The sequence below is a fragment of the Trachinotus anak genome, unplaced genomic scaffold (assembly GCF_046630095.1).
Source record: "Trachinotus anak isolate AG129_WGS33_773 ecotype Australia unplaced genomic scaffold, CSIRO_AGI_Tana_v1 ptg000016l, whole genome shotgun sequence".
In the NCBI taxonomy this organism is placed as follows: domain Eukaryota; kingdom Metazoa; phylum Chordata; class Actinopteri; order Carangiformes; family Carangidae; genus Trachinotus; species Trachinotus anak.
This window is the reverse complement of record NW_027273867.1, coordinates 14,238,821-14,310,687: the sequence shown is the minus strand read 5'-3', so window position 1 is coordinate 14,310,687 and position 71,867 is coordinate 14,238,821. Positions and strand designations below refer to the sequence as shown.

General features: G+C 41.1%; 4 protein-coding genes and 1 non-coding gene across 6 annotated transcripts in view; 3 read left to right on the top strand and 2 right to left on the bottom strand.

The window, feature by feature from the left end:
* Positions 1–11,191: 11,191 nt before the first annotated feature.
* On the top strand, positions 11,192–13,108 carry hey1 (hes-related family bHLH transcription factor with YRPW motif 1). The gene is given in 6 exon segments (XM_071500658.1): positions 11,192–11,301; positions 11,303–11,407; positions 11,594–11,669; positions 11,792–11,875; positions 12,017–12,098; positions 12,406–13,108. Coding segments are annotated over 6 exon segments (1,122 nt in total). The 5' UTR covers positions 11,192–11,206; the 3' UTR covers positions 13,086–13,108.
* Positions 13,109–16,194: 3,086 nt separating this feature from the next.
* Positions 16,195–26,626, bottom strand: stmn2b (stathmin 2b). The gene is made up of 5 exons (XM_071500683.1): positions 26,462–26,626; positions 20,394–20,489; positions 20,122–20,294; positions 19,295–19,486; positions 16,195–18,043 (listed from the first exon to the last, which is right to left on the bottom strand). Exons 1-5 carry the CDS (start codon positions 26,478–26,480, stop codon positions 17,984–17,986), a joined length of 540 nt encoding a protein of 179 aa, XP_071356784.1. The 5' UTR covers positions 26,481–26,626; the 3' UTR covers positions 16,195–17,983.
* Positions 26,627–29,062: 2,436 nt separating this feature from the next.
* LOC139633705 (Y+L amino acid transporter 2) lies at positions 29,063–44,669 on the top strand. Of its 2 annotated transcripts, none has more exons than XM_071499557.1 (12): positions 29,063–29,396; positions 34,476–34,633; positions 35,147–35,322; positions 35,605–35,747; positions 38,670–38,795; positions 39,292–39,436; positions 39,691–39,814; positions 41,316–41,419; positions 41,610–41,706; positions 41,867–42,016; positions 42,950–43,133; positions 44,027–44,669. In XM_071499557.1, the coding sequence occupies exons 2-12, from the start codon at positions 34,505–34,507 to the stop codon at positions 44,119–44,121; spliced, it is 1,473 nt and encodes a 490-aa protein (XP_071355658.1). In that variant the 5' UTR covers positions 29,063–29,396; positions 34,476–34,504; the 3' UTR covers positions 44,122–44,669. The 2 variants fall into 2 exon arrangements, with proteins under 2 accessions (XP_071355658.1, XP_071355656.1); XM_071499555.1 differs by having other exon boundaries at positions 29,064–29,396; positions 34,236–34,633.
* Positions 44,670–51,330: 6,661 nt separating this feature from the next.
* On the bottom strand, positions 51,331–51,402 carry trnat-cgu (transfer RNA threonine (anticodon CGU)). Its single transcript has one exon. It is a non-coding gene; the product is annotated as a tRNA-Thr (tRNA).
* A 13,642-nt stretch (positions 51,403–65,044) lies between these two features.
* Positions 65,045–71,867, top strand: part of ripor2 (RHO family interacting cell polarization regulator 2) — a 57,032-nt gene continuing 50,209 nt past the window's right edge. The window contains exon 1 of the mRNA XM_071501281.1: positions 65,045–65,453. Coding sequence (XP_071357382.1) covers positions 65,375–65,453 — 79 coding nt within the window. The 5' untranslated portion in view covers positions 65,045–65,374. The remainder of the gene's footprint in view (positions 65,454–71,867) is intronic.

Genomic DNA, 71,867 nt, shown 5'->3' with positions numbered 1-71,867 from the left:
GGTCAAAGGTCGAGGTCGCTGTGATCACACAAATAATGGTTTTGATTTGGTGAACGCAAGGTTATTCATGTGTTACTGTATGTACAACAAGTCAAAGCTGAATAGAGAAGGAGCCTTGCAAAATCAAACAGGTGTTTAAAAGACAGTTAGAGCATCTTCCTTTACACGTTTGCCTTTGTTTACTTTTAAGTTAGTCCAATCAAAACAGATGATAGGAGTGTTGAAAGGAGCTGTGATAGGAGTGACGTCCAAAACTGTGAAAACCGGGCAATGTCAAGGGAGAACATGATCAGCAGTAAAGCGTAGACATTATTCATGTGGCGCTTACAGATTGTCAAATTGTTTCTTTTTTAAAAATCAGTGGCACGTCTCACTGTGAGGTGATTCAGTTTTGTGTTTTTGAAACTGAATTTCCCTCTGTATGTCTCCTCTGCAATTTTGAAAATATCTTGTTGCAAACATAAAGATTTACTGTATGTTATTTCGGAGCACAGACAGGAAGCTTGGTGTGGGAGTCTCAGGGTGCGGGGGACAGAGGGAAGAGCGCGACCCCAGTGTTAGTGTTGGTATGGCCACAGGGACACAATGAAAACAGAGCTGTCAGTAGTGCTCCTGACTGCTAGGCTCTGTGTCAACCCACAGACCAAATAAACAGCAATCAGTGCTGCACTAACCACTCTGTGACAAAACACATACACACAGCAAAGCCCAAAGCTTGGTGAGTGAACCCAAACTCAGCCACACACAAAGCACAGAAATACATGCATGTGTGCACACACACAAATACACACTTGCATGCATGCTCACAAATGCATACACACGTCACTCACAGGTCCAAAAGCAAACAAGCCGGGGAAGTCTGTCTAATTAATGTTTTGAATCTGGCCTCTGAGTGATGTAATGACAACACGCAAGTCACACTCTCTCAGCCCGGTGAGTATGTGACTTCCCACAAACCAAGATTTGATTTCAGAGCACAAAGCACGAGCATCTCACCTGCAAAGTTTACACTATTCCATGTATTATATTGTGTTTTATAAACACACACATTTCCTTCCCTGTTGTGTCATTTTATTACATGAGGAAATCCATTTTGATATATGGAGGTGATTGACAGTATATGGCAGGAACACAGCATTATTACTGATGTAAGAGTTCACAGTTCACAATTTAAATAATGGAAATTACTTAATTTTAACCCGCTGTTACAAAACATCAAGATATACATTTTTAAAACCATAGATAAAAATGATGTAGAGATATAACCCTACTAGTTATTTAAAAACGTGCTAAAAGAGCCAACAGCGTAAAAAAGTACAATTCAAGTTTCTGTCACCTTTCATAACTCATGTTGACTTTTTTTCTTTTTTTGGGGGGCAAAAAATTGAACTGTTTCCAGCCTTCACTTATAATTTATCAATGAACAAGCCAAAAATGGAAAATCATCTTTTGGTTCAAACAATTCAAAACATCTAAGATCTAAGTTATGAATATCATCTTGCATATTACGTCTAGACAGTGAAATTTAAATCAGTGTCACAAATATTTTCTATTGTTATATTGCTCAGCCCCTTGTACATTACCATATTATACAGTAGGGTCATTGGTGTAGCATGTAGTGCATAAGGACAACACATTGTCCATTTCATTGTTCCCTTTTAAGACAATGTACAAATCTGTCCCTGTTGGTCTGTTTCATGTGACACCTTTCATTACTATCCCCAAACTTCACATCACAGCACAGTTGATAAAAATTCTTTAAGACATTCATGGGATTACTTCAAAGCTGTGGTAAATTCTGACCGGATTCTTGACAAATTTTCTTTTTTTTTTTTTTTATATTAAGCAGACCTCAAAGAATTTCTAAAGGGGGTGTGCCACATTTCCACGCAGGCCCCATGTCCAGCGGAGGGATCAGACATCACAAGTCCCAACTAATTCGTCTGATTGTTTCGAAATGTCTGTACAAAGCCTCTGAGAGGGAACAGACAGACAAAAAAGATCCCAAGATCCCTCTGTGATTGAATAAGCACAAGGAGGGATTGGTTTTGTAGCTGCCATAATGAGCCTGCAGATATGACTGAAGTGGTCGCTTCTAAATAGACACAGCAGACAGACAGTGGAGGTTTGACCAGAGAGCGAGAGCGGGGAGAGAGAGAGAGAGAGAGAGAGAAAGAGAGAGAGAGAGCTCTAAGAAGAATAGCAGATGCCAAAGATGAAAGAGCAGCCAGGCCTTCACTGGAGGGGTCTGTCTCACAGAGACTGTCACACACACCGCAAACACACACACATACAAAAACAACTTCTTCCTATGTGTCTCTTGCTCTCTTTAACATACACTGATTCGTTTATATTCATTTTAAAGGTGCTTTACTCAGTTTAATTAGACAACACATTTGCAGTTTTACAGCATGAAGAAGACAATACACATTCAGTGTACGCATACATGTGCTGCATATTAGGACTAAAAATAGGAAATAACAAAAAAAAATCTCAATACAAGATTCATTAGTAGTTGTTCTTGATCCAATCGCATGATCTTCCTCAGCACATTTAGCCTATTGCCCCAGTTGTCATGTTCAAATGTAGATTTTTCCGAGGACTTAAAGGACTTCTCATTAATGTTGGCTTAAAAGTTGAGACCTTGCAAACAGCGGTCGACGTAGAAACAACAAACTGAAAATTCTACAAGTTGTGTGGTGTCCAGCTACTTATTCTTACTGTGATATGTATGAGAAGAGTCTGATGTTATACTTTTCCTTATTTCATTTTAGTATAACTGCATTTAGCTGCATAACTTACATCCTTAGGTTAGATTTTTATGCTTCAATGTTTGTATTTTTAAGCAACGTGTTTCATTTTTAACATGACAAAAGTAATTAAGTCTTTAGGACGCGGACTAACCGTATACGTACTGCATGTAAGGTGAATGTAACTTTAGCCTCTAATTTTGATAGCATCCAGGAGCGGCTTCCATACAAACTGTAGACCTAATTAAATCCTTCTTGGCCTTGGAAGTAACTCCAGTTTATGTTGTAAGTTATTTTTGGCTAATTAGCGAGCCATGCTAATCTTTGATTGAATTATATTAGATGACTGTTCAATAAATTCCTCACACATTTGCTCTTGTGCTTTTGGTTTTGGGAAAGCTAAATAAAAACACATGAACCTCTGAGCTCTTAGATGCTGATTACTCTGCTTCAGCTGTTGTGTAGCATAAAGACGATTTTTACTCTTATAGAGTAAAAAGTACAATGTTTCCCTCTAAAAGGTGAAGTACAAGACCTAAATTTGTACTGTGTTGAGCTATTTAGAGTACGAGAAATGTTAATCAGGGGGTTTTTGTTTCTCTTTTTTATTTTCTAAGGAGACAGTGAAGCGTAAAGTCATCTCAGTTGAACCTTTTTCCCTCCACAGCCATTCCTGCTGTAGACAGGCAGGCAGACAGAGCACCCTGGTCACAGCGCAACAGGCCAACCACTGGGATCTACCATTTCCGCTGGTGTGTCTCCTGTCGCGGTCGCTCCACTCCTACACACAGACAACCGCCACACATAAATATAAATACACACCACTGGTCCCCTCTGGAGAGATCAATTTCACGGGATCACACGGCGAGCTCTGGTTCCCAGGCGCTCCTCACGCGCTCTGCAGACGTAGACAGTTCCTTCACACAACCTGACTCCTGACCCTCCATCATTACTCGGGGTCAGAGGACCAGCAACCCCTCACTGCAGCAGGAGAGGGGGGCTGCTCTCTCCCAAGACTCGAGGAGATACCGACGGGAGGCTCGTTTTGTTCTCTCCCTCATTTTTTTGTTTTTTTTTTTCTAAAGGCCAAATGTCAAACGTTAAAACATGTTTCAACTGTTCAGGCTCGTTATCAAATTAGTGAGTACAGATGAGTGATTAGGAGTTTGTGTGCATTAGGAGTGTGTGTTCGTGTGTGTGTGTGTTTGTGTGTGTGTGCGTGTGTGTTTGTGTGTGTGTGTGCGTGTGTGTGGTCACATTTTGACAAATTCTTGAAAACTATGTTTGTAACCTCACATTTTGACATACCTTCATGTCAGGCTCAGACATCACACTGCAGCCATATCAAAGGAGTCTGAGTCAGTCTTCAGGCACAAACCGTGAACTTCTTGCTCTACACTCGTGACTTCTGTCGCATGCCAGCAGGTTTTCCTTTCTCTGGTCGTAACTGCCACTCTGGTCCTGTATGCTCGTCATGATATGAAATGTCAAAGCTGGACGGCATTCATGTTTTCCAAGGCCACTACAGGTCACTTTGAAAGTAAGACTGGGTCAAACTCAAACCAAATAATTACCTCAAGCTGAGATGAAAGTTAAATAACCGCCTTTGTTCTCCATGACTTTCTCTCACACTCTGTCCTCACAGGGGCCACCCACCAGGAGTTTCACTGACTCCAGACATGAGTCACACCCAAACACCCCCAAAACCAGCCGCTTGGCTTCCCACTTTACCTCCAGATTAACGTCAGACAGTGTTGATTATGACGTCCTGTGAATATTCACCAGCAGGTACTTTTTTTTTTTTTTTTGACTTGACTGAATGCAACAAATGGGATTCAAATACCGAGCTCTGCTTCTCACCCACCTGTTGGATTTAGATATCAAATGTACCAGACAGAGGGTTAGAGGACCATTTAGTAGATCAGAGAAGTGCAGATGTCGGGGAGTGTGTTCAGGTCGTCTGAGTTTCCTGTAGACAAAAAAAAAAAAAAAAAAAAAATCACAGACATGATGTGTGTAACATATGTTCATCAACTCCACTGTCTGGGAGGCGTTACAGGTGCGTCAGAGCATCAGAGCCCTCACATACAGGCTCCAGAGCTTTCTTTTCTGATGAACAGAGACAATTAGAGAAAATAAAAAATGAATGAGATACATCCTATTGTTTAATTATTCAACAAAGGATTTCTTTGCGTTGTTGTCAAGCATTATAATCTGCACCTCAACATACACCAATTTAAAAACTACAAAAATTATATTTAAATCTTAAGTAGTATGAGCTCCTTGATTATCAGAAGCTAAATAAATAAATAAATAAAAGAATGAAAAAAAACTAAATAAAAATTGATGGAGTTGGACTCTCCCCCTCTGTATGTGTGAGTGACAGAGAGACAGAGGGAGGCCCTCGGACACTTCCCATGGGGAGACGAGACAGAGATGAGTGTCAGTGGGTCAACTTTGACACATCCTTCACTTCCTCAATACACACACACACACACCCTGAGAAACGCGTTCTGTGTATAAGCAGTGTAGAAAGGGGGGAAGAATATGAGTCAAGAGGGGTGGAGGAGAGGGCCCGTTAACAAAACTCACAGGGGAGCTGACAGAGATAGACAAGGGCAGACAATGAAACCACCTTCAAACCCCCACCCTCTAAAAGGACAATACTTGTGTGTGTGTGTGTGTGTGTGTGTGTGTGTGTGTGTCTCTCTCACACACACACAGCCCTCATCCCTACCTCACAAACAGCCCACATTCACAAACAATGTTCGTCTCTCTCACTCTCTCAGCCCCCTCTCGCTCGCTCTCTCTAAGGCACAATGGTCGGGTGTCACACACGTCTGGTGCAGAATTAGCCATCGCTTCCTCTCCCTGTCAGGGGAAACAAAGTTAGCCTTCCTCAGTGCTCCACACAGCTCTATTTATAAACAATAACAAGGCTCGCCCTCCGCAGGGTTTCACCAGAGAGCGGCTCGACGTATTGTTTCGAGCGGACGAACATCTGTCTGCGGCTAACCTGCAGACGCCGCAGCTCTCAGTGTCTCAACATGACTCACTGAGGGTCACACCTTCGAAACGTGCGCCACTTACTTTAGCAAGGGCAAAGATAAAGTCCCTCTCCACCGAAAGAGGTGCTTTCCTTATTGTTACTTGGACGTTTTACCTTCACGGTGCAGATTGATGTGCTGCATGTGATGCATTCACAAGTTTCCAGTGGCAACACCGTCTCACAGAAATGACATCTATATACAACAATGTAACTGCTACCGGATTACATTTTCTATCCATGTAACAAGGAAGTGTTTTTAATCTACGTGTTTTGGAAGTTGCAAATATCCTGATACTGAACTCATCAGTAAAATATTCAAAGAAAGTTTTTTTTCCCAACAAAATGTGTGATGTTGCAGCACAATATCCACTTTTTCTATGGTTATGTTTCGGCACTCACAGCACTTGGGAAAGATCAGACTAACTTCAAAGTGACAGAATGTGTTTATTTACATAACCAAAACCATCATCTTTTCCTAACCTTAACCAAGGTGCTTTTGTTGCCTAAACGTTACCACAGTTGGGCTGTGGATGTGACCTCCTTCCTTTCTGGTGTGACAGTTCATCACTTCATTCATTTCAAACATTTCAAAAAGTTACCTTGGAACATAATCCAGCCACGGTGCCACCACAATGTAATTGGAAAAACAATTTAGTTGCATATGAATGTAATTTCTAGGAGACAGTAAAAATGCGAAAAGCCCTCTCTAAAGCCAGTGTTTTGTTTGTCCGCTGTGAGCCACTGTAGAAACATGGTGGTGCAACATTGTGGGCATTGCATTCTCTAAGAATAGAGGTTGCTGTGAATTGTACAGATTGTAAGCTCAGTCAGACTCAGTTGACCAAAGAGGAGGAAGTTTTATTACTCAGGGCAAGTTCACATGTACGGTTCTGTTTCTCTCTCTAGATATGACCAAACTTATAGTCTTACTGTATCTGTAAAACTGTACTGTAATTACAGATGAACCTACTCTATCGTGCCGTACATTGAATAATCAACCTTATATAACAAGCAGTATTTGTTGCATGTATTAATATTTCTGTGAAACTAATGGTTTAAAAAAAACAGATGTTTTCTAAAAAAACAGGAAAAAAAAAAACACAGTTGACATGAAACCTGAGCAAAAAAAGTGAACAACAAAATTCACTTGTATTTATTAATGTAGTCGGCCTACAGTTGGAGCATTTTAAGGCTGACACCATCAGGAACATTTTAGTGTTTAGCAGTTAACAGTTTAGCATGACTTTGTTTGGTTAAGGAGTAACTAAGAGTTCCTGAACTTGATATCAACATCATTTATCAATGTCGCTCTGTCAGCGCTGCAGCAAAGCTGAATTTACACCCACTGCAGTCATGTACATCCACACGAGCTCTTTGCAGGAAATAATATCCAAACACCTGATGACATGTGAGCCGCTGTGTAAACATGTACAGCAGAAGTAGTTACACTTAATGCAAAAAATATGTACAGCACTGAGGCGAATTTATTGGTGAAATCCCCCTTTAAAACAACTTCAAAGCCTGAGCGTGCACACAGCACTCCAACTATTTCCACTTCCTTTTGGATGGCCTAAACTCAATTTATGTCTGCACTGATGACATGTTATTGCCGCAAAAAAACACACTTGTGGCTTACTAATATACGGAAATTCAAAACCTTTTTTGATTGTTCAGTGCGAGCGGGCAGAGCACGTGGAAACATACAATTTTCTGGTCAAAAGTTCAAAACAATCTAAGGTTTAATTCTTAAATAAATGTCTCCCTTTTAGAACTGAGCCTAAACCATGTGTATCAATATTCAGTGTTTGATAGGATTTGGCAGCGAAAGAGAGGCTTTGGAGAGACAAAATTACCTTTTCAGAGTTCAAGCTCACAGCGAAGCACTGATTGAGAGGGGGAGACAGGACAAGAACCAGGAGAGAATCCAAGAAAACAAGATGGAGGAAAATATGTGAAAACAGGAAATTAGACATGAAAGAAGAGGAGAAAAGAATACACGAGTAGAGAGAGCAACGGAGGTGAACCGTCACTGCAACCCTTGATTGTTTTGGCCCCGAGTGTGATTCGGTTTTGTGGCCTGATTTGCAGTGGGAGGGGAGGGGAGGGGAGGGGGTGGTGCGGGAGGAGGTGGAGGAGGGTGGGGATTTGATGATGTCGTGTTGCGGGCCCTCACCTTCAAAGGGCGGCCCCTGAAAGGCCCTACTAATCACAACATGTGATGAGACCGGTAGAACAAAGACAGCCGGGCAGAAAATAACAGCGTGGGAACTCTGGGTGAACTTGAAATACAACAAGAGGGCTCACCCCCTCCCCCTCCTCATCCTCTCCCCCCTCCAACTCCCCCTCGTTACATACACACACACACACACACACACACACAGACAGTCAGAAACTTCATGTGGACGCACACCTGTGTTTATTGTGACAAAGGACTCAGGTTGCATGAACTCGGACGTGTGTGAACGCAGCTCCCACACTCCCACTCCCCAACACACACACACACACACGGATCACCAATAAACCTTTCGATGAATGTGTTAGTGCATCTGTGTGTCTGCCCCGCTGTAAGCATAGCCTTGTACAACAACAATAAGATGAAAACAGCCCTAAGTGCTTCCTCTCATTCATATGAACCAAAAGAGGCAGCCTCCTCTCCCTGTGATGACTGTTACGCCTTTGGTTGCTTTCGGCTCCCACTGATAAGGATCTCCATATTACTGTGTGTGTGTGTGTGTGTGTGTGTTAGTACTGACTGATCCGTAATTTAGTGTTTTCTGTTTATTAGCACAAGATTGCCTCACAAAATGAATGGCTGTGCATGTAATTCGTATTGCAATATTGCTTTTTATGTCTGATGAATCATGATTTTATGTTTCCTCAATTCCATGTACAAAGTGCATTTTTCCTTGCCTCATTTTCAGTTGTGTTGCCTGGAGGGGATGTTTCACAGGATGCATTATGTCTTTGCTTTTTTTTTTCTTTTTTTACATGACCTTCAGTGATATTACCATAATAAAGTACATATTTTTTCCTGTCAGAGAGTTTTGTAAGGTTGGACAAAATGTCAGCATGCTGCCAGTGACAACTGGTTCTGCAAACAGTGAAAATAATGTTAATAAGCAAATGTCTTTGGAATATAAGAACCTTTTTTGTTCTTTAATTCATTTCATCATCCTCATCAATTAAAGCTTGAATTGAAATCATGTTTTAATTCCATTAATGGAATATATGAACTTCTTTTCTGTTTGTAGGTTCTTTCCCTGCAGGATTCCTATATGTAAACAGACATTACCATAACCAGTAGATGATAAATTATTATATTTAAACATTGTGTGATAAACGGAAAAGTTCTAATTTATACCTTTTATATCATATAGATCATATTAATATCTGGTCTGGCCATCTTTGTAAAACTGATATATGCCCGTGAAAATCTGAAAGTCAATAAACTGTCTTAAAATAACAAATATCTGCTGTAACAGCTATCTAAGTGAAAGTATCAATACCACATTATTCAAATAGTCTTGCATTCAAATTTTTTTTTCAAGTGAAAGTACTTGGTCAAGTTATAACCTAATTATAACTGCTTTATGTGCTCTTGGCTGAATTAGTGTAATTAATGTCATTACATTAGTCTATATTTTATAAATGGATCAATTACGTTATAATGAAATCAAAGGTAGCTTGTGAATATAGCGGACTAAAAAGCGCAATAATTACCCGCATTGAAGTGGAAAGTAAAAGTAACATAAAATGGAAATACTGAACAGTGGTACAAGTACCTCAAAATTACACTGTCCAGTAGGCTACTTAAGTAATTGTACTTAGTTACTTTCCACCACTGCTGTCTGCATGATAATTCCTGCAACAGCACAGTCCACACGTTGACGTAAAAAGTGATTTAAGTTATGCAATAGCTTATCTCATGTAATGTTATTGTGTTATTTCTATTAAATGGCAGTCTGCTCTTTGAATATGCCACCGCAGGAGACCCTCCACTGGAGAGCTCCAGCTCCGCATGCAGTAACATGAGCTCCCCATGTATACAAACACACAGCAGCTCTGTCAAATTATTTGGGGAGTGTGACCATTATAGGAGCCGCAGCCTTGCGGTGGTGATGATGTGGAAACTCCGGGGAGAAGGGGACGGGAACGGCTTTGATTGCATTATGGTCTTTTGTTGAGCGCACTCACAAAGTCCTTGAAGTCCCCACAGCGTCTTTACCGTGCATGAGGTCTCTCTGTGGGGTAAGATTAGACTCGGTGGCTTCCTCTGGTTGCGGCAGCGCTCCCTGTCTCTCCTCCCGGGCTGAGTTAGTATTGGATTACAGGTTCACACGCTCGCTCGCAGACCGCCCGTCGCCCCGACCAATTGCTCCATTCATTCCTGCGCCGGAGACGGCCGCCGGCCTCTGATTGGTTATCAGCGCCGGTTAGGGAACTTTCCCACGGCCAACGCGTGCTGACAGCCGGCCAGCCACTCCTCATCACCACCGGGACACACACGGGGGAGGGGGGGCTGGGGGCGGTGGAAGGAGAGGGGGTGGGGGTGGGGAGTGGGGAGTCACGGACCGAAAGTCCATTGGACCGCTGTCAAAGTTTCTCCAAAGATCCTCTATGGTTTGGAAGATCAATCACTCAATCACTTCAACTATGGATGAAGACTTTTGAAAGTTCAAGACCTCGTACACAGTATTAGGCCTACTTTTGTTTCTGTTTTGTAACTGATATGGACCTATGTGTCTGGAATAAAGTGATAAAGTAAAGTAGTTCGTTTTAAAAATGGTCTCGCCACATGCTCCATGAGGTAGCTGGAGTTTTTGATGGTTTATTACATGATCTTCTTCGGCAGGTGGAGTCTCTCAGCTGCTGCTTCGAATCTCAACTTTTGGGCCAAGACAACAATCCTTAAAGTGCTCAAAAAATGATGAAGACTGTGTAGAAATTAAAAAACAGCTTTTTTTTTTTTTTTTTTTTTTTTTTTTTTTGCTTAAATTATTAAAGAATTATCACAGAACAAAACAACAACAACCAAGATATCTAAGATTTTTTCATAAGACCGAGGAGTTATATAGCTATTTCAAATATGGGTCTACATATATTTCAAAATATTTAATTCTGGTTAGCGAGAGTAGGCTATATGTTGTGTGTTTAGCTTACTCTCAATGAAATGATGTTTTCATGATGAGATGCGTGAGGCCAAATCTCACTGACACGTAGGATACACTTTTAAATGAAATCAATCACAGAAATACCGACAGAGTGAGATGTCTCCCCCCTCTCAGACTTGTCAAAGCGCACCAGGATGCGCTTGGGCCAACTGCGCTGTCAGTCAAACCCACGACCGGCCTGTGATTGGGTGGTTGTGTCCCAGTCCCCGCCCCTGTTGGCCGACGGCAGCGTTGAAATGACACCGTGGGAAAGCTGCGCGCTTCAAACGGAGGCGCTCCGGGCGAACCTGGGCAGACGCACGTCTGGCAGTCAGAGCGGGCACACTGAAGGACTATTGTGGACGAATCAAAATGAAAAGGAATCACGACTTTAGCTCCTCGGACAGCGAGCTGGATGAGACAATTGAAGTGGAGAAAGAGAGCGCGGATGAGAATGGGTAAGTTTAAAGTCTAAGTGACACTGAACTGTAGGTTATTTTCTCTTATTTATTTGATTCGATTTAGTGGATAGGGGAATGGGACAAAACCGGCTGTAAAAAAAAAAAAAAAAAAAAAAAAAAAACTTTAATTTTTTGTAAAACTGAAGAACACGACTGAACCCACGCTGTTTCATCTCTTTTAAGGAACATGAGCTCTCCTCTCGGCTCCATGTCCCCGACTACATCAACTCAGGTGCAGGCGAGGAAAAGGCGTCGAGGCGTAAGTGAAGCTTATTTGTATAAACGTCCATTTGTGCAGTTGGAAAACCTTGTGATTGACGTCTCCGCATTTTGTCGTACTGTTGCGCAAATATCTACATGACGAGTCTTGTGTCTCCTCAGATTATTGAGAAACGGCGACGGGACAGGATCAACAACAGTCTCAGCGAGCTCCGCAGGCTCGTCCCCAGCGCCTTTGAGAAACAGGTGAGAAACAGGCAACACGGCTCTGACACCACAGTGCCAAAAAAAACAAAAACAAAAAAAAAACGAAACCACATTATTCACCTATGCTCTTTTGGATTGTTTGTATCTAATCTCCTTCTATTTGTTTCCTCCACAATGAAGGGCTCAGCCAAACTGGAGAAAGCGGAGATTTTGCAGATGACTGTTGATCATCTGAAGATGCTTCACGCAGCTGGAGGCAAAGGTAAATGTCTGGGATTCACCGACAGTTACAGAAAAGTGCCGTTATCACACAGAGAGGGGGCAAAACCGGGCGTTAAGGAGTGAAGAAATACATTTATAGATGAATGAATAAGATGTTAAATTGAATATTTGAACTTTTCTAACAGGCCTGGCAAATAAAATCTCAGTTCAACAGATTATTTACTCTCTCTCACTTCCAAGGCCAAGGGCATACTGATTCACGTCAGACAGAGCCCCTTCAACTCTGGACAAACTTGTTTTGCAGATGGGCTGACTTTTTAACTAATCAGCTGTCTTCTTGCTCTCAGGTTACTTTGATGCCCATGCCCTGGCGATGGACTACCGTGGTCTGGGCTTCAGGGAGTGCCTGGCTGAGACGGCCCGCTATCTGAGTATAATCGAAGGCTTGGACAGCACAGACCCTCTGCGGCTCCGTCTGGTCTCCCACCTGAACAACTACGCCAGTCAGCGAGAGGCTCACTCCGGTCTGAGTCACCTGGCGTGGGGTTCTGCATTTGGATCCCCCCCTGCCCACCTCACCCACCCACTTCTCCTCCAGCACCAACAGGGGGCATCTTTGGCACCTTTACCCCGCAGCCCCACCAGCAGCCCACAGACTCCTCTGTCATCTACATCCGCTTCATCCACCTCTTCCTCCTCTTCGTCCTCATCATCGTCGTCGGCTGCAGAGACTCAGGTCCCAGGCAGGCGCAGCAGCAGCAGCAGCAGCACCACCCCCCACTCAGATCAAGGCCCGATCCGGGTCCCACCTACAACTGGTGCTCCTACCACCGTCCTGCACCCCGCCCTGGTTCCTTCATCAGCATCCAAGCTCTCCCCTCCTCTCCTCTCCTCCCTCTCAGCGTTCGCCTTCCCCTTCAGTGCCTTCCCCATCATCTCCCCCACCACCAACATCAGCCCCCCAGCCCCAACATCCAGTGTGGGAAAACCCTACAGACCCTGGGGTATGGAGATAGGAGCTTTCTGACTGAAGTGAGCACCTCAACACAATCTACATATAGACTCAACTCACTACCCAGCTGAGCTGGACTTTCATGGACAAGACTTTTTATTTTCCCTGCTAAGAAAGTACTATTTTTTCTATGATGTTGACATCCCACAGAGGATATACCTAGCTATAGGATTTCTATTTTCTTGCTAACGTATTGTGTTTTGTATAGACGAGAGAACAGCGAGGAGGGAGACCACGACTAAAAAGCAGCAAGAGTGATTTATTGTGTTGATTGGTCTGTGTTCCTGCCCACCCCTTTAGAAGTTTTCACCCACTGTTGTCAGCCTATCAGGAATGGCTTTTCCAGATGGTCAAGCAGTTGCCGTCCGTCAAGTTCCTGGGTGAAACTGTCCCCCCCTTTGTTTTCCCCCTGAGCTGAAACACCCAGTGTTGATGCCCTGGTTACACAGAGTGGGTGGTGTGAAAGGAGGGCTTGAGGTGGTAGAGAGTCACCCCCTTTTTAAAGCATTTTATGGGGTGGAATAACCGAAACCAGGTGTTTGTTTGACTAAATACTGGGAACAGAAGTTAGCTACCAGCTCGGTCAAAATAAACCTAACCATGATTTACCCACAACCTCTTCATGTTCATATGGTGCCCCATTGTTTAAGCTTACCTCCTCAAGTTATGTTTCCTCTCTACAGTAAATTCTGTCCTTAACAATCCAAGCTTCACATATGTTTTACCAGTTTTTTACCAGCTTTTCCAGTTTTTTCTCATGTAAATGATGTTAGGGTGATTTTTATGACCTTGTCTCTTGTATTTGTTCAGCAGAGCAGCATTGTCAGTCAGTATTTACCAAGAGGGAGTCATGCTTTATCCGTTAAAGCAGTTTCAGTAAAACAAGGAAACACAGTTCAGTTTTTTTTTTTTTAAATCATTATTGTCTTAAGAGGCATTTAGAAATTCAAACTCAACGTTATTTGTGGGTCTCCTGATCAACCTCACTGTGACTTTGTATATGTAATGGTTGTACAAAACACAAGCGAGCACTGACAAATCAGATTTTCAGCTTTTCAAAGTTGTTGCTGGTGGTAATGACAACTTCCCTGTAATAAAAGAGTTCTGATACATCACCTGTGGCTTTATCACTGTTTTCTATGCGTGCATGTGCGTGTTTGTTCAAATGAGTATGGGTATGAATGTGTTTTTGTGTGCATGTGCTGTATGTGCCTGCAGTTGTTTTCGGGTGTGTTTATGTGTGCGCGTGTGTGTGTGTGCACTCGCACTACGTGGCGACGCCTGGTATCAGATGAGGCTGCTTGTTTCTCTCAGCAGCCCTCTGTGTGTGCACAGGAAACCATTAACAAGGAGGGGATATCCTGGACAATAGCAGCCCGGCTGGCCCCATGCGCTCCGTGGGAACTAGAGGAGGAGGAAAGAGGGAGGGAGGGAAGGTTGGAAGAGGATAAAGAAGGAAAGGAAGAAGGGATTGAGCATAGGGTAAGAGATGGAGGGAAGAAAGAAAAAGAAGAGGGAGGCCAAAGGAGAGAGCAGGAGAGAGGGACTGAGAAACTGTGAGAAAGGAAGTGTTCAGAGAACAGTTTTGTCTCTTTGCCATCGTTTCAGCTTGCACCAGCTGCACCTTCTGTTCTCAGCTCCTACACGCCGTCTCTGCGTCTGCTGGACCAAAATTTGACTCACTCGCCAAAACATCCCTCCCGCTTTCATCTGTCTGTCTAAAATGTCCGCTCTCTCTTTCCCTTTTGATCTCTTTCGTCATTCTCCATTCTCCATTTGCTCTTTAACTGAGGATGATGCAGGGCCAGGTAGTGATGTAAGCTGCACTGCAGCCAAAACCACAAGGTCGATCACATTTTTAGTGAAGACAACTTGTCTTTTGTCTCCCCCAACTGGTCATAAGTGGTACTTCAAATTGGAGAGTGTGGAACAGGAAAACCTGTGAAGTATTGAGTTTCTTTATTTAAAAGTGGCAGAAACACAATGTAACAACACTCAGTATTAAAATGTACTTAAATGTATACTATTACTGGATTATTATTATTGATTTATTGACTTGTTAGCACCATTCTAATGTTGTAGTTTATGAAGGTGGAGCTAATTTTAATATTTTCATTCACACTGCACATGTGTGTCTTCTATAAACTGGTCAGACTCTAGTTTTTGTATAGAAAATTAATATCTAGTAACTAAAGCTGTTTTAGAAAAAATGTAGTGGATTAAAAAGTACTTGTTTACCTTTGAAATGTGATGAAGTAGAAGAATAAAAACTTTATTCTTCTATCCTACAACATTCTGGAGACATTTTATGTCTCTTCATCAAAAAGACGAGGGTACTCAAGTGAAGTGCAATTTCTGTACTAGAGTAAAATGTGGGTACCTCAAAAGTACTTAAGTACACTAAATATACTCAAATGTAAATGTTCCATTCTGCTGCTTATATGTAAAATAAGCTTTCTTATCATTTTTCTCTGTTATAAAATGTCAACATCTTCTAATTTCCACCCTGTAAATATGATTAAACTGCTTCATAATATTTGAAGCTGAAATTAGTGGTGAAATAATCAGCTGTTTAATCAATTAGTCAACTCACTGAAAATTAATCAATAATAATATTGATGTTTCACAGGTTAAAGGTTGTTTTTTTCTCAACAGATATTTTGGCTTGTCATAGCAGGGAAAGGACACGCAATAAATACCATAACAATAGCTCTGTACCACTGAAGTGGGTCAGTCAGCCAAAAAGAGTTGACATCAACAATGGCAGGTGCCCTGAAAGGAGCTACGTAAATTGCAAACCTTATTAATAATATGAATTACCTGTTGCTTTTGTGCAATCATAAGGTCAGGTGAATCTTTTTTTTTTTTAATTTGATCATTTAAATATATAAACTTGGTCCCTGGGGGCATTGTGATGGGTGCTTTTCATTGTTTTCTGTTTTTACATTTACAGACCAAATTAATAAGTGATTGATAATAAAAAGATACCATGCCATTTTTGTCTCAATATAATCTATATCTATATTGTTAAAGGTACTGTGTACATGTGTCAAGTTTGTCAAGTGAAATCAAGTGGCACTACCTGAATGCTACAGTATGTGAAAGAAGCCACACTCCAAACCAATTTCATTCACTGAACCCCAAATCTTTATTAACCACTGCTTGCTCACAAAGATATATGTGGAGAGGGGGAAACACACAAATGGACAGAGGAGAGAGAGAGAGAGAGGCAGGCAGGATAGTCACTGTCTGTGGTGAACAGTTGTTACACACTGTGACGGTGTTGGTTTATACTTCACATGGCACAAACATTCGGTTATCGACCCGCCCTTTCTGAAATACACACACACACACACACTCACACACACACCTATGGGCCAACCGTGCGTGTGTGACCGACAGGGTCAACCTCAGGCTTCAACACCCCTGGTTACTCCGATACTTTAATACACTCATATACACCTTTACAGATGGAAATACTGTGTCCATGAATCATTGTTGCAGTGATACCTGTTATGGCTTAAATATCTTTCTTGTGCCATCCTTTCAGTGGCATTAACAGTGTCTTGGAGTGAAGTGCAATGATTCCAATAGGTGCTGATGATGTTGAGCACTACTCTAGCCTCTATGAAATGGAGAGAGGTGGAACCTATTTGTATTTTCTCCAGTGTAAGATTCACAGTAACAAGTCTGATCTTAGGTGAAGTATTTTGCGCTTTCTTAGGATGCACTTTAACCACTTGTGTTATATATATTACAGTAATATGTGATTGAAATGTGATTGGAAGGTTTGTTTTGAGGAATATAAGAGGCCTGCCATTGGTCAGGGATGTTATTTGAGCTTTCCGGTGCCAGATGGACAGAGTTTAGCGAGCTCCTCCTGAGCTCTGTGCTGTGATTGGCTAAATGCCTGCCCGTGTGGAGAGCGTGTGAGTGAGTGCTTCTACAGTATGTATATATGTGGAGAGATGAAGAGGCTGCAGACGGAGGGGAGGAGGATGAGGATGGGCTCATTAAATGCTATAGTGTTCTCCTGTGGTACAGTCACCATCTACCTCACAGGAGTGGATGTGCAGCGACGGCTTGCGGCCCCCACAGAATCGCAAACTGTCCCCTTTCCTTCTGCCAACTTTCCTGCACATCGCTAATTGGAACATTGGCATAAGCTGGATGGAAAATCACTCCGACCAAACGCAGATCCAATTTTTGCTTCCAGATCTGAGGGGTCAAATGAGTAAGTGCCCACTCGAAGGGCTGAGGGAAAGGAGCCAGGATGCGGGGCTTGTGGGGACGCAACCAGTCACAGCGAACATCAGCTAGCTGGCAAACTCACAACAAACACCTAAGCCTGTTACCACACAAGAGAAAAAAAAAGATTCTCAGGCTGAAATGAACAAACATAAAAAAACATGAAAATGAACAAATTATTACATCCATATATATGCAGGGAGAGGAAACTTATATATAAAAATGGCACACTGCAATCAATACTTTTGCTGCTTGTATCGTACTGTATATAACAAAAAAAGAAGTATTTACAAAAACCAATACCCACTGTCACTTGTCAATTTGATTTTTTCTTCTCATTTGAAACAAGAGCAAAAACATTCTTTTTTGGGAAGAGTGGGTGGGAGACATTAATTTTCTTTTCTTTTTTTTTTTTTTTTTTTAAGTCATTTTCGCGTTTTTGTTTTCCACCCCCAACCTCGTTTGAACCTCCCACTGTCTCGGGGTGGTGTCTCAGGCTGTGGTAGTTTCCTAGTAGTATGGAGGGAGTATGGCGTAGGTGGGGAAATGTGGGAAAAGGTGGTGGGGGCGAGGGGTGTTCCTCAGGGTCGGGGGTGGTGATGGGAGGGGGGGGGAGGGGGGGGGGGGGGGGGATTAAGGTGGGATGTAGAACCAGTTGGGGCTTCTCACGCTTTCAACTCTTCTCTCAACCCCTTGTTCCTGCGCACCTCCTGAGCATGCTTCTCCTGGCAAAGACACAAAGACACAGATTGAGGATGTCATGATTTTTTTTTTTCTGCTGCCGGCCCTCTCCCTGCATTTTTTTTCTTGCTCACTGCACCATTTCTCTTCTTTGACCTTTGCATTGACGACCTCCATCATTTCCATTTTCTGCCTGTCCCCCTGTCCACCCCGAGCCATGGACTGCACCTTTGTCTTTGTCAAACCCCTCTGTGCTAGCACATGCACCAGCCCTCCACATCCCTCATCTTTCTGGTCTATTTACATCATTTTTTCATTCCTGTGTCACTTTTTCAAAATGTCCCTTACTCTCCTCCCACATGTCCCCCATCTTCATCAGGAAATGATCTCACCTTATCATTCCCTAACACCAAATTAGTCAGAGTTAAAACTAAACATTATAAAATTAAAAGGGGGTTTTACCACAAGAATTCTTACACAATTGTTACTGAATATTTAAATTCACTGAAACTATTGCATATGTAGCTAACTGAACCCACAAAGCTAACATTTGACTAATGAAATAAAGTCGACATATCCAACCAACCATTTGATCAAAATTCTGATTAATGATGATGTGAACTGGGAAAATTTTAAATTATATTTAACTATTAATATGTCCCTCAGATTACAAACCATCAAGTACAGTATCAGTTATTTTGGCATAATTGGATGTTTCCCTCTAAATGACATGAATCCCGCTAACTGACAGATTTGGTTGTATATAAAAGTCTTACATTTACAAATGATTGTCAGTTAAGATGTAGTGTTTGGCTCTCTAATCTGCAGCTTACGGTGCTAATATCATCTGATTTAGTAAATTGCTAGTTGAAAACTATAAAGAATTTACACACAGACACAGAGTTAGATTTAAAAATAGCTGATCCAACTCAGTCCAAGGCTATAGCAGCATTGAGGACACTGATGTCCACAGTATATTTTTTGGGACCTTGGTGGGTTTAGTAACCTGGAGGGAGTCAAAAGTTAACACCTACTGGATATTTTAAAGGCTACTATTTGTTGCAGATGACAAACTAATAAATATATGTAAAGAGTTTGATATTTGCCACCAGAATTTTAATTTGTGGCAGAGTGGTGAAGGAGAGTTAGGGTTTATCCTAACCACCGTAATTTAACAGTTAACTAATTCAATGAAAATTTTTATATTTTTTAGACTTTTGTGTTGGGTCAAAATTGGATGGGCCTGATGGGACTTGGATTTATAACCTCAGTATATCTAAAATCCGGCTCCTCACCTTCTCCTGCAGGCGCTCCATCATGGCGGCCAGGTAGGCCATCCGGTTCTCCTCGATCTGCTCCATCTTCAGATGGAGCTTCTCCTCAGCCATGCGGCTGAAGTTGCTGTTCTCCTCCATGGCCTTCAGCAGCACATCACGCTCGTGCTCCCGTTTCTCAGCCAGGGCCCTAAGTACCTGCGCCTCCTGGGACTGGAGGAGGAAGAGGAGGAGGAGGAGGAAGAGGGACAGGCAGCAGAGAGAATGAATCAGGCAGAAAGGTGTCGATAGCAAGACGGTGACTTACCAAATGCTATTCATCGATTTTTCCTAAAATTGAAGCGTGAGTCAGAGGTGGTTCAACACATTAAATATATAGATGTAACATAATTTCACTCCTTGCCACCCTCATCTTCTCATGGGATGTATTAAAATAAAATAGTATACTGTATGTTTGACTTACAGTATTGGACATCTGGTGTTATAAAATCTGTGTTATTGATTGGATGATTGATTTGTTGGTGGGTTGCTGGATTTGTCAGCTGGGGGACTGATTGTATTGACGTTCGAATCAATGATATGCAGGAATTAGCCAGTGTCAGATTAGATTTCTAATGGCAGCTGCAGTCGTCAATGTGACGGGCGAATGACCAAAAAGACAGACCTCAAATTAGATGTCAAGGGAAGTCAAGTGTTTCAAAAATATTGTGTAAAGCCGGTGGGTCATAATGGTTTAGTTTTGGCATCACAAAAAGGTTGATTACAGCTTTCCGTGGCTCTTAGCACTTACTGAAGCAAAGTGACATGTGGCAGCTGGGTACAATGAAAATGATTGGAAACATCCTTACTCTCCTCCGGTCCTCAGCTGCCTCCAGTTTCTTCTGGATGTCATCCAGGGAAATGTCCCTCTTTGGGGGGCTGGTGATGCAGTGGCCAACATCAGTCACAGGGGAGGGCGGCTTCAGGATGACCTCAAAGGCCTGGCCTGAGGCTCGCTTGTTAATGGGCTTGATGTGCATGTCTGCATGTGTGCACATCAATGAGAAACATAGTTAGCTCTGTGTGATTTTTCATTCAGGCATGTTTCATAAAGAAGATGAAAAGTCTGATCATCACGTACCGTCAAAGTCACCCATGATGTTTTTGCGGCTCTCAGGGTACAGACAAGAGCAGATGAGAGAGAGAACTGAAATCTCCTTCATCTTCTCTTTGTAAGCTGAGGGGGTAAATTGAAAGATGAGTAACGTTAGTTTGTTGCACACAAACAGCCGCTTGTAAACCAGCGCACTGCTAACATACATGTTCAAAGATGAGACATCATTAACCCGCTAACATACAAAAAGATGAACCATCATTAACCTACTTCCACCTCCACAGGAGGTCCTTGATCAAGACTTTTGGAGGAATAATTATTCATCGCGTCCTCCAAAAAGAAAACCGCATCAAAGGATGTCTGGTGAACTGCCATAGGTTTTGTGGAGATTTTGGGGCCTTTGTTTTCACCGCAACACGAGGGGAGCAGGATGGATGTGTCCTTACTTGGCCTAATTTCCCCACCAGCCAAGACGCCGCCGTCCCTACAGGATTCTCCACACATCATTAGCTATGCTTTTCATTTCGGTCTATTATTTATTAACGTCGCCAGACCAACGCCCTATTGCCTCTCAGCCATTCTCCGGCTAACTTCTAGAAAAACATCAGAGATTAGTTTACACTTTTTAGGAAATTAAAAAAGCACAGACGCCAAGGTTTAAGGTTATATGCTGGAACAACCTTTGGGCTGTTTCTTATCTTCTTTGTCTGCGGCTTATGTACTGAGGCTAATAGCCAAGGGTTTAGCTTATCAGCATAACACAGCAGTATGACTGTCCATCCCATGGTCCATTTATGGTCCAAAAAGTTAATAACACTGAAGCAAAGCTGGCACCAAATCACACTGGCTGTATTTGGCAACCTGCAACCTGCTCAATAGGGCGGGACAAAGTGCTCCACAGGGCAGACAGAAAAAAAGGAAAAGAAAAGAACAACCAACCTTGTCTCACCTTGATGTATTTTTTTTATTCCTGTGTATTTGGCTGCTACTACTTTGTAATGTGAGTCTCAAGTCCCAGCAGGGAGAACGGCAAAAATATCTGCAACACACTGCAGCTTGTGAAATATTCCATTTTTGCACATGGCTTCTGTCAAGGTACACTGCCTCATGGTGCAGATTTGCATGCCAACTGTCGTAGCATGGCATAATTCATCACCCAGAGCACACAAGGCCCGCAGCGCTGAAATGTGCCACATTGATTCATGATTTGCAGAAGGCTTACAGCTGCAAAGCCAGAAATGAGATTTACTGTGAAAGAGCCTCTCCATGGTGGGGTACAGTGTTCAGTGTGATTAATCCAAATCCTCTTCCTTACTCTTATTCCCTGCTCACTCTCTCTTCTTCTTCTCCTCACTGTGTCTCGCTTTCTGCCCTGCAGACTGGCAGACGCCACAGTAATGTGATCAACTCTCAGATGTAGCTCTCACTACTCTCTGATGGCCTTGTTAACCCCTTCCCTGAGGAGGAAGTTGGAGAGGGTGAGAACATGGTTGGGGTGAAAAAAAAACAGAAGAAAGGAGGGAGAGGTTGAGTAGGAATGGAGATGAAGGTGGAGTTTGGTAGAGAAACAGAACGGTAAGAGATATTGCTCAGAGGAAAGGACTGTCAATGACGAAAGGGTGGGTGGAGGGAGATGGGAAACTGGGAGGAAACGCATGCATGTTTGGGTGGGGCTGAAAATAATGCTAACACCTTTCTGATATAAGCAGAAACCACGGAAAGCAGGATTAAGAACCAGGAAAAGGGGGCAGCTCCCAGTGGGACTTGCAGCCACCATCAGCTGCCCCCAGGACAGCCTAATGGAAGCAGCCACCTCAGGTGGATGGCACTTTAATTTGTAATTAGCGGACCGCACCATTTCTGCTGACAAGAGGGGGAGAAGAGAGCTTTTGGAGGATTGTCGCACGCTCATTAGATGCTGTGTATATGTCAAGACCCCAGCAGCCATTTCCTCCCACACACACCCCCACTTGACAGCTCAGGACTCAAACAGTTAACAAATCAGTGGAGCAGGTAATTTGGGTTAAGTGCTTACGGAGCAGATCAACAGAGATTCTTGTTTAGTGGTTGCCAAGGTCTGGTTGCAGCCTTTTCTGTGCTCAGTGATGTTTTTTTTTTATTTATTTAAAAAAAATGACAGTGCAGATTTACTATCTGTTGACTGACTAGTTCATAATTTGAATGGCTGCACCTCTTTGCTGGTTTGTTTAGTTTTATTTGAGGTGGGTACTGTAAGCTTGGTTTTTACTGTGTCTGTATCAGAGTAAATTTTATTTCTTTGTTATCATGGAGGACAAGGACTCACTGTGAGTTTAAACTGAGCTGTAGCTCTCTACCTTAGAACCTCTGAGATATTGCTTTTATATCCATAATCAAAAAAATATGAGATTCTCTGCTGTGCAAAAATATGATATTGCAAGTTTATTACCCCTGAGAGAAAATATCCTTTTCCTCTGTAACTGCTGTGGTAATGAGTTCATTCCCTGTGGATGAGACTCATAAAAATGATGAATGATCCTGGATGACATCCTTTGCCATTCCACTGCAGGAAAAGTCCAGACACGTCTGTTCAGAAATGTTGTCTGAGTTTTAAGCCAGGTATTTTTTCTTTTTATGTGAGAATACAAAATGAACAAACTCATGCAAGACAGGGTGACACCACTTTAAAGCTTCCACTCTACTCAAGCAGGCTGGTTTCAACCAGTCAGCTCTGCATCCACGCTCTCAGAGAGCTGCTCCTCCTGTCCCGACCACAGACACACCGCCAGCAAACTGCACTTCCTCTTTCAATCCATCAGCCAAAGAGCACAGATCATCAATATCTACTGTACCTCCTCCCCCGCAAGCATCCCTCTTCCCCAGCACCTTCTGCATCCCCAAGCCCCCGATTCATCTGTTGCTGATGTACTCTCCCTCTCAGTCCCATCCTCTCCTTCTTACCCTATTTTTCTGTTTTTCTCCCACACACTCTGCATCTCTTGGGAGCTTCAGTTCTGCATTAGCACAAACCACCACACCTCTGTTTGGTGCTTTTTGTGCCTTATTTCTCTCAACCACAATCTTCCTCCCTGCCTCCATCTTGTCTTCAAAATGCTACTATTATAAAAAATTTAAACGGAATGGTGCTTGAAGAACAGAGTCACTTTGGGCAAAAAGGCAAAAAGTGAAAAAAAAAAAAAAAAAAATACGAAAGAGACTGTTGAAAAGGCTATGAGCAAACTGCCTGTTAAGGCCAACCCACAAAATATGACCCTGTGCAGCACAGCGTTTATTGCCCTCCTCAGATCTATAGCTTCACAGCAGCATGGGCTGGGCCTCTGCGTTAGGCGCATGCAGGCCCTTTACTGCAGGGACAACAATATAACTACAAAATTATGAAGGTATTACTAGAGCAAAATTGGCTATTAAAGAAAATGTTATGACACCCAGATGATCAAAGGCAGGCTCAGTCATTCGATTCCGAAGTGGTGGGCCTGTGGTAAGCTTTTGCAAAACCGTACCCTGTATCCGCCCAAGGCGCTCAGGACTGTAACTAAAGAAAAGCTTCTATTAACTGATCATTCTTTTGGTTCATAAAATCTAAAATACCCATCACAGTTTGCCACAGCTCAGTGTTATCTCTTCAAATGTCTTGTTTTGTCTGACAATCAGTCCAGAAATCCAAAGATATTCGGTTTATTGTCACATAAGACCAAGAAATGCAGCAACTCCTCTCGTTTGAAAAGCTGTAACAAGAAATCTTCGCTTGAAAAATGACTTAAATGATCAAGCAATATCAAAATCACTAAATTTCTGTCTATCAACTAATCAATCAGCTGTATCGGTGTGTTCAAACTGCAGAATGAAATCATGTCGTAACATGTTAATAGCGCAAATATGCTTCTGCCAAATATCTAAGATGAAGAGGTAAGTATGTGAGATGTATAAATAACCCAGATTTGCCAGACTAGGATGCTAAAATATCTGAACTGTCTTGCCCAGATGTTGATTTTCACTTGTGATGAGCAGACCATGAGCATATGGCTTTACCATCACTGGTGGACTGATGTCATCTCTTCCTCTCAGCCTGTCTTTAAGAACAACAGTCATCTGAACCAGTAATGAGGGTGTGCTGCATTGATCGATGAGACCTCTAGGCTTTATGCATATGGCCCATAACGACAATAGTGATAGGGATGTTAAGATGAGAAATATAGCTGGATTTGGACATGACTATTTGATGGTGATATTGTCCAAGAGGCTTTTGTTTCTGTGCACAAAGGAATTGATTTTAGGGCACCAGTTGAATGACCACACCTAATTGGATATGACAAGACTGCATGATAAGGATCAGGAAAAGTGCTTAATGCACACGGGAGTGTTTCTGAGCACTAGTTTGTTGGGGGAATAGTTGATCCATTATGTAGCACAAAGCCCTTAGGGCGTCTTTATTCAAAACTATCCTAAAATCTTCTCCAAAGAATTTAAAAAAACCCCCACACATATATGTATATACAGTGGTATTTACTCTTCCTTGTAGCTGTTAAACACAGCAGTAAATGTTCATTTACCCATAAAACCTGAGGTATTTTTGCTCCTCCATCTCAGGAGTATGAAATAGTAGAATTAAATTCCACGTGTGATTCTAAAATATTAAGAGCGCTAACGTTCCTGTTAATGAAATGAACAGAGTCTGAATGAACTCAACGACCTCCTGAGTGCTGACTGGCATGATGACTGCTTTCTCCCTGAGTGTCTGCTCCTGCCCATCCCATTCTGCCTGTCCACAGCTCAAATCATGGAGGAAAGAAGAGGAGGAGGAGGAGGAGGAGGAGGAGGAGAGGGGAATAAATATAACAGTCAGGGTTTAGATGCCGCTGTCCAGACACCATGCCTTACCCTTGTCCTTACTGCTGTCTGTCTGCATGCCCCTCCATCCATCAAGAGCCTAGTCAACCAGAAAACAAACAGACTATCCCCTAGACTGGACACACGCACAATGCACTACACCCCTTCAAACCAACACACCCTCCTATAAGGTTAGCCTTTAGGCTTCATTTTCATTCACCCTGCAGGTCACATCTCGTGTTTATAGGCCTGGGACCGTTCATGCCTTCATATGGAAATTCATGGCCTGACACATATACAAGGCCTTCCAGCTGCCATAACATGTAATCTCATTTTATTTCTCCATATATTCCCACCGAATGCTGTAACCCCCCGAATTGTGGCCTAATAATAATGCATTTATTGAACATAATAGTCCACATTTACAGTCAATAACCGTCCTAACAGGATTGGAGGCTGATATTCCTGAGACGACATTCATTTTCATCGTCAGTCGTAAATTCTTCCCTCGACTGCAAAGCAATTCTGGATAAGGATGCTCTGGGTTTTTTTTTTTTTTTTCTCACTCTCTCTCTCTCTCTCTCTCTCTCTCATCCATGCCTTTAGCGGTCACCCACAAAAAAACAGTTCAACTGGCTTTTACAGATCAGCTACATGCGATGGCCGAGTTTTGATGAGGAGATTTGTCAGGGTGAAATATCTCCCACCCTGGAGAGCGGCCGGCTGGCTTTGAAGGGAGCGGAGATGTTGGGTGGGGTCGCTGGCGCTGCATTATGCTGCACGGCTCTGAGTCAGGCAGTGAGGGGCAGGTGCGGCAGGCAGGCATCGACAAAATGCTGCTGTGAGGGGGGGGAAACATCGCCTTTCATGTGCTGATAATGATTCATTCTCTTTAATCCGCTGGCTTTAAAGTGGATTGGGGAAAAAAAAAAAAATGCGTCACTCATGATGATAGCAACTGAATCCTAAACTAGCTCATTTTGATCGGCACTCATTTGTATTTATCAGACACACACACAAAAAAAAAAACGCGAAATGAACTCTGTTTTATGAGATTGAAGAAGAAAATGCTGCTTCATTTTTACAACTTAATTTTTTTTTTTTTTTTTTTTTTTTTTTTTTTGGAAGTGACTTGCAAAGGAGTTTGGCCGCTCCCTCTCACCGACCCTCAGCATCCTTTTGTGCCATGGGTGTCGCCACAGCCCAAGCCCCTATCTCAGAAAAAAAAAAACAAAAACAAAAAAAACAATATCAAGTGCAAAACTCACCGATTGCGGTCTTAGCCATTTCTGTACGGTGGTGCCGGGGCGGGTTGGCCGGAGGAGTGTGCGTCGGTTGCTGGATGCTGTATCTCGGGGTGGAGGGACTGCTGGTAAGGCACTGAGTCAGCAGAGACTGGGACTGCTGGTGCGCCTGGTGGTCTGGAATGAGCTGCGTGAAGTCAGCGGGAAATAACTAGAACAAGACCGGAAGTATGCAGACATGGCTTTCAGAATAAAAGCATAAACATGCCCCCCCCCCCCCCCCCCCCCCCCCCCCCCATGAGGGCCTGCTGACACAGTTAAATGTAGGTAACAGCATAATTACCTACTTTAATGTGCTGCAGAGCTGCAACCATTATTTGATTACTTGACTGACAGAAAAAAGATCCGCAGCGATTTTGATAATTGATCGCTTTCGTAATTTTTCAAGCAAAAATACCGGGCCTTTGGGTTTTAGATGCTTGGTTGAATGAAACCTAATTCAACGTGAAAATATAAATATTTATAAATATTTTAAACCATTTTCTGAGATTGTATTGGCCAAACGATAAGTCAAACAATTGAGAAAGTCATTGGCAAATTAACTGATACTGAAAATGAATGTTTGTTCATAATGTGATGCACGGGGCAGTGTTGTAGTCAAGTCACTAAACGGCGAGTCTGAAGTCTAAAGTCCCCAGTGTTAGAGTCCAAGTCCGGGTCACCAAAGAAGAGTCTGAGTCGAGTCCAAGTCAAGTCCCCATTTCCCGAGTCTGAAACTATCTGAGTCATCTTGGTTGAGTCAGGGTCGAGTTACGAGATGGTCTCCAGTGTTCCACTCCCGCACAGTTAAAGAGCTGACATACAAGTACATACGACATGGCTGGTTTACTTAATTTTAACATATCAAGAGTCACCCCATACTGTGTTATGCTCTACAACACACCCAAACATTAAGATGCGCCGTCGTTTAAAATGCTTTATTTTGAAGTTCATGACAGGAAGTCTTAACATACGAGCTGATTGGCTTGACACTGGCTCAGTAATGAGCGTTTATGTGCCTCTTAGATTATGCTGGCTACCATGGCCCCTTGACGCGCCTCTCCTAGCTAAAGCCCTGACAAATGCAATGTCCCCTTGTACTGGAGAGTTCAGGTTCTGCTTTGAAAGCCAACACGGTGGGTGTTTCCCCCTTTGTTTCTCTGGCGATGGCCAGGTATAGTAACTCTGTCCATGGTGCTAAAAAAGGAGGAATTCTTGAGAGGATAACATTTAGATTTAGGATACTTTATTGTTTTCATTATTATTTATAATCTTAACATTTTCACAACATTTAGGTTTGATAGTTCCTCGCATGTCATGTTAAATTCGGGAGAATCAGGCTGAAGCAGGACAACCAGCTGCCCAGTCTTTATATGGTCCATGTGATGACACCTCAAACCTCCTATATGACCCATCCTCGCCGTCAGTGGGTGGCATCATACCAGCTTTCACCTCTTAACTGCAGAAAATAATAATGGTCAAGCCAATGGCCAAATCATACCCTCAAACAAATCGGTGGATTCATGAAAGCAACAATCACTAGATGGCGGCAAATCTCAATTTATAGGAACTAGAGGAACGTGTGGCTTCAGAGAAACTATTTCACACCACATCGCTTTCAACATGGAATCGTTTTTTTTTTTTTATTTAGGCCCACAGACCAAGCTCCATTTAGACAAATATTCAGCAAGACGTGTTCAGTTTAATTCACCAGCTTTCAGCCTGATATATCAGTTTGAATTACTTTAACAACTGAATCTATGCATGGTAGGCAACACAAAGTAACAGGGTAGTCCACACCAACTCAAGCGACATGCTCCGTATCCGACATCACTTGTTTGCATAGATAACAACGTTGCTTCTGTTTATTTAAAACTTTACACAAATGTCAGGATCACGGCCAGATATCTTATGGTCACTGATTAACCATAGGTTGTGGTTTGTAATAATGCTGTAGATTCGTGTAGAACAACTGAAACAGATAGATAATTAAAAAAAAAAAAAAAAAATTTATGTATAACACTTATCAAAAACAAAGTACAAAGTGCTTTACAAAATAAAAAACAAGAAATGCGTTGAAAAGAGTGGAGTAAAACATACATAAATAAGATTAAAATGCAGTAAACTGAATTAAAAGAACAAATCTAAACGTGTTTTTCAGAGCAATTTCAATGATGGTCAGATGTGGTACAGAAAAAATATTGATATAAGGATGAAATCGAAATATGTAAATATTGGCTGAATATAAAGTAGACTGTTAATATAAAAATACTCAAAAAGCATTCAAGGTAACCGAACCATAACATACTAGGGACTGCTGTGGAAATGTGTTTTTACCTGCTCTATTCAAAACGAGGCTAAGATGAAATAAAAATGACCAGACTAGTGACAAAAACAAAATCAGACTGTGCATCATTGTCCTTTCTCGGTCTGATCAATTGTTGTACACTTTCATTATGGTTTGATTTTTTCATTAATATGTTATTAAAAACAATCCGCTACGAGCCTTTCTCGTGTCTGATTGGCTGACTCACAGATCGTTGCCAAATGACAGCCGCACACCTGTATGACCGCATCACCGCTCGTAGGTAAATCAATCCGCTCCCTCGCAGGTAATGGCGGTAATGTGTGTGTGTGTGTGTGCTTTTAGTTTGCTGTCTGACGATTGATGGAGTCGCTGTCGTGGTTTATAGATGAAGAACCAAGATAAACATTGGTGTTTATGCACAGCTTGTGTCTCCCGGGTCTGGCGGTGGGTTGTGCCGACGATCATTTGGCGGTTGGGGATGAGGAGGAGCTAGTGGCTGCAGATGTTGACTGCTGCTGTGGACTAACGCTAGCTTAAGTTAGTCACAGAAATCAGAGGCACGGCACAAGTTGCTGCCTTTCCCCACTGGAAAAAACGAAACGCACAACAAAGGTAACTAGTCTCTCTTATATTGTGTGTTTTTTTTTATTTAAATAAGCACCTCTCACACTTTTAAGTCCGTCGGGAAGCTGTTTAATGGGGAATCGTTCAGGTACGTTAACCACATGTTACAGTCACATACTAACGTTAGCATGTGCATCCGCAGCATCATGTGTGTTGCATCAGTTCCCCTAAGCTAGCTCTGAGAGCTAAATGCCACTTTTAGGAGCTTCAAGATGGACACCGTTTAGATGGATGGCAGTGTCAGCTGGTGAATGTAGTGAGACCATAAGCCGTATGTAAAAATAGTGAGACGCGGTGAAATCGCTCCTCTTTTATTCTCCTTCGAGTCTGGATCAGGCCGGTGCTAACAAGGCTATCAGCCCCTCTGGCGCTAATTACTAACAGCAAGCGCTGGTGACTTAGAGCTGGGATAACAGGGGTGATTGTTTAGATTACTGTAAAGTTACACAGAAGTAATGGTGACACAACTATATTAATTGGTGCCAAGTGAAAGTTTTCAGTGACACGGACGCGTAGAGTTAACGATGAGACAAAGTGTGCGCTCAATCAGTCAGTGTCCACGTCTCACGTCCCCATCCTGTCTGTGATCGGATTTTGTAGTCTAGAGAGCCGGGTATGACATGTGAGAGGAAGCGGTTTCTTCATGTGTGACTGTCTGTAGAGTTAACAGTAAAGTTAGTTTGATGAAGTTGTCCATCTGTCCCTTATCAAGACGGAATCGACAGCCAAAGTAGCTGTGACTGTGGAGATTATGATCGTGAACTCATGGTGTATTTTAGGTTTGTGAATAACTACATAACTGCAGCAGCCATATTGGCTGAAGCATGCAGAACATATGATAGCCTTATTTCATTGGTCTAGTATTGGGACACATGGCTCCTGTCCCTCATAAGACCACTCCTACTGCTAATGAGCATACTAAAGACAGACCTGACAGTGTGATCACAAGGATAAAAATGAAGAAGACAAGCTAAGGCTTTCTTGAGCCTGTAACTGGGTCTTTTTTTTTTTTTTTTACTGGTAAATTTAAAATCAAATTTCTGATAGTTGACAAATATTTTCTTTTACAGTGCAATAGAGTCTGAAGTTTTTTGTCTAACTTTATTTTAATTTAAAGTAGTGTGGTCACTGGCTCCTGTACACTTGTATGTTTACATGAATACAGGAAGTTGTACAACTCTGGCATTTTAAGGCTAAACTGCTCTGAGAGTTACTCACTAACTGTTTATGGTCATCCCCAGATCTGATAGCAAACTTTCCAATCAACACATCCAACCCTTCCCTACATATGTCAATAAATGCCAATCCATCTCTTTAAAATCCTCATCTAACACTTAAGAAAACTGCTGAATGATGTATGATCATTTGACAATCACACTATTCTGTAAGAAGTGGGACACAAAAATGAGTTTTGCAATGCAAAGAATGTGTTTGCTTGGAAAGCAGAGAGGGGTTACAGTGCGATCAAACATATTGTGTTTAGTGTTTACTAATGAGTTGGAAGCACTGGATTTAATGAAGCCATGCCAACTAGGTAACTATTAGTAGATATTTCTATAGATCAGCAGAATCGTTTTGCTGTTCCAGATACTGCATGTGTCCACTCTGGTTTTAAAACATAGCTTCTAACGTATAGAGGAGAGTTTGTCAGACTAAATAAACACATAATAACTATTAGGTTCATTTGAACTGAGCAAAGATTATTTAACCTGACAGGATCCCTGACAGTGTTGATGCTTTTACTGTCTTCTTCATCATTGCAGCTCAGAATAACATGAGGATATCTGTGATGATAACTGGAAATAAAAACTGAACCCTCTAATGACTTTTATTAGAAAAATTATTCACACACTGTTAAATATGTCAGTCAGATTGACCCCATCACACATGAACTACTTCTCTCTGCTTTGGCAGCAGAAACAGTCGACATTACTTAAACTTTTTCTTTTTTTTTAATCTGTATCATAGACACATTCGTAATAGTTTGTACATCATTAGGCAAAAGAACAAAAATACTCAGTAAGAAACTTAGTAATAATTAATGCATTTATTTACAGTAGGCCTATATCCTTAGTCTGACTCTAATAATTGGAAATGATTTCTAGTGGTTTTTTAAAAATTTTTATTCTAGTCTATTCTATGTGATAATATTGTTTACATTTCACCTTGCTTAATATCACTTTTGGATGTTGCTGTAAACAAACTTACTGGCAGATATCAGCATTTCTTCTCGTATATTAAGTACTTTATTCAAGGTACTGATGATTTTGCTTATAATTAAAAACTCTGCCTCTTTCACATGAACCCGCTCTTAGCTGGATAGGTGAACCCTGTGTTAACTGAGCCAGTTGATAACCAGCTTCGTAGTACAGGTTATCCAGGATGGCCAGTGTTTGGTTTAGTTAAGCCAGATAGTGAAAATTAGAAACCTGCCAAAATTTAGTTCCCTAATACAGTGGCAAGAAAGAGTATGTGAACGCTTTGGAATGACCTTGTTTTCTACATGAATTGGTCATAAAATGTGATCTGATCTTCATCTAAGTAACTGTTGGCAAAACACAATGTACTTAAACTAATTACAAACTGTTATTCTGTCTCTATTGAGCCATTAAACATTGCTGGTGCTTGTAGGGGGGAAAAAAGTCATGTGAACTCTTGGGTGTAAGAACTCGTCGAACCCCTTTGGCAGAAACAACCTTATATAAGCACCTCTGGTAGCCGTTGATCAGACGTTCAGGAGGAATTCTTCCTTACAGAACTGCTTTCTGTAGATTACATCTATAGATCATCTATAGATCTACAGATTTACTCTCAGGGTCATTGTCCTGCTGCATCACCCGACTAAAACTGAGCTCCAGCAGGTGGAAAGACACTCTGACTTTATCCTGTGAGATACTTTGATAAACTTGGGAATTCATTTTCCGCTCTGTGATGGCAGGCTGTTCAAGGCAGCAAAGCCCCGAATCACGATGCTCCCTTCACCACACTTCACAGCTGGGATGATGTTTTCATGTTGCTATGCAGTATCAGTCCACAAAGCATTTCCCTGTGGCATTGGGGAGCGTCAAGGTGCTCTGTAGCAAACTTCAGGCACACAGTAATTTTTTTTTTTTTTTTTTTTTTTTTTTAAATTGCACCCTTCGTGGTGTCCTTGTAATAGACAAAGGAGAGTAGTCGCTGTACTAAATCCTCTCCATTTATATACTATTCGTATCACTGCGGACTAATATATATCTAATATATAATATATATAATATATATATATATATAAACTCTTTGAGATGATTTTGTAACCATTTACAGCTTTATGCAAATTGACGAATCTTCATCATAAGTCTTCTGAGATCTCTTTTCCTGGCGAGGCATACTTCACATTAGCTGGTGCTTCTTGTGAATAACAAACTCAAAATTGCAGTGAGTTAGATTTCATTGATTAGTTTCCAGGTTTGATAATTAGCTTTTGTTTTTTTGATCTGAGCATATTTTAAAGACACATTTATACATAAATGCAGGTAAATCCAAAGGCCTCACTTTTTTTCTTGCCACCATATACACCCTCCACACTGAGAGTAAACAACCAGACGTGTCAGTGCACCGCTGTGACCTTTCATTGTTTACAGAAGGTGTTGGAAGCAAAGACGGGTTAATGCAGTATGTATGACATAATCTTATCTCGTTTAATTGTATTCACCAAAGATCATCATTTTGAATTTGAAGCCACAGATGCATCGTGTCTTCAGTTAGAATAGAGTGTGTAAAACTGCTTTTGTAGCTACAGGGGAGGCTCAGAAGTGATTTTATCTGAAACACTGAGCAGCTGAAAATGTGAGGGGGTAGTGTTGGGGGCGCGGGCACTGATGCCTGAACCCATTGAACTAACTCAAGCAAAAGCCACATACTGTAGAAAATATGCTAGAAAATCTCTCCAACTGACCTGTGACATCACCACAAGCTCTCACTTGCTTACAGAAACTCTAATTAAAATAAAAAAGAAAAAAAAGAAAAATTGGTTCACTGTGGTTAAGGAAACAGTTAAATGGATGTTATGTGCCCTGGTGAGCCTTGGCAGTATGGAATATATGTGGTTATGCATTTTCATCAAAAACAACAGTTTTCTCCCAGTTCATTTTTCTACACTAGAAAAAAGAAATGTGGGATGTGATCAGATTATAAGTTACCCCACCTCTTTCATGTGAGTGCTTGCATTGTGGGAAATCTAGGCAGGTAATTTGAGGTTATCAGTATTAGGTTTTGTGAAGATATATAACTCAAAGATACAATCGCTTAACTGTGAAATGATGATAGTAATGACAGCTGTAGTCATAACTATGTAATAACAACACAGTGTGCAAACTAAAAAAAGAAAGGGATAAATTCACAGAAAATGCAGTCAGCCTGTACGCTCCGCTGCTGGTTGTCTGCCCTTGTCTGGAGAGAGCGCTCACACTGTGCTCAAATGATCTGACTCCTCAGACAGCTAAGCTGATTGTGTAATCAGTAAAAGTCACACATTTTTGCATTGTTTCAATTTAGTGTCTGTGGTTGTTAAAGAGGCATTTTTGGATTAGATTTGTGGTTACTGTGGCAGGCTTGTGCCAATACTTACTGCTTCTTAAATGTAATGCACCACATAAATCCAGAAACGCATTTTAATTTAATCCATCCACCCATTCGCTCATTCATTTACTTATTTGCAGTTGCACCCTCATTAGTTGACATGTGGGTGTACACCAATGATGCCCTGAATCAGAATCACTTCCTCGAACTTGAATTACTGACATGTTTAAAGCACTTCTGTGAGACTGCGTGTCCTTGTCTTTGTTACAGATTATTCCAGCAGAGAAGCACTCCTTGGATTTAACAATGGCTGTTTGAGACAGCCAGAGTCTTAGTCCTCCAGTGACCCTCCCACCTCCCTTTCTCTTTCGCTCGGTCCACACCTCTCTGTTCATCTCGCCCAGTATTTAATCATTCTACCCTCTCACCTTGTCTCAGTTTCTGGTGCTGCCAGGAATCAGCCTGTCCTCTTTATCCCTCCGCTGTCACTGTCCTGTTTCCTCCTCTAAGCTGTCGCTGAAGGCTGTAAATCTCTCACAATGGTCGCTGAGGTAGACTCAGCGTCTCAGGGCAGCGGTGTGCGGCTGAAGCAGGAGATTTCCCTCCTCCATGGGGTCTGTCTCATCGTGGGAAATATGATCGGCTCTGGCATCTTCGTCTCACCTAAGGTAGGAGGCTCTGCTTTAAGCCGAAGAATTTATTTGTCCTGATTTTAATTTTTCTCTAGATCTATAAAATGAAAATGGTTTCTTGCTCTCTTGGTTTTAATTGTAAATTGAATGGTATTATTCAGACATGATTAAATCTGAAAAGTTTTTATTGAGTAATGTTAAGGGTTCGTTTTACAGTTGTTGCTGCCTCATTTAGTGTTCACACTTGGGCACTTGGGTTGGGCAGTCATCTACATTTTCAAATTGTCATTGTGTTAGACTGCTGTTCTTGGTGCTATTGTTTGGTCTGTACAGTTCGAGTTACAGCTTTCACTGGAGCAAACACGCAGGTCCACAAGAGTTGTTTTCAATGGCACCAACCCAGTTAGCACCTAAAGAGAAACAAGAAAATACTGACGTGTAATTTAAATCCTAATGCATTTTGCTGTTTTTTTTCATGTGATAGTTTCTTGTATATATAATCTGTTATATGCTACTTCATACTCTCTACTCTCGTTTGGTATCCTGCAGGGGGTTCTTATGTACACAGGCTCATTTGGCCTGTCCCTGGTAGTGTGGGCCATTGGAGGGATATTTTCTGTGTTTGGAGCGTTATGCTATGCTGAGCTGGGTACGACCATCCGTAAATCTGGAGCTTCCTACGCTTACATCCTGGAGGCCTTTGGAGGCTTCTTGGCTTTTATTCGGTATGTAGTTATTTTACTATTTCTGTCTGTGGACGCTTTCTTTTAACTCATTGTCCCGCAAACAACACACAATAGAACCTCAGTACTTGCACAACAGTGATTTCGTTTGAGTCTACCAAACATTAGCACAGTCTGGACCTTGTCTTGTGAAACTTACTACCTTTGACATTAAGATGGTTGCTTGTGTCAAGTTCAACATTATTCATTGTTATTTTACTAAAAATTTAGTTGGATGTTATATTTATGCTTGGAAATGATAAATGTGTATCAATGCCTCTGTAGACTCTGGACGTCATTGTTGATAGTAGAGCCAGCCTGCCAGGCAGTGATAGCCCTGACCTTCTCCAACTACCTGGTCCAGCCTTTCTACCCCAGCTGTACAGCCCCCTATGGCGCCGTCCGTCTCATTGCTGCTGCCATCATATGTAAGGCTTAACCTGTACTAAACACACTTCACATGTTCTACTTAATCTGTTGTATACAGACGGGCTTTTGGTGAGTCTGTCTGAATATCTGCTCCATTATGGACACAATTGCACAACCTTTTTTCATCCCATGCATGAGCAACGTAGTGATGTTCAAACATACTTTTAACCATCAGCAGAACTGAAAAAGGCACAGTACACCAAATAGGCACAATCCAGCAGTTTTTGTAACACAGATTATCTGTTTGAACATCACTCACTGGCAAGGTAAGGTGCATTGACAAACTGTTGTTGTAATGGACGGAGCTCTGGGCGCACTGTTGAAAAATGCAAGGTACAAAAATAGACTGCTTTTGTTTATTTAAGCTACAATATGCAACTTTTTCTAATGTAGTTTTTTTAGGTTGAAATATGCTACAAATTATATCTTAACATGCAGACGTGCTGTCAAAGGCTTCTGTGACCCAGACTCATTGAAGAGCCTGGCAGCAGTATAGAGGTATTCTCTTCTGAAGTTTTCGAGTGAGCCTTGCTCTTTTAACCAATCAGAGGAGGCTAAAGTCTGGTCAATCTACTTCTCCTCTGGCACTGGTATTAGCTTCCAGAGGACATTGCTATAGCTGACCCACAGGGGGGAGGGGCAGAGCATGGATGAGCGAGTGGTTTGCTTTTGAGTCACATGCTATCTTGATTTCCATATTGTACCTTTTTAAATCACAATCGTTTACAATAAATGTCTTACTGTCCCTTATTGTGTTCAGTTTGTGTTTACTGAACACAAACTGGTGCAAATACCACAGTATAGGTTTTGTCTCAAGATGAGCCATGGGCTTGAATAAAATGAATTATTCTAGTGTTACGCTGTCTATGCTGTGGATTACTAAATTGCATCTTAAGCAATGTGGTGCTGTGTCCAGTGACAGTTTGATGTAAGCTGAGGTCTTCCCCTAGCTGTAGTTAGTTCCTGTTAACCTCATTGGACACCTTAGGTTAACAGGAACTTGTTCAGTCAATTGCAGATCGTTGAGAGTATGAGGAACAGTGTAGCAGAAACTCTCACTAAGGTCAGAGATGAGCCTTGTGTGTTCTCAGGAAATGCAGTGTTGAAATTGTCTCAGTAGTTGTTGAAGGCTGTAAACCTTGCAGGCTGCATTCATTTCGGTGACACACTTTCATGTGGTGAGCCTTTGGGATGTTTCCAAACATAGCTGCTTAATCTAGTGGTTGTTTACATTGTACTTTGAAGGATATATGCATAACCACACTTTATACCTGTTGATTCCCCCTGAGCTCCACCTTGAGACCACAGTGCTTAGTATATGATGACCCTAAAGCTTTGTGTTACTACTATATAAAGTGTATTTAAGAATAGCAGCACCGTGAATACAGCCTCTCAACCTAAAACCTGTTGGGTTTGTTTGAGAGAATCTATAATTATATGCTGTAGCAATGGAATTGGGTGACTGAGTAGGGCCTCAAAATCGGTTCTCAACAAATCAACAGGACAAACTGGTGACAGGTGAAATTACTTCAGCTAGTTCTTAAAAGCTTAGATCTAACTTGGATAAGTTTAATTTGTGGGTGATTCCGCTTCAAATCAGACAGAATCCAGGAATGTGGTTGCAGCACTGCCTCAGATATTGTTCAAAGTTTGTCTATGTAATGTTTTGGTCCCAAAACAAAGGCCTATAAAATATTATGGGAATTCACATCTAAAAGAATCATTTCTAGCCTCACCAGACTTTGTAGGAAAATGCACATGTTAAAGAAGCAGGGTCTTCCCTCATTATCTCTACTTATGTGTCCTCTGAAATATTGACTGGAGTTTTCTGTAGATTTGTTTTTATGACGGGCCATTAATGCAAGGTATATTCTTTATTACCAGGGCCTCATTATAAGAATAAAAGAAAAAAATTAACTCTTATAGATGGCATATTCATTGGAGTGGTAAATTTTATATTCCATATTTAATAAAAAAAGATGCTCAATAAATAAGTCAGATAACTTTATTAAAATTAATGTGAAATCAAGCAAATTATGTAGTAGAAGTTACAAGGAATGAAAGCTATCATCCTTTAACCAAATAACTTGAACATCAGGACTAAATTAGGCACATGTTTTCTTGATAAGTGCATATACTGATCATTTCACTGTGGACACGTTTTAACGTGCATATCAGTACAGGTTCCATACACAGCTTTCTAACATTCTGTGTGCATGTATGGACACATCCAAACTTTGATATGGAAACACATTTAGATACTCTCACTGGAGCGTGAGACAGCCATTTAGGATACCACTTATTCCTCCTCGTACCAATGGTTTTATCAAAATATTTCACTTATTTTCAATATCCATGACCTTACTGGAGACTCGGTTCACATCTCAAATACCCTCTATTCCAATGCACTTACTGAAAACATATTTGTCTTCCATCCTGCAAAGTTTGGTGAGGCCAGGAACAATACAAGATATGAATGTCCCAACATGGCTTCCCAGTTAAGGCATTTTTGAGCCAATAAAAATGAAATAATATCAAGGGCTGAAAAAATATGACAACATAGGATTTGAATAGAAACATTTTACAGGCCTTGGTTTTGGGACCCATTCTAGCAAAATCTGAGACGTTGCTCCAACAACCTTATCAAATTTTGATACAGACTGACCCTCGTCCTCTCACTGTAATGAACAGTATTCACACCCGTATCACATTTCTGCCATTTCAGTATATCAAACATTCAGTACATCTTTGTATTTTCAAGTCCTCTTTTTATTGAGTTCATGACAGGAAATGAATTAGAGTTCCTGTTGCATAAGTGAAATAAAGTAAGAAATATTTACTTCAGAGGTTCTTCTGAACTTCACATTTTAATCTCTGCTTATCTGGTTAACTGCTGTTTTCTCACCTTTTCTCTCTGTCAGGTCTGTTGACTTGTGTGAACTGTATGAAAGTGAAATGGGGTGCTATTCTTCAGGTCATCTCCACTGTAGCCAAGGTCCTGGCTCTCATCGTCATCATCATTACTGGCTTGGTTAAGCTGGCACAAGGTAGGATGTCAAAGGAACTCTGCCTCTTTAATACTGCTGCTCTGACTGCACAGAAATTGAAGGGATAAGGCCCCACTGCGCTATTTAGGACTGAATCAGTTTCACTGAATGATTTAATAGAATGCTATAAATGGCAGTCTGCTGCAGTGCCACAATCAGCCAATATCAGCTTGTTTCAAACAGTGCAAAGGTAAATTGTTTGGCCATAACTGCTACACTTCCAATCCACTGGCCAACAGGTAAAAATCAGTAAAGGCTTAAATCGGCTTAAATCACTATTCATTTATAATGTATTAACTATCATTGTTTTAATACATTTAATACATTAGTACATTGATAAACAACTGTATTGAAATTCATTTTTTATTCGCACAAGTGTTTTTGTCCTTGTTTATCACTGAATTGGTTCTTGCAGGGATTGACAGGAAACTGTATGAAATGCAAAAATTTGAACACTTTTTCCTGTGTTAATGTACCAACCTTTTTGTTGGTGAAGGTTTTGACCAGAACTTTGAGGACTCATTCAAAGGGTCCAGGCTGGACCCCGGTGACATGGCCTTGGCCCTTTACTCAGCACTGTACTCCTACTCAGGCTGGGACACACTCAACTTCATCACAGAGGAGATCAAGAACCCAGAGAGGTACAAAGTGTGACACTTCAGAGAGATTTGACAATACACAGGCTTGTTTTTAATTCCTAGTGGTCTTTCTTTAACTTAACTACATAACTGGACCTTCTGTAAATCTATAATTGCCTAAATCTTAAAACTCTAATCTTATTTGCCTATTTAGCAAGTCATCAAGCCTTCATCTCACTCAGTAGAGACTGTTTGCATCCCTGATACACAGAGTGCTTCAAGTGAACACAAACCACTTTTCTCATCTTCCTTTGTAGGAATTTGCCCTTATCCATCGCTATTTCCATGCCTGTTGTCACAGTGATCTACATCTTGACCAACGTAGCTTATTACGTCGTCATGGACGCCGACAAAGTGCTCAGCAGTGAAGCTGTTGCCGTGGTGAGTGTCTGAAAATCATTACCTTAGTACAGTCTTCTTGTGCACTAAGGAAGCTGTGTATAAGCAGAAACCCACTTAGCAGTCTGACCATGTACATACACTACTAATATCTGCCCATAAAGCCTATTAGTACATCACAGGACTTATCCAAATTGACAGCATCTGCTCAGGCTCATAGGGGCAGCAGGTTTAGATCTGTCCTTCCTGTCTTCCTCTGTCCTCTCTGTTGGTCTGGCAGGCAGCCGCTGGCACTAGTGTCTGATCCAGGACTCCCTTTTGGTTATCTGTGACTGTAGGAGTCGAGATGATGACAGGAACCTCATTTAGCTAAAGAGGTTAGCGCCCCACACAGGAACATCGGGAAGTTCGTTATGTGATTAGTGCATTGGTGGAGGAAGAGTTGCACTCAGGCTTGTTGTCAGTGGTATTTGATAATCTTTTTATTTGTACGCAGTTTAATGGTTCATTTATGTTCTCACTGTCAACAAGGCATCGACTCTGTGCTCTGTTGAATGTAAGCCAAGGGATACAGCAAATATTTTGATGTGACTTGGATTTACAAATTTTGGAGATTGATGGTGTCAAACCTCCTTCTTTTGGCATTACATACTTTTAAACTTTATACCTCAGCACTGAACTCAAAGCTGATATTATTTGAACTTAAACCCTGCTTGGTGCAGACATTTTAAAGTGCATTCTTACTGAGAATCCTGACTAAGAAGTGTATAGATAAACAAGGTTTCTAAGTTTTAATTCACAAGTGTGTATCAGCTTTTAGTTGTTAATTAAAGGGCGTGATAAAGTGCATGTTAACAGTGTTGAGTTGAGGTTTTGGCACAGACTCGACCAGTTCAGACTGCTTATCATGTAGACTCAAAAGTGCTTGTCAAAGTATGATATTATGCAATCTTACATGAATTATTTATAATACTTGGCTGCTTCACAGCATATTTGTATCTGCCAAAGACAGAGTTCCCAAATAGTACTTTTTTTTTTCTCAAAAAACAAGGAGATTTTCCATCACACAAAACCCACGTTCTCAATGTACTTGAGTCTTTTTGTTACTAAGTCTGGTTTATTTACTTTATTTGTGAATCCGTATATTTCCTTTGTTTATAACTGTAGAAGATTAAAAGCCAAAGCCACAAGTGACAGCAGAAGAAAAGGAAGGGGAATGTTAGTGTTTTTTTAGGAGCTACACTGACCTTTATTGTCAGAAATATGACATCACAAGGCAAATGGCAGAGAACACGTGGGAGAGTTTATATAGTGATATTAGCAAGTGAGCCAGATAACTTCTTATGAAATATCTTTTAATAGGCACACATCAGTATGCACAAAATTAGAAGTGTGTTTTAAAAATGTATCATCAGGATGCTGTAGTTTTTTGCAGTAGTTTCAACTGCTTGCTAACTCCAGTTCTGTGTTTTAACGCTGAGGGCCATCGTTCTTACCGGTTAATGAATGTGAGAATTAAACACTTTGTTGAATGTCTCTACAGACATTTGCGGATCTGACTCTAAGCTGGGCTCGCTGGCTGATCCCTTTGTCTGTGGCCATTTCCTGCTACGGAGGCCTCAACTCCTCCATCATCGCAGCCTCCAGGTTCATAAACACACCTGAAACTAATCTGACTAATTTTAGCTTTTCTTTAATTGATTCACCTCCATATTTTACTCTGTTTTCGACAAAAGTCTGTTTCCAACAGTAATATTTTGAATGTTAAAATGTCTGACAACCTGTGAGCAACATGGCGATCTGTCTTCATCCTTCCCCCGTTTGTTTTCTCCTGCAGGTTGTTTTTTGTTGGTTCCAGAGAAGGACACCTACCTAATGTCCTGTGCATGATCCACATCAAGCGTTTCACTCCTATTCCTGCCCTGCTTTTCAATGTTAGTATCACATATTTGAGTGGGTTTTTTAATTAAATTGTGTTTAATTTACTTGTGTGTTGGTTGTTGTGCCTTTGATTGGGTGTTTATTGCCAAACTCAAACAATGTGTTTTTTTTTTTTTTGTTTTTTTTTGTGTGTGTCTGGTGTTCCCCTCCCAGGGTGCCATGTCTCTGTTCTATCTGTCCGTGCCTGACGTCTTCCAGTTGATCAACTACTTCAGTTTTAATTACTGGTTGTTCATTGGCCTGTCAATAGCCAGCCAGATCTACCTTCGTTTCAAAGCTCCTGATCTGCACCGACCTGTTAAGGTAGGAAAACTGGAGCAGTGGGATTGCTGCATTTTAAAGGACAACAGTGACACTGCCAGGCAGACCCTTTTGTTTTGACATTCATCACTGTTGTGCATCATGTGAGAAGGTTGAACATCTTGATATTTGTCCATCACATTCGCATGTTGCATTGGGAGAAATACCAAGTGTGGTTTGCTGAGCATGTTTCATCATTATGTAACATCCAAATGATATAATTGTCAGAGGCTTTTTTCCCCAACGAGTTTTATCATCTGCGTATCAGGAGATTTCACTGTAACTTTCATTCTTTTCAGTACTTTTTAATTTTTTTTTACCACTGGAGATGCATGCTATCTGATTGGCTAATGGTGTCGTATCAAGACATCTTTTCACACCTCATTCAATCTCCAGGTTCTCATCATATCATCCCCACAAGCCTCATAAGATGGGTGAAAAAGAAACCGAATAAACAGGGATACATAAAAATGAACAGGATACAAAACAACAACTGTCTGTCCTTTTGAACAGATAGGGTCAGAGACATAACGTGCTATCTATGCCCTTTTAAGCATTTTTACCTTCATTTACATTTGTTTACCCATCAACAGTACCTCCATTGTAGGCTGGACCGCCCTAAGCACTGGCTTTAGTTACAACCACGTTAAAGAGTCCATGATGGTTTGAATCTGATAGCTCGGTTTATTTGACTCTCTCATTAACCATGAAATAGATTAGACTTCATACTGGCTCAGCAGTTTAAGAGTGATTAGAGCAATGATTAAATTATTGTGGGATCAGGTTTAAACTAATAATAATAATTTCATCTCTTTATGTAATTGTTTTTAATCTTTATACTTTTCTATCTCCAACCTTTTGCCTCTTCCATCGTTCTTCTCTACCCCCGACCCCCCTCCTTTAAAATTATATATATACTCTCTCCACTCCCTGCAGCTGTCTTTGTTCTTCCCCATCGTTTACTGCTTGTGCAGCATTTTCCTGGTGGTGGTGCCCCTCTACAGCGACACCATCAACTCGCTGGTAGGAATTGCTGTGGCGCTGTCTGGCGCACCCATCTACTACTTTTGCATCTACTTGCCACCCAGCTCCAGACCAGCCTTCCTCGGAAAAATAATCAGTAAGAGGCTTCATGTGATACTTTATTGTCTTTCTCAGCAGTGGTTTTGCCACCACAGTGTTGATGTTTTTTTGGGGCAACCTAAAATCACTTTTGATAGTCTCTGATGGAACTACTACTTTTCAAAAGAGTATTTTGTTCTGATAGAACCCCTGTACTTTTAATTGTAGATGCAGATAAGTGAATTCATGAACATTAAACCATTTATTCAGAGTCGTGGATAAAAACATGTCTGATTTTCAATAGGTTATAATTCTATCAAAAACAGCATTTTAGTACCAGGCAGTTTATATCTATGGAATAACCCTCAAGCAACTGACTATGGTGGATGTAGGTTGATTTTTAAGATGTTAAAAAATTCCTAACAGGATAGAGAAGGGGGCCCCGCTGTGCATTTTCATTTGAAACATAAGTGGATAAGTTCAAAGTTATTGTACAATAACATCTCAAGTCTTGGGAAGTAAGCTGTAGAGTTTCCCTGTGCATAAATGTGGTCGTGTGATGTTATTATGGAGAACTTTTTTAAAGTAGCTTACCAATCTTAAGTTATGAGTTACCAGCTATGAGACACGTGTAAAAAAAAAAAAAAAAAAAAAGCCTCTTCTTAGTGTAAAAGCTGAGGAGGGACTGAGATTAGTGTTTCAAAGTTCACTGTATAGACTCTACATAATGCAAAGGCTTCTATAGTGCATAATAAGTGTAAAACCCCTGCACTTGAGGAATACCCCCTCCCAGTTCTGTTAGCCTAATGCTAAAACCATTAATGCTGTGTCAGCTGCCTATTTTAAAACAAACACCAGTATCTGTTAAAAGCATTTGTTGACTGTATTTTCATCTGTTGAGTGCAACCTTTAATTTTTCTTCCTCTTTCTTTCCTTCTTCTGTCACTGCAGATAAGATCTCACTTTACACCCAAAAACTGTGCATGTGTTGTGTGGCCTCGCCTGATATTGATCTGGACAAGATAGAACCAGAAAAGATCGAATGACGGTGCAACAAAGGACTCTGAAGTACTGTATTGAGAGACGTGAAGATGATGAATGAATGAATGGGGCTAGCTGCAGACAATCAGGATTTGGATGAGGAAGGCTCTATTGATTAAAGGAAGAGGGGAAACTGGACAGTTTAACACAACTCTATTCCTCCTCCTCCTCTCTCAAACATGAGCCATATGAATAACGAAGCAGGATTTTACTTAGAGAGAATTTAATTTTGTACATAGCCTCCAGCAAATAACACTGTTCAGATTAACTCTCGTGCATGTTCACATGCTGGTACACGATGCAGTGTTTGCTCCCTTGCTGTTCCCTCCACACATGCCCACACACTACAGCTCTCACACGCACATAAGCAGACAGAAAACCTGACGCTGACACAACACCAACTCAGTCCAGAATGAGCCGACTCAGCAGCTGAGCTGATTTCTTCATAAACAGGTGGTCATTACAGACAATACACAGGTGGAGATGAAAAAATGTTACATCCATTACACCTCACATGTGTTTTCTCGTTAATGAATTGTGACCCTTTTTAAAATGAAGCACATTTTCTGTTTTGTTGTACAACCTTGTTTATAGGAAGTGATATTGTGATCCATTACTGAACTTAAAGACAAAATTAAATTCACTGGTTTTGTAAGAGTTAGTTATTTAAGGGGAAAGAAAATATTTACAAAAGTGCTGTTATTGCTAGCAGTTTGATTAAGCTCATTATCATCTGTGTGTTGACTCTGAGTGGTTTTAAATCCATCACTGCGTGTATCCTGCTTTTGTTCCACCTAAGTGATTGTGTGAAACGTTTTCTTCTTTCAGCCAAATCCTTTGTTTGCATCTTCAGGGCTATATTTGATTTGTGGTGCCGCCCAGTGGTAGCTAATATTTACTGTTTTTCATTAAGTGTCTTTCAAGAGTCTATCTATGTTACTGTCAATTGTCACATTGTTCTCTATTTCCGCACATTTACAAACACATGTTGGTGGGTGGAAAGTATCTCAAGTGTTACTGAAGTCAAAAAGGTTTAAACATGCTGTTGTGACTGTCTTTAGATTAAGCAAATGTATCTGAAGAAGACTCCTGTTGGTGACAGTTTTCTTCTGAATGGGGTGTTTGTAGATACAAACCTCAGGATCAACAATGCTGATGTGCACACGTTGCTGATATTTAATATCTTTTTTTTTTTATTTTTTACCCACTCTTGTCTTAAGAATTTGTATCGCACGTAGGATATTTAATGTAATATTGCCTTGTCAATAGATCACCAACGTGGACCATTTATTCAGTGAGGTCTTAAACAGGCTGATTGTCGACCATGTTTCTGCTCACAGGTTAGTGAGCCTGTAGCAAAGTGTCTCTGCTGTCTGGTTACAAAATTATAGCTATAGTATGTTGAGTTACAGGTAGAACCAGTCAACTGTTTTATGTTGTACTGCAGTCCTTATTAACTGTACGTGCCTTCAGTGTCTTTAGCATAGTCATATTGACACATTGCTGTAGGGTTTGCCAAAGTGCTTTAATTTCTCATCCTCAAATTTATAATTTTTTTTTTTTCTCCATTTGAAGTGGCATCACCAGCCAGATGTTGTAGTTGAGGTCAGTTGGAAATAATCAGGCTTTAGCTTGAACCATATTTAGTGTCTCGACACAAGCACTTCCACAACACCAGCCAAAAGAAGCACACAGATATTTGTTAAATGTTGCATTTCCTTGGTTTAAGTTACCATTTAAACCAAGCTAGTCAGTTTCGGTTTTTGTAAAAAAAATAGCTATATATCTGCAGTAAAAAATATTCTTTATTTTTTTCCATATACCGCCATGTTACGAATGGGTATATACTCAGAAAACAAAGGACTTGAATGTGGCAGTGTGACATATATTTGTTGTATTACATTAGGTCCCAAATGCGTGTTTTGTGTCTGGGTTGTATTTGTTGACAAAGCTGTGTTTTGTGTATTTGTGGAATTGTGTCTTAAGTGCTTTGTTCACTGTTTTTTATCTATCATATTTTGGATAAACCAAATGGTAAGGCGAGTGTTTGAGCACAGGAAGTCTTGCTCATCCAAAGTGAGGCGGGAGTGTGATGCGTGTTTTTATTTGAATAAAGGCAAGTTCAGAATGTGCACAGTAAACACTAATGTGTCTTTGAGTTTATCCACTTCACTCCATCTGAACTGTGGCTGCACTGGGCAGCTGACAGCCACTAGAGGTCATGGTCCACCAACACCTAAATCTGTCCAAACTGCAGCTTGATGATTTAATTCTTCATTTAACTCCAGACCTTTAACCTTCTCCAATCTGCTGGTGCAGAAAGTTGTGTTCAAAATGAACAGATCAAGATCTGTATTCCCAGAAAAACACGCATCTCAATGTTTTGAATCAGTTATTTTTAATTAAAAACATTTTTGTCAGTGAATCAGTATGATGTCCTGACCACACTCTAGCAATCTATCGAAAATTGCAGCAATAAAATGATTTTGCCAGTAAAGATAACAACATGCAGTAGAAAAGTTCTTGAAACTCTGTGCACATCACCAGCTACTGCAAAGACAAATCCTTATAAATGCCTTTTCATCAATCAGCATAATCAGTTCAGTGAAGATTTTAGATTTACTCCTCATACTGTGTGAGCTTTTTTGTAGCATAAAATGTGAAATTATGATTGAAGAAAAAAGTGTCAAGAGTCATAAGAACAGACATCAATATTCAGTGTGGTAGTGAGTCACAGACCTGGTTCAGCTGTGAGTGTGGGTGTGGTTAGTTGTCAAGTTAGAATAAAGCCTATTGCAAATTCACATTAAAACACTTCATAGACTAGTGTTCACTTTATGCTTGATACTGTGTCTGTGTTTTTTGGGTGCACACACAGAAACTGTCTGTGGCGTCTCTGGCCCTCCATCTACCTTCCAGACTCCTCAGGTGGCTGGCAAAACCCCACCTCCTGTGCATCCACCCACCTTCCCTTCCTGGGGGCTCGGTGCACAGGCATCACGTTTCACCAGGCTGTGCACTCTTCAGATGCTGCCCGTCGATAGGTGCTCTTTCCTGGGGAGAGAGGCCTGACTGTCCCTCCCCAGAACCGAGGGAGTTGGGTTCCACTGACTCATGCATAAAAGATAAAGCAGCCGAGCCGAGCAACACAACGGCTTCTGTGACAGCTCTCTCCCACAGAGTGGAGGACAGGCTGTAGTCAAAGTGAAGCATTACCTTTTAAAGGTTAAGGCTGCTTGGTGTGTACTTGGCACCACTGATGCTCTGGAGTGAGTGTCTGTCCTGGGGATGGGCAGAAGAACTGAGGTGCTGCTCTTTAATGGGTGAGTGGCCTTCACACGCTGGCGCCTGCCTGGCATCATGGAGCTACCTCGACGCCTGAACTGGATGCGGAACCGACCCTGGAGGCCTCATGTCTGCCGCAGGGAGTTCAAACGTAAGTGGAGCATATGACTGTGTGGTGGGTGTTAAAGTTTGTATGTATCAGGTGTATGTGACCAGAGCATAGTAGTCTCAAGTAGTCATGAGTTGTATTAGCTTTTTTCTGTCCTCATATTTTTTCTTCCTTTCTAACTATCTTGTCTTCTGGGTCTGCTTTTAATTGTCTAAGTGCTGCTGGGAACCTGAGAAGCTCTCAGTGAAGTCATCAGTGTCTTGTGAAGTGAAGTGTTACTGACTCCTACAGACTGTGTGCTGCTGCTGCTGCTGCTGCTGCTGCTGCTCTGAGAAAATCCTCATGTGCTCCATGCTGCAGATGACAGGCACGTTATTATTGTTTGTAATGGTGCTTGAGGATAGTGATGAAGTAGTAAATATTTGCATAGCCCTCCAGGTAAGCTCTCATGGCTCCTGTTTGGGTGCATCATAAAATCTGGACTCATGCTTCAGCCAGAAATGAAGATTTACAAATGAGGTGTCACACATGGTGTGACCTTTTAATCAGGCCAGTCAGAAGAAGTGGAACTGTATCATGGATCATTAACACTCATTCTTAGCTGTTAGCTTGTTCACTTTTCCTACAAATTCCCGTCAAGGTTTGACTCACACGTGAATGGCGATGAGCCACTCACCCCTCCTATAAAAGGGCTAGACACCTGAACTGAAAGAAACACAACAACAAGAGATGAGACTCCTGTATGTAATTGTTCTGCAGTAGTCACTTGGTATCACTTTGAGGTCATTGTGTGTCTCTTTGAGGTGGTTTCGTGTCTCCTTGTAATCTTTTAACTGAATTTCTAACTTTCTAACACTCATTCAAAACAATGGCTGCGGCCCAGGGGCCCCTAATCCTTCGGGCGGTTCAGTAGTCCTTTCATGGACTCGCACACAGAGACAGTGGTCAGTTGACACTGCAGTCCATTTGATCAGTGAATGTTTAATTGCAATAGCATCTGTGTGGTTGTGTAAAATCAGATTGTAGGGTGAGTGGATTACAGCACTCGTGTGGCCGTGCCAGGTGGGTCTAGTTTTATTTGATTCTGTTGTTGCTCACAAACTGTAAAGTCCTGAGGGGGAAAAAAGGGACGTTTTCTTTTAAATGTTTTTGCCGACTGACAAATGTGAGCTATGACCACGTGCACAGGCAAAAATGCACATTGGATACTGTTGTTTGAGATGACCCCACATCCTTTATGGAGACTTATTTAGGTATTTAAATCAGTTAGGTATTTAATTTTCTCCTTGAGGATCAATAAAATGTCTTCGCGTGCATCTACTCCAGATCATACACAAAGAAGAAAAGCCGTGTGCTTGGTCGTTTGTGTCGAGAGTGTATGCATGAGTGCGATGCATGCAATGGACTAGCTACGGTTATTGTGTGCTCAGCAGTAAGTTGTTTTAACTATGGTTGGAGGGGGCTGGTGAAATGCTGATGCTTTTAAGAGAGCCCATCCTGCATGAGACTTCCATTTGTCTGGAAGGTATTTTTGATCGATGGTCCTTGATGGAGGCGGTGAAATTAGTGAGATCTAACTACCAGCAGACTGCTGCAACATTGATGAGAAAACGCAATTATGCAAAAATGAGTTGAAATTGAAAAGTAACAAACAGCACTGAGCTATTCTGCTGCCCCAGAGGATACATTATTAAACACTTTCTCCCCGTTGCTCACAAAAACCTCAAACTAAACTCCTAAAATCACCTATGGCCCTCAGGATATTTCCTCTGCTCTCAGCAGTGCTGGTAGAAAAACCAAATCAAGTCACTGTTTGAAAAAATGCAACATGCAAAGAAGACATCAGATATTACTATTGGGTCGTCACTGTTGTAGTTCATGTTCAGTTCAACAGCTTCATCTTTGCTGGATTTTCACGTTAAAAAAAGAAACACACATTGACATAACACTCTGCACATGTGAAATTTTAAATTTTAAATTCATGTTTATCCATAGCTACTCACATTTACACTGTCCAGCACCCTGGACTCTATAACTTTTATGTTTATGCTATTTTTGGTAAGTATGTGAACTTTATTCAAATTAGGGGAAAAACTAAATGCAGTCGAAAAAAAAATATTGTTAGGTAAAACACCAATCTTGTTTAAATAATGTTAAAATGCTGATGTTCAGCCACAATAATGCAGGTTGCATTCAGATACAGATGCTGTATGTTCTGAATTATAGTAACTGGTAACTTAAGACTATTTTTCGCTGTTAATTAGATCTGTAGCGAGAAAATATGCTCCACATGAAGCACTCAAAATGCTACGTAACTGATTAAATAAAAAATAAATAAAATCCTTCATGTTCTCATCCAGCCCTTTTCATTGCAGCAGTGTCCCTTTTAAGCCTGCACTTAAAAGGATGCACTGAGTTGAGGCTTATTGATTATTTCTTCAGAAGAAGTGTTTGGCTTTGTCCACCACCGCTTAGCTCAGTATTTATTAATAAGAGGACGCAGGTTGTAGAGTCTTACTGCAGGTCACCACAGAGCTGAAGCCTTGAGCTGCATGTTTGTATCTGTCAAGCACAAGGGGATAGGATGACCTTCATTGAAGTTGTATTAAGAAAAATACTGTAGGCTTTCATCAGGTTTACCAGTCAAGCTGAGGCTAAAATATTAACAAAATAAAACAGGACGTTGACCAAAAGCTATAGTTAAAAATGATCCTATTAACTGTGCCCTTAATAACCTCAATGGCACTTTGAGCAGTTAACAGGAAACAGTAATGGTTCTCTGGGTGGTTTGTGCTGCCTTTTGTGTCCTTGTCAACAAGCATGAGGTTGATATTTACTGTCCTTCATAAAGCCTGTAGTTGTGTTTGTGCAGGTAAACTGCAGTTATACTGAAGATGAACTGTGCTGACCTGGGTGTTCAGACTGTGTAGTCAGGAGTGTTTTTATGGTGACTGTGTCAGCTGACTTCCTCCAGGATCAATATTGTGTCTTATCTTAGACATTGATTGTACCTGAGTGAGTCTGTTTTTCTTTAAAGTCAATGCATTAGCTACAAGTGTTGTCTGTAATTTGAGTGAAATCATCTCATTGATTCATCTGCTGATGATTCCAAACATATTTCTGAGGTTTCAAATTTTAATTTATTCTGTTTACCTGTGTATGTAGCCTATTTTTAATACGTCATCCTACACGCGCATTAAGTTGCAGTAGCCTTGGCAACCACTCACTTAAATTTAGAAATTTATCCATGTCTACAAATATTTCACAGAAGTGAGTCACTTTAACAGCCCACTCGTCCTTTGTTGGTGTCTATGGGGCTAAATGGCTTGTGGTGGTTGTTATCCATTGGAGTATGTTGTCACACAGTATGTATTAGTTGTGTGTATCAAGCTGTACACTTCTATTTTGTTGTGGTGGCACAATAAGGGAAAAAATTAGAGAACTTGATATCTATCATCACAATTACACATTCCTGTTTTACTGTGCCAACTGGAAACTGTGGTTATATCACACAGCTGGATAATGGCAGGGAAACAAGCAAGTCACTCAACTCCATTGTTGCTGATGTATAGGCCTACTGTATGTACGGGAGAAAGGATGGAGGTTTGCGCCCCAAAATTTCCCTAGATTCTTTCAGATATGCTTTTACCACTTACACCATAGTCTGAAATGGGAGGGGCAGCAGTATGTACATTATTAATCCAACAATACATACATACATTTTCCTCGTCCACTGCTTGGACTGAAGTAGCACTGTACATGACCTCAGGGTTCACACTGCTGATTGGAGAGAAGCCTACAGCAGTTTAAAGGCTTTTAAAGGCACGGATGGGGATTGAACCCATGATCTTTGGTTTACGAGACCAACGCCTTACCACTTGGCCACCGCGCCTCTGTTGGGGGTAGTTCATGAAATGAATAGTTCCATGTACATTTTGATCAGCTTTTTTTTTGAAATCCCTCCTAAAAATGAAAATGTTAACATTTCAACATTTCGACATTTGTTAACAGTGTTAACGTTTTGATTTTTCATCCTGACTGAGCCTTTGTGTTCCCAGTAATCACCAGTAGGGGGCCTCCACAGTTTGATAATATCATTTACTGTCTTCCCTTCAACTCACCACAAACATATGGTCCACACACTTTCTGTATCTTCCTCTGCTGAGCTCAGAGGGAAGTGAGGCAATATCATGATTGCACTTCTCTTCTACTTGACAATGGTGTGGTGTGGCTAAGATGATGGAAAAAAAACACCTCTCTTCCTTCCTCCTGTGAAGACTGCAATTTATTCTTCCTGTTTCTTCCACCTCACTGAGAGCAAAGTGCTACTCAAAGGATCATCCTGCTGATTTTATGAAAAATGCAGAGGCTGAAAAAGAGAAACACTCGCTTTCTTCTGGTGAGGTGCATAAAATCACGTGCGCGGTCAAAGGTGTCTCCCATTAATAATCTGTCAGACAGTCAAGGCTTTTTTTTTTTTTTTTTTTTTTTTTTACCTAAATGGAGGTGTTTGAAATAAAACACTTTATCAGATTGTGTTGTTCTGCTTCTGTGACCTGCGTGACTCATGCACATTTCTCTTCTCCTTTATTCTGTTGTCATCCTCCTCTTTTCTGCACCTCTCTGTCCCTCACCTCTGCCCTCGCTGCATTTGCTTTATTGCTTTCTTGGTTTTTCATGTCTCATTCAGCCTCACCTCTCACTTATCGTCCTCCTGCCCTGCAACCGCCCCCTCTTTCCCATTCCCTTTATCCCCCCCACCCCTCCTTCATTATCCTCCCTCTCCTCTCCTCTCCTCAACCAGATTTGTAATGGTGCTCACTCTCTGAAAATCTTCCCACTCCATAGCAACGCGCCTCCTCTCTACTGTAGCTTGTGCTGCCACTGATGCAGGAGGCGGTGTTGGGATGTAAAACTACATCAGAGGAGATTACATATCGCCTCGGCTCATTTTCCAGTTGTCAGCTGTAGCTGGAAATGATTGTCACTCACTGCTCACTTATACTTCCTTCCCTACTTTCTTCTCCTATTTGTTTCTGTCATGCACTTATTTTTTTTCTCCCTCTCTTTGTTCCTTCTCTCATGCTTATCTGCACGTTGCGCCGTCCCTCTGTCTTCACTCAGAAAACAGTTCAATTCACAAGCTTTCAGGGCACATGTGAGTGTGGAATCATGTTGGCCCTCCCTCTGTAATTTCACACAATAAAGTCAACAAGCAGGGCTGCTGCGTGGGCTGCTTATGAACACAGAGAGAGAACGACTAATGGAAAGAGAGAAAGACAAGGAGAGAGTGAGAGACAGAGGGAGGAGAGAACAAAAAAAAAAATGCTGCCTGCATGTCCTAAAGAAGGGCACGAGTTTTTTTATTACAGCTGTAGCTCTCAATTCCATTCGCATTTGACAGCACAACTTTCATATATGCCGGTATTTTCAGTTATTCATCATAATACGTATAAACCCAAAAGGTCACCAAACATGCTTTTGGCCCCTAACTCAAGAATTCATATGCTAATTATGATAAAATACACTTTTTATTGAATTCCTTCAAGGACTTTACTATGTATGTTATATGAGTCTCGACAGACATGGATATAAACTGCAACTTGACTGGTTGGTGGAGGCCTACCTACAACTGCGAGGAAATAATTCTATGCTTCATGTACATCATAAATTTATGTCCTAAATCTGTTTCTGCTGCACTTTGTTGGATTTTGTTTTTATTGATATGTCAATTTTTCCACCTCAGCAAGCATTAAAAACTTTATTTTTTACTAAAATGTCCAGTTTCGGACTATTTCTTATGCACAAATTGAAAATGTGCACAAAAACAGATGGATGGAAACGCACTTAATGTTGAGAGAGCTCAGAATCAAGTCCCGTGACCCACACTGCTGAAGCAGCACTGAGTAAGACATAAATACCAAGCAGCCTCGTGGGGGCTGCATTGCCACCCAGCCTGACCTCTATCCTCTCTGTTTAATGGAACGAGCAAATAAAATCGATGAAGTATCATGTTACTGTTACGATCCTGAGGCAATGAAAGAAAAGTTCAGGTTGACCTTGTCCACTGGCTGTTGTGTTCTGTAAGCCTTGCTCATGATGCTTCAAAAGGTGCAATGTCTAAAAGAAAAAATACTTTGAAATAAACGTAATTATTGAAGCACACAACACAGTCAATGGCAGTAAAAATGTAGTGCTGTGATCAATGCAGTTTGTTTTTCCCTGAAAGAATTAATTTTGATATCTCACTACAGCGGGATGAATTAGTTTGAGGAAAAGTCCACGTTACAAAACTGGATATTCTATAAACAGATTTGATCCAATGTCCTTTTTCTTTTCTCGACATATGTTGGCTCCGTCTCTTCCCTTTCTCAGAGGAGGTCCAGGTTCTCATCTTTGGATTTATTGTCTAGTTGCCAGATTGTCATTTTGTTTCTGTTGGGTTTTCAGAGATGTTGCTGTCCAAGACGAAACACACCACACAGACAACAAAAAAGCCTCCCACCATCTTATCATTTCAGTATTTTCATTGAGACACAAATTAAAATTGTTCTTGCTCAATAGCATAAGGGTGACTGGTCAAACTTTATGCCAGTGTCAGTGTCTCTAGGCCAAGGCTGGAAGAGTTGGCATCCTCTGAGTATATGGCAACACTAGCTCATGAGCTCATGGTTCCCATGTCACTGGGTTTGGATCGGGTTGCCAGTTTCTTCTTTGTGCTTCTCAGTAGAACTCCTGGGTTTTCATGGTGGCCAGGATGTGGCTGTATTGAGTGTCCATTCCCCTCAGAAGGATGCCAGGCTAAGATAATTGTGTGTGTGTCTGTGTGCTCTTGCTTGCAATAGAGTGAGATGCTGGCCTTGGTTAAACCCATGCTGGCTTCACCGATGAGAAGAAACATTCAAATGCTGATTAACCGGAAAGAAGGCCTTGGTTCGACTCTACAGTGTTGTGGGAGAGTCTCTGTCTCTCTCTCACTCAGCTAAATTATTTAACAAAATTTTAATATATTTGTTGTGACCAGTAGGCCTGGGTGTCAAACTTTAATACTCTTGAAACTGTGTCCATAGCATTAAGTCCCCAAAACTCTACTGAAGGCTTGCATTGAATGTTTGTTCAGATTAGTCTTGTTTACTCATTCTTTGATCAAAATGTCGTCATTTGAGTCAATACTTTCAGCAATTTTATCCACATAATGATCTTTTATAGCTGGTTTGTGCATTTTAGAATTTTTTGTGAGTGAGAAGTATTTTGTTAAAGGACACTTCCAACTATTTTACAGATATATCAAGGTCAAGGTTTACTTGTCACTTGGAGTGCCATAGCCTGTAAAAACAGTTGTTTTTAATGTCATCTGTGGCTCTGGAGGAGCTTTCTAAAGTCTAAAAAATAACCCATAATGATGTCATTAGGGTTATCTCAGATAAAAGACTACAAATTTTTAAAAGTTAGTAAATTACAAACTGAGGGCGTGGTATTTAGTGGATGTGGGCATTTACCAGCCTGTGGGTGGTTAATGAAAAGAAGCTAGTTGCATTATGGAAAGTGTAGGATCTTTGAGCTTGACCCTAAAAGTTGGAACATGTCAGCCTCTGCTGCTTTGCTTTTGACCTCCTCATCTGTCTCTTGCAACCTCTCAAAGTAATGGAAGTGCAGTACTAATTTATTGCTGGAATGCCTCCTGTAATAGAAAATTTCATTTTGTAGAAAACAATATTTATTTATTTATTATTCATCAATTTGAGGTATATTAAAAAAAAAGGTATAATTCAATATCAATGTCAAAACTCTGCTTTTGTAATGGATCTAGTTTTTAAAAAATGTAAATAGTACCCAGCATTAGTGACACGCCGTTCCATCATCAGCATATATATAACATTTTTTGGCGTTTTTATCTAAGCATGATGCATCAATAATGTATCAGGTAAGGATTTTCAGGGAATTGTGACTTTAAATGGTGTCGAAATATTAAAAAAATCCAGTCTCAGGAACAAACTGCTCATTGACAAAAATGTGGCTGTATGTAGGTCATATAGGGCTGGTTCATTTCAGCACTGCAGGGAGAAGGACAGATGTGTAGTCACAGCAGATGTCATCATTCTGGAGTGACTTGATGCAAAGCCAGACAGGGTAAACACACACTTACATACACACATACAGAGATTTTTTTAGTTGTTTTTTTTTTTGTTTTTTTTTTTTTTAGATGCCTTCATGCGCATCTTTTTTTTAGTTGCCTTCATGCGCAATGATGAGCTGTCACTACAGTTTCTAGCCCAGCTCCCACTGCCCCCATTCCTCTGACCATCCGGGCAGAAAGGCTACATGTGTAACACTTACAGTGACCAGTTCTGTCATATTCCGACTCTGCATAAACCCCACACCCTATTTCTGACTTATGGCTACTGTAGGACATGTGCACTCTGTTGTACTCTAAGAGAAGTGCAGCTGCAATAGGCACTTCACGTTATTTTACACACTGTTGCCCAACCTTCCTTCCACGTCCCCACCCTGATTCTCAGAAGCTGTTGTGATATCCTCCCTTCCTGTTCACAAGGTAGAATTTGTTTGAATCTATAAATGCATCCCACCTCTCACTTCGGTTTTTATCTACTGAACCCAGATGTGTGTGCTCAATTGTAAGTGCGTACGTACATGCCATGAGTTTTACAGCTCAAACACCAGCAGTGCAAGTCATAACTACGAGTAACACTGTCCATCTGGAGTACATTGCATCAGTTGCCTGTGTTTTTCTGGTTTTGAAAGTTGACTTCCCCATGCTACAGCCAGCAGGTATTGGCAGCAATGTAAACTGGAGGACACAGTGATGTGCTGGGTGGGTAGCGTGGGAGAGGAAACTGTGGTTTTCAGTGCTCTTGCCACCCTGTTGCCCCACCCTGCTGCAACCCTCCTCATCTGGTTTCTAGATATCCCCATCAGTTCTTTGTCAAAAATAGAGCAAGATTATGTAACACCTAATGAACTGCTGGTGGCTGTGGGGAGATATTAACTGTCAGAAATCTGCTCAGTCATGAGGGGGATTTGATAGACGCAGCATGTGAGGGTACCCTCGACATGCCGGACATTCGTGTCCTTAATAACTGTTCGGAAAGTCCTGCCAGCCTTAGTTACTGTTGCAACTACCCCATTAAGCCAATATTAGCTTCGTGAGTTGGTTGAAAAAGCTGACTTTTAATATTCCCATTAAAATGTATTTTAAAACAAGGGCTCTTAAACATGCATTTGATGGCTATATGCATTAGTGCTTTAAGACTGAAGCTAAAGAGGTGAAAAGTCTTCCTCACCAGTTGAACCATGCAGAAGCAATAAACAGTTCTTGTATTGCAGTGTTTAGAGTAGTCCAAGCATTACAAATGTAAGGAAAAATGTAAGATCAGAGTGTTACAGTATTTGTCTATAACTCCAACTTTGGATGAGGACTAACTGATGCTTTCAGGAAATCTCACAATATCTTACATTGGCTGTGGTTACTGGAGTTAAACTGTCCCTCAATCCAATAGCTAAAGAGCAGGACAGCATGTTAGTAATAACTCTAGCAGCTAATAGCATCCAGGGTTTCACACAGTTGAGAAATACACAGTTTATGTGCTTGTTGTGAAAGGGGCTTCATTTTGAATGTGTAGCCCAAATCCAAATTAACATAGCTGTTCATAATATGTTCCTTGGCCTTGGAAGTAATTCTTCATTACTAGGTAGTAAGCTAGTTAGCTCTTTCCAAACTGACAAGTGAAGCACAACAATTGCTGTTTGGGGCAGAGCATCAGCAAACGGTCAAACCACCTGAAAGAAATCCATGAATGTCGCTGTTTTATGAGCTCACCCTCCATATTGTCTTGAGTGCATCAGTTTAAATTTGATAGTGAGGGCCACAGAGACAAATGCTCAGATAAGGCTGTGGTCTGATGATTCATTTGGTTGAGTGCTTCAGCTCCCTGTTATCTCTTCCCTCCAGGTGTACCCGGGAGCAGCAGGGCACAACATGGGTACTACCATCTCTGTGGTGCCAGTCTGCACAGCTGGTGTGCAGCGGCTGTATTGGTGCCATTGTCTGATGCCCTCCGTGCACTCTGGGACAGAGACAGAAAGGCAAAGAGTGAATGAGCGAGAGAAAAGGATCCAATTGTGGAACAGAGAAAGACAAAATACAATAGCGGCAGGGAGAGACAGGGAGAGACCACGAAAATAGAAATTGGTGGCAGCACAGAAGGAGTCGTAGGCTTCTCACTGACAAGGAGGCATACGCTTGGATTATCCTTTAACATAATGTACCGCAGAGTCAGGACTTACGACCATATAAAGATGAAAAGATATCGATATGCATTCAGTAGGTATATGTACCTCTTTGTCTCCTGCAGCTTTACTTTTGGCTTGAATTAACACAACTTTCATCTCACCATGCTTACTTGTGCACACTAACAGAGTATTAAAACAATCACAAGCTGCATGTTTGTCCAGGTGGAGCTCAGTTTACATGGTTTGCCTGAATAATGAGAGAGTGGACGCTGCTAAGACACTGTGAAGTTTGAACTGAAATAGTGTGGGGCTCATTTGCAAGTTCATATATTCTGATGCTCTGCTATTTTTTTTTTTTTTTTTTTGGTTAAATACCTCTGACTCTGGATATTCATGAGACATTTCAATCAGCGGTTTCACTGATTGTACTGTGTTTTATGCAGCCGCTCTCTGTTTTATTCATTCTACCCACCCACAGTATCAAGATCTACTCTGTGATCTTTTCTTTATTGTAAAAACATTGCAGGGAGCTGGATTGTGTGTGTGTGTGTGTGTGTGTTTGTGTGTGTGTGTGTGTGTCCACTTGCATGGGTATATATGAGATGGGCTACAGTAAAGTACATTATGGTCGTCTTCCATCAGACACATGAAGCGACAGCGTGTCGTACACACACACACACTAACTCACACGTGCACCTCGAATGACTCAGAGAGTGCCATGGCAAATTGGATTTACCACGCAATGCCCTCATTATTGTTACCAGGGTAACCAGGCACCCCTTCACAATCATCCCATTTTGTTATCCTTCTTAGTGGGAGAGAAAAAGAGGCAGTTGCCTGTGTTGAGGGAGCAGAGCGGGAACGATAGGAGAGGAGAGAAGATATCCAATGAGGTCTCTTTTTACTCGCCTCAGTCTTTCTTATGTCTTCCAGCCCTCATCCTCTCTGACTCTCACTCGCATTAGTCTGTGGGAATTATCAAAGATGAGTCGACCTAGAGAATCCTTGCACCATTTTCCAAAAGGGACATTATATTTCTGTCCTCCCTCCCTTCCCATTATCTCAGACCCATACCTACCTGTCATGGTTTGGCAGAGGAAGTCACACTGACATAAAGAACTTTTTCAAGTAGTTTTCTCATCCGTCTCCTCCTTAAACTTCCTCCCTTACATCCGACTTTTCATGTATTTGAAATTTCTGAGGTGGCCTTGGCTAACCTACTGCACAGTGTGCACTTACTCATCCTGGGTCCCTGTACTCGGAAATCCAGTTTCCACAAGATTTATGAATTGGCTTTTTGTGTAGCAACAATATCCTGTGTGTTGGGTGTGTTCTCCTTTTTATTCATGCTTGTACTTTTTATAGTTTCATTGCTTGTTCTTATGGGTTTTTTTTACATGTTCTGCAGTTTTTTGACTGACAAGTGCTTTACAGAAAGGTTTATCATGTTATTATTATGTAAGCAAGCATTATGCTTTGGCTTAAAATCTTATTTTGGTAATCTTAGAAAGCTGACTTTGTGAAAATATAGTTTGTAAAATGTTATTCAACATGACCAAATGATCTAAACCTCATCTAAACTGCAAGAAATAACATTGTAGTGGGAAATGTATTTATTTTTCTGTTTGCCTAAAACGACTCAAATTCGAATATATAGAGTTGAAAAAGTTAATCAATCAGCCTATTAAATATTCAGCAAGTGTTATTCTTTATTTTTAGAATTTAAACACACTCCACATCGCTGAAAACCTCAAATTCCCCGAAAAAGGGACATGAACTGAGTGACCTCAATAACTGGAAAGTTTTCTGCACTCCCTACTGTGCAGAAAATAACATATATGACCCAAATCTTGTTGTGAACATTGATAATTTTACTTTGGTGCATAATGTCTGACAAAGTCATATAATTACTAACTGTGACATTGTGTGTGTGTGTGTGTTTGTCATCATGGCAAATGTGGTCCTGGAGACACCTACTGTGTAGTTTCCACTACTTTGGCAGGTGTTTATATGTCTGTCTGTCTGTCTGTCTGCCTGTGGACAGACATTTTTTTCAAGACAGCATCACATTTGTGCAAAATATAGTCACAAAATGTAAGATGTGGGTAGTTGGGATCAAAATTAAGGCCTAGTTCAAAGATGGGTGTGTTCTGACTGATGAGCACTGAGCTGATGGGCATCGTGGCCCCTGTGATCCCATGAAAAGATGGCCTCTAGTTGCTTTTGTTGTTTAATCAGGATTTACATATAGAACTGTTTGATCTGAATTACCTGTGAAACCTATAGGTTGACAGAAGTTAACCTGGTTGCAATAATAATCTAAAGGTTTAAGTTCCTAATGCGGGAATTCTTTTGTCTGATGATAATTACTTTCTCTAGTATTTTATGGCCATTGGAGCATCTGTGCAAGAGTTGTGCAAATTAGCGAGCACCATAGAATTAGCCTGGATGCTAATGAGTTGCTGCCTCCATGCTAATGACTGATATTTTAGTTCACAGTAACAGGCGGCGTACTGATGCATATTGTCAGGGGCAGAAGAGCGAGCGTGTAGGAGGCTGAGGCCGCCTATTCAGCCTCCTGGGATACTCATCATCTGGCTCGATTCAGATGCCAAAGAGCTCCATTGTTTGACCCCATTCAAACAACACCATTGTACCGAGCGGGTCTGATTGTGCTACTCTTTGCAATGCTGGAGTAACAACTGTGTGTGGTGTGTGTGTGTGTACTTGTCTGTTTGTATGTGTTGTGCTTTGGTGGCATTGTGTGTGAATGTTCAGTATTATTATATGGACGTGTGTGTCTGTGTGTGTGTGTGTGTGCGCACATGGCATTGTGTGTTAACAGTCCAGCAGCATGCGTTTGCATTTCCCGAAGCAGGGGGTTTTCTCTGCTGGTGACAACAATGTAACCCAGTCATTGAAATGCAGCAGGGCAAATGCAGCCCAAACGTGACCCCGTTTTGTGGAGCTGCTGCCTGTAGCTCATGGTCAGAAGCTGCTGCTGAGGAGGGAAAGAAGTTGTTGAAATGTCTTTGAATAGTCAGATTTGTCATCTTTTCATAACAGTGTCCTGTGTGGGTTTAATCGCAGACATATTTTGCACAGAAATCATGATACAGTCACCAGAACATGTGATGATTATAACAGTGAACAGATGGGAGTGGGGCGTATCTGCAGAAGACAGTGGGCTTTGCTTTGCCTGCGTCAGTGGTCTGTGTGTGAGTGTGTTTTCTGTTTACTTGCCTGTGTGACCAGTGATTCTCCTTCAAGTCAAAATGCTTTCGGCTGTGAGCCACTTGATTAGTTAATGAGCATTAATTACAACTGTAAATTTTAATGAAGCTCTGTTTGCAAAAAGAATTTTTCGGGAAATACTTCACTAGAATTGATCCCACTGCATCTGTGTGCTTCTAGATTGTTCTTTTGTGCATCTTATTTCACCACTTTCTTTTATTTCCTGTTGCTGCTCTTTCACTCTGATCAGCTGGTTCCTGGTGTATGACCAATGGCTTCTGTATTCTAAAGTCTCAAATGTCCTCCATCCCTGATTTTTAAGAAACTCTTTTCTGCCACTTCTCATCTTGGATTAGTGAAATCTGTGAATGCTGATTCTTTCCATACTGTCAGCTGGGTGTTTTCATGTCCCACCCTGCTCAGTGTGAAACGCAGTCTACAGGGACCTGCCCTGTGTGTGTGTGTGTGTGTGCGTGTGCGTGTGCGTGCGCGTGTGCGTGCGCGTGTGTGTGTGTGTTTCAATTAGGACTGCAACTAACAATTATTTTCATTATCAATGAATCTGTTGATAATCTTTTTCTGATTAATAGAATCACTCATTAAATTTCAGAAGATGTCCATTTCTATTTCTCTGAGTCAAGGGTGACATTTGACAACTGTCCAAAACCCCAAAATATGCAGTCTACAATGATATAAACCAGAGAATTGCAGCAATAGTTTGAGAACCTGAGAGATGATAAATAAATGAGGATTTATCAATTATTGAAATAGCTGACAGTCAAGTTATTGAATAACAGATTAATCGTTTAAGCTGACTCCCCTTGATTTTGTCATGTGAGGAGGCTCTTGTATGACTTGTAGGGTACAGCTGGAATTATGCTTCTCCAAGTACAGCCTCTCTACCTTTATGTACAACTTATATGAGTTTTAGTTTGTTTTTCGTTCCTGTTTTAAACCCACTTCCCGGCAGGAGTTGCACTAACAAATCAAGTTGCTTAACCCACCGATTGTGTTGTGCATGTTGGCGTCTCTGCAAGCTACTGTTGACTATTATACCCTTCTCTATGTAGGTTCACAGAGATGTTTGCATTTGTCTTTGGAGAGGCACCGTTACAGGTTTGACCACAAATTAATGCACATGCAAATATTTTTACGGTTCGTGATGTTTAGAAGCAACAGTGTGTCTTCAAAGTACAGCTGTATTTTAGAAAAATGTCAGTAATCCAGTATAAGATGTTCATGTTCAGTAAGTTCAATTTTTTGCTGCTTTATGAAGAGTAACTTGTGTGAATGTTTTGGGTTGTGGCGACCAAAACTGTTCCAGGTCCCTTCTTTGGAGCAGTTTTATTTCCAGTTTTAGCCATCGTGGCACTTTCGGTTCCTGCCTCAAACTGAAAGACAACATGCAAACACACGAGTACACACTCCTTGTCAAACCAATATAACCAAACACCTAACTGTTGTCAGTTTCTCACACCACCCTCCTCAATGACCTCAGACATATGGGAATTTGTAAGCACAGCTGTTAACACAGCAAATTACATAAAACAGCTCTCAGTCCAGAGTAGATGTTCTTCACATGTATTCAGGCCCACATCCCACCTCCTGATAGATGTGATTTATCTGGATTGTCTGGACCAGTCTCAGTGAAAATGAGTTTGTCTCCAGGTTTGTTCCCTTGAGCTTCGGCCTTAAAGGGAGGTGGTGGCAGGGGAGAGGAAGTCTGAAGGAAAAGTGATAATGAACTGACTTGAGGCCTAGTTTCTATTTTGGTTGGGAATTGGTTTGTCTAAATGGGATGTGAGTCAGAGAAACTGCACAGTAAAGACAGATGGAGGCACAGTGTGAAAAAAGGAAGAAAATTCTGTGTCTGGCTGCTTTTTTATTTGTATTTCTTTTCATCTAAGAATAAATTAAAGGTCAAAATGAGAGAGGACTGTCTTGTTGCCAATAATGTGGGTCCGGACATGAAATGCTTGAGAGAGACTGGGGGTCTCCTGGGGTTGGTGCAACCCTCTTAGAAAGCTCAAGAAAACTATTTCAAAGTTTAAAAAAAAAAGTAGAGTTGCTCTGCGCATGACTGGCTGGAAGGTTTGTCACCATGACAAGTGTTTGGACTTTTGTTCACAAGTTGCACCCTATTTGTTTAAGGTGTCCAGTTGTACCAAAAAGGCCTCAGTGATAATGCAAAGGGTGCTAAGGCTGAGGCCCTTCCAGTCCTGCAAACTGTATACTGTATGTAGTGTTGTGCCCAGTTTGTGCCCCTCATTTAATGATCATTTTGGGCTGGACCACAACAGTGTGGCCCTATAAACAAGAATGTCGCTGACTGAGTGACTGACTAAGTGATCAAGTTACACCATTGGTCAGCCAAATGCCCTCACAACTAAGTGATAAGATTACACCATTGGTCAACTGGCCGCGTGCTGAAAAGAAAAAACACAGAGAGAAATCTAGAGACTTTTTGGACAAACCTTAGCTACTCTCTGCAGAAGAGAGTCACCAGTGTTCCCCCACAATCGTGAGGTTGGGCTTTCCCTCCGCAGATACACCTGTCTACGTTGATCGCACAGCAGCTGACTTGAATGAGCTTCTTTCTCTCTGCGTGATCATTTTACAAGTAAACAGCCAAAAATCACCACACAATTGTCTTCATCTTATCTGTATGGTGATTTTGTCAGATCTGTCATGGTTATAAAATCAAGATTTTAGCAGTGCAGAGCAGCAGCTTGGAAATGGGTTTGAGATGACTGCTGGTCAACATGTGGCCTTACTGGGCTGTGTTACATGTAAATGAGAACAGCTTTATTTGGCTGTATTAAAATGCTGTATATGTGAGCACAGAGAGTAGAAGAAAAACAGATTAAGATCTGAAACTGACTGACACTAGACAGAACACAAATACGATGTGGTTTGACCCAGTCTTGACTTGATTAGACTGTTGAGTTAATGAATGTGTTCAAGTCACAGTGCCAAGAATAACCTTGTCTGAATACACGCCGGACTTAAAAAAAAAAAAAAAGTTTTGTCTACCCAGTGGAAATACTAATTTTCTGTCTTCTGGACTGTAAAGAGCATTTTTAACTCATTTATCAAGTAGTAACTCTGCGTCTTTAACCAAACAAAGATGATATCTGAGGTTAGCATATCTCTATTTGTTTGTTTGACACAAAGAAAGTATAAATGGATTATTATGCATAACATTCTTGAAAATAGGGTGAATATATATACCTAAATGCAGCTAATTTTGGTGATGCATCGCACAAGAAAACCAAGGAGTTATGGTACTTGTGGCTGCCATTTTTGTTTGTATAGAGAGAAGACTTGTAACTTGGGAAACAGGTTTTAAAAAGATTGTGCATCTGACTGAATCTGTTTCTGGAAATATTTTTGAAAGAGCAGTACGTGGTGTCAAACAGTCTGCAGAGCTGTTCAAAGTTTGGCTTGTATTTACGTTTCTGAAACACAGATGCTTAGCTATGTGACTCAAATGCAGTCTAAAGCAAACATCTCACATGTAAAAACTGTGATTATGTGAGTGGTACTCCCACAGTGTCTGAATCGGAGCAGGTGAGTGTGTTTACTCACTGCATCCTGAGCAGCACCATGGAAACTTTCAGCAGCAGCAGACGACACCAGGCGTTATCAGTGATGCTGAGGCCTCCTCAATGTGGGCCAAGTGAAAAAATAGAGGGAGCAATCGGTCCCATGATTCCTAGTGAGCTGTGAAGGAATGACAAGTAGGGCCAGCCTCACATCTCAGATGCCATGCCATGTACACACAAACACACTCACACACACATTTTCACACCCTTTTTGCACGTCCTTGCTGGCTCAAAATATAAAATCTAATTATTCCTGCACCCGAACTGACTCACTGCAGAGAGAACATACTGTGCATATGGACATACGCACAAATGCAGACACGCATGCACACACACACACACATACACACTACTGACCCTCCCCATACTGTACACACACACACATGCGCACACTTACTCATACAAGTGCTCTCCAAACAGCACACTCTCACTTCAGTTTTACACAGGATGTTATGAAATCAGCACTGCTGCTGAAACTTAGTGAAGGTCGCTGGGAGTCCTCTCTCTCACCCAAACACCCACACACACACACTCACACACACTTCACCTGGCACTCACACACACACATTCTCGTGCAGGGAGCTGAAGCTCATGCTCAGTCCCAGTCCTCTCCAACTGGAGCGAGGAGCCTGCCGGTGATCGGACTGTCGCCTGAAGCGAAGAGGCCGGGCCGGTGTTGATTCAATTTTACAGCCCAGTCACTCTCTCTGAAGCTCCGATTAGTCACCCGAGGGAGAAGAGGGGGAGAGAAGAGGAAGAAGAAGAGGAATAGTGATGGCTATGACCGACATTGCAGAGGATGACCTGGATGAGATGATGCGTGAAGAAGCGGAGGACGTCTTCTACGAGGACGGTAGGCTTGCCAAGGGTCAGTTGTGAAGTATGTGAGAGTAGGCGTGGGTTTACAGGTGGGCAGCAGGGCCGAGACAGCTGCTCGAGGATTACAGCATGGTCAGACTGGTTGGTTTGGGACTTGTGGTTGTGATCAAGGTTAAGAAGAGGGTAAAAGTGTGGCCCAGAGGGATCTCTTCAGCTGTGTAGGTGGGGTTGTTTGCGCTATGCTTGAGTAAGCACTGATACACACACTGATGCTATAAAAATCACCAATAATTGATTTATCTTACTGTTGAGGAAGACAGAAATGTATACCACCAGTGAAAGTCATTGTGCAGAAGCTAGTTTAATCAGCGTGATTAATACTTGCATGAGAACTGTTTTTTTTTATCTCCAGTTCCCCTTTTGCAGGATCTGTGTGCAGAGTTTGAATATAGATTTTTTTCAACTTTTACCCTTTTTTAGAAAGCGGAGAGGAGCTGTGCCCTCTGCAGTGTGGGTGTTCTTGTGTAACAGGCAGATGTTTTTAACCAAACATTATGCACCACAAGAAAATCTTTTCAATATGTACATTGTATGAGTGTTTGCTATTTTAAAACCAGCTGTAATCACAACCTACACTCAATTTGACCTGGGAAGAATGAGGAGCAGTTGAACCATCAGTCTTCTGGACCTGACTAATGATTATTAATGATAACAGGCAGAATAAAATGGGGGGTGGGTGGGTTAAGGGAGTGTAAATTTCTCCTCTCCAGTTCAACACTCTCTTCAGCACTCAGCCACACACTCTCACACACGCACACACACACACACACACGCTCAAGTGCTCTTCTTTGTTTTATCTATCTGTAAACCTGCGCTGAGAAGTGTTTACTTGCACTGCATCTGCTTGCACTGTACACATTACAACACCATGGTGTTAATACATTTTAACATATACTATATCTGAGCTCTATACAGGCTTTGAGTGCTCTGCAGCAGATCCTCAGATGGCAAGTGGACAGTGAGCAGGAGGATATTCCCAGATATTGCATCATTTGGCGTGTAATGTATGTTAATGCCTCCATTGACCCACTTCTGACTGAGATGTGACGTTCTCTTTAAACAACACAGCCAGGAGGTACGCAGCCAGATGACTCTCTGCAACAAACCAGCCAATCACAGCACCCAGATTTATGCAGAGGCTGGCCAGCAGGCATCAGCGTGTTTATTCATAGGCGCAGCTGAAGGTTGCAGAATATGGATCGCTTATATTTTCTGTTCCAATTAGCTCTTTGGATTAGTCCTGGAAATTAGACTGTGTGTGTTGTACTGAATATTTAAATGTTTGATTTTTATTGGAGCTGAATGCAAATTTACCACCACTGGCCTATTTTTTTTCTAAGTCATTAGTTTCAATATTAGTGGTGTATCTGCAAATCTTGGAGGTTTTTTACCCACATAATTAAAATTTGGTGTTGAATGAGCTCAGTTTGAAGTGTGTGATTGCAATAGTCTTATGCAGTGGTTCCTGTTATGGGGGTCTGGACCCCCAAAAGGAGTCACAAAATGAAATTAAGATCTCCTGGTCAAGGGCATACAGAAAATCATGATTATAGTTTTTGTTTTGTTTTTTGGAATTGTCCTAGTCTTTGAATATTTCTTGTGAAATACTAAATATTCAAAATGAAATATTCAAATGAAACTGCATGAGAAGGCAAAATCTTCAAACAAACTTCAAGTCATGCATTTAGAGGTCTCAAAAAAAAACCAAAAAATTAATAATGACAATGCTGCCATGCTGATGTTTAGTAGATGTTTATCATGTTCATCATTTTAGTTTAGCCTGTTACCCTGCTAATATTTGCTAATTCGCACAGGTACAGCTGAGGTTGATGGGAATATCATTAGTTTTTGGGATTTGGTCGTGAACCAAAGTGCCGGACAAATGAAAATTTTGACCCGATGATGGTGCTCGATGAAAAGTTAGCGGATCAAGAAAGTTATTACAATATATCCTGAGAGGCACATGAATGTCTGCGCCAAAATTCATGGCAATCCAGTAGTTGTTGAGATATTTAAATCTCGACCAAATCATTGGATTGACCATCTGCCATTGCCAATGTTTTTTGATGGTGGTGAAACAGTGTAAAAGTCTAAAATGCATGGAATAAAATATTGAGTGTAAAGATAAAAGCCAGACCCCTGAAGCAAGCACCACACTTTTACTAACATAACAGGCAAGCATAATATACATGTAGTACTGACCTCAGAGTTACTGTAATAAAAAGGGAGGAGATCAGATGTAGTAGCTGTCAGCCCAGCACTTATGGTGACAATAGTTGTTGTATATAGCATGGCTAGCTTGTCGTTATTGTGCTGCTGTCAGTGGAAAACTGAATTATGACTAAAGGAGAGCTACTTTTAGCCTGGCCTGATAGACTCCCTCGCTTTATTTGCCTCTCCTCCTCACTCACACACTCAGCAACTCCAGCTCAGGTCATATAAATTAGCAAAAAGCCTTGGTTATCTTTACTCCATGGGAACAATGTGTTTTAGCTTCATCCCCGCCGCTGTCAGTGCACTCATTTTAGTCAAAGCAAAAAGCAGTTGCATCACAGAAGCATGAAAAGAGACTCGCCATAGGCAGATTACCATTTTTAAGATATGAAATTTGGGGCACATGTTGACTGGATTGTACCCTCTGTATTTATGAATGTGGTTCCTGTATATATACAGTATACACATTTTACCACAGAGGTCTGAGTATACTGTGGTAGTTAGTAAATAGGCAGCCTGATCTGTGTCTGGATTAAAGGCGCTGTTAACCCAGAATATATACTCTGTATACTGAAAACTGACAGATAGCTCATGTCTATATTAGTGACTGGCTCCCACCAGAAGTAGGTGAAAAAAAAAAAGTATTTTTGTTTGTTAGGTTTTGTTATTTGGGTCAACTGACCCTTTAAAGCTTTGACATGGATGAACATTTTGGCTTTTCAGGTCACTGGGATCCCTAGGCGTCTTGGCTGCTGCTACAGTTGCTGCAGATCAGGATCAGATGACAACTTTGGATTTTTCTCTTAGATACTCTGAAGGCATCTTATTTGTTCCTAGTTTGACTACCGTGCATTTCTAAGTGGTTTTTGGAGGATCACCAGCTTAAAGGTCATAATCTTAGTCTTGATTGTTCAGGCACAGAAGAGGTTGAAATATGAAAATTGAAAAAATACAGAGTCTCAGGGTTAGAGATGTTTGCTACTGACTGTCCACATGCATGCTGACAATTTATCATTTGCAATAGATCACAGTCTTGTGTTGTCATAAGCTTCTATAAAATCTAATTTTTCATTGAAAAGTTCAGCTAGAAATAACCGTCAAGCATGCAACTTTGATTTGATGCTCACCAGTGATGATTACCCACAAGTCTCTGCAAAATAACCTCTGCATGAACCCCCATCTGACCTGAACAATTTTATTCAGGGTTCACAGGAGCTACAGTCAAAGCTTAAGTGGTTTTACACACATTAGCACAAACACAACTCTGCTTTCTTCCTTGTTATCACACATACACACCTGCACGCTGCCCTTTCTTGAAATGAAAAAGAGACCAAAATAAACACAATGGCTTCTTTAACTCCTTCTTCCTCCCTAAGAGAAATTCAAATAGCCCAATTTTGTTCTGCTAGTTTACTCATGTGGTCAGCAGTGAAGTAGCAAGCAGTGTGCAAAAGCAACGTACAAGAGATTAGTGTGTCCCAGAGGAGAGTAGCAGCAAGTAGCATTAAGGCTTTAATGACAGTAAAAATATAGTTGCGTATGAGATCGATGGTGCCGTGGTGGGAATGAAGGGTCGGTGTTTGGTGTCTAAATAAAACAGTGTTTGACTAACTGGGTCAAGTCAGAAACTATAAAGAGCTGCTTTGAGTCACAAGTGAGGAGCTCCTGGAAATGCCTCGACCATTAACACCACAGGACCTGGTTTTCAGAGTTCCTTGCAGCATGTTGAGTTATATTTATTCTCACAAAGCTTGTAGAAATAACTCTTCCTTTGACATATCAGCCTTGAGAGTCTTTTAAATGCGTTGTGTGTCGGTGATTTGCACGTTCACGTGTTTAACTGGGCTAAATCCTTGTCATCTGATACAGTTTGTTGTGCTGGTTTTGAAAAGTTTATCTGTTGTCAAGCAGGAATGCTTCATATTGTTCCTGTTCTTTGTGCAATGGGATGTGTTTCTACTCCTCCCCTGACTACCAATTACGTGACAAAACCACAAATTGCAGGGCTCATCAGCCATTGTTTTTTTTTGTTGTTTTTTTTCTTGGTTGGATTTTTAAAAACTTACTCTGGTGTAATGGCATGTCAGTCACTCAGATTTGAGAGATTTAGCTACCAAGATGAGGTTTTGATGCATATTTGAATGTATTATATATATATATTTGAATCCTAAACAATACACCTGAATGTGGTTAAAGCTTTGATGTAGTGTTTTCACCTCACTGCTCTTTAAGCCTTGACTTCAGATTTACCAAAGAGTTTATTTTTAATGCCCTCAGCTTAACAACACGTGAGATTTCAGAAGTGAACAAATAAACTACAATATGTAAAGGCACAACTCAACATGTTGGCTCATTTTAAAGGAAGCATGTGACAACAACCTAATTTAGTGCTAATTTTTCACTGAACAGGAACTTTTCCTGCAGCAAGTTGAAAAAGTAGAAGAACATTCCTCTGGTATTCTGAGAAACACGGACACAGAAACGTTAATATGAAGAAAAGGTATCTTGGCTAAAACATTTCCTGCAAAGTTGTCAACCTATTGTCGACCCGGGTCTTTGTTTACAGAACATTTATAGGCTTTAACTTTGTAAGTTGCATGTTTTGTTTTGTTTTTTTAGCAGTTGAAGTCAAATACACCTCATTCTTTGTGACTGAGTTTTGTTACACAGTTAGTAAATGTAAAGGATAACCAATTTAGCATGTATCTTTGCTAGCTTACTAGCTACAGAATAGCTAATGTTAGCAAGCATTTGCATAAACCATTATTTTATTGAAATGAAATATCTTTCATAAAGGTAGAGACATATTTGTGGAGCTAAATTAAAAAACATATGCTGCTTGGTGACCAATTTTAAGGTGACATTTAACATTAGCTGGTACTTACCTGACTTTTAAATGAAATCTGACAGGTTGGAGCATAATTCAGTTAACACATCTATCTCATGCTGAAATGCTCAAGCAAAAGAAAAAAAATTAATTTGGGTGTATGTTAAAGTCAGAGGTTTGCAGGCTACGCTGCAGCCACACAATTACATCTGAATTTAATTTTATGGAGTGTGTTATAATCAAATAACAACTATGAGCTCTGAGGAGCTCATTATATTATTATGCTGATGACATGAAGTCTATCTCACTTCTACTGTACAAGCTTTCAACTCTTGCTAGAGGGTGAAACAGGGGACGCAGCCCCACCCCCATGCACACACACACACACACACACACACACACTCACACACACAGGGCATTAGCATGATATACAGAGCTCAAGGAAAAGACTGCAAGACTAGAAGCCAGGTCAGATTTCACAAATCCATTTCTCTCTCAGTCTCTTGTCTGTACATGCCTTGTGCGGCAAAGCTGAGGAAACAGTATCCTCCTCTGAGCTGACATGGTGCCCACTGAGGGTCAGGATCACAGTGAGCAGAGTCCTGCTCCACCAGCTGGAAAGCTGGGAGGGAGATGATTTATCTGCACAGGGAACCATCTCACAGCGTAGTATTTATATATAGATGTACGAGAAAAGATTTGAAAAAGGATTTTACTGTGAAGAATTAAGAGTTATTAGAGATACTGAAGCCTTGGTTGAAAACCTTGTGTCGCAGTGATATCTGCTTTTCAGGGGCATTTGATTATCAGACTAACTGAGTTTAAATAGGGAAACCTGATTTAGTCAAATCAAGAGTTTGAAATTAGCAAGTAGTTAAATTGTAGTAGTTTTTACCTCATACTAACAACATTGACAAGCATCTTAATATCCAGTGGGACATTAGACCAAACCCAAGGGATTGTCATGTCAAGGCTTGTCAACTTTAAAACTCAACCAAAACATAAAATATTGAGAGTAATGAGAATTCCCCTGTAATAAACTATGATTTGGTAACGTGATCAAGTGTTGTTTGTTTGGTTTTCATCCACCAAACTTAATTACTCAGACAGGGAGTTCAGAGAGTTTAAAGGAAACATATCTCTTGGTTTGATCTTTACTCTCCTTGAAATAACTTTAAGATCAAACAGGTTCACCTACACTGAGGCTTAGCATACAAATCCTCATATCATTGAATATAATTCAACTTTTTTTCAGTATGAGCTGCAATTCATGATATTAAAGAGCTCTCCCTGCAAAAAAAAAAAAAAAAAAAGTGTGTTCAGTACAGCTGTGCAGTGGTCGCCCCT

Bases quoted from the DNA above. Each gene is read 5' to 3' on its own strand.
- stmn2b (XM_071500683.1), bottom strand. The intron at 19,487-20,121 runs GTAAGGATGTTT...TTCCTCCTCCAG, and splicing joins CAGCTGAGGACCGGAGGAGA to TCCCAGGAGGCGCAGGTACT. The intron at 18,044-19,294 runs GTGAGGAGCCGG...TGTCTTTGCCAG, and splicing joins TGGAGCGCCTGCAGGAGAAG to GAGAAGCATGCTCAGGAGGT.
- LOC139633705 (XM_071499557.1), top strand. From the start codon at position 34,505: ATGGTCGCTGAGGTAGACTCAGCGTCTCAGGGCAGCGGTGTGCGGCTG. The intron at 34,634-35,146 runs GTAGGAGGCTCT...GGTATCCTGCAG, and splicing joins GCATCTTCGTCTCACCTAAG to GGGGTTCTTATGTACACAGG. The intron at 39,437-39,690 runs GTACAAAGTGTG...CTTCCTTTGTAG, and splicing joins GAGATCAAGAACCCAGAGAG to GAATTTGCCCTTATCCATCG.